This window comes from Engraulis encrasicolus, chromosome 19 (assembly GCF_034702125.1).
Source record: "Engraulis encrasicolus isolate BLACKSEA-1 chromosome 19, IST_EnEncr_1.0, whole genome shotgun sequence".
In the NCBI taxonomy this organism is placed as follows: domain Eukaryota; kingdom Metazoa; phylum Chordata; class Actinopteri; order Clupeiformes; family Engraulidae; genus Engraulis; species Engraulis encrasicolus.
This window is the reverse complement of record NC_085875.1, coordinates 36,519,194-36,591,282: the sequence shown is the minus strand read 5'-3', so window position 1 is coordinate 36,591,282 and position 72,089 is coordinate 36,519,194. Positions and strand designations below refer to the sequence as shown.

At 43.4% G+C, this 72,089-nt stretch overlaps 4 protein-coding genes across 6 annotated transcripts in view; 1 reads left to right on the top strand and 3 right to left on the bottom strand.

The window, feature by feature from the left end:
* The window catches only part of eva1a (eva-1 homolog A (C. elegans)), a 40,140-nt gene extending 19,837 nt beyond the window's left edge, over positions 1 to 20,303 (bottom strand). Inside the window, exon 1 of the mRNA XM_063184296.1 lies at positions 19,975 to 20,303. The gene's annotated coding sequence lies outside the window, so the exon portion shown is untranslated. The remainder of the gene's footprint in view (positions 1 to 19,974) is intronic.
* A 14,926-nt stretch (positions 20,304 to 35,229) lies between these two features.
* LOC134469866 (interferon-induced protein with tetratricopeptide repeats 5-like) lies at positions 35,230 to 39,700 on the top strand. Its single transcript, XM_063223894.1, has 2 exons — positions 35,230 to 35,234; positions 38,263 to 39,700. The coding sequence occupies exons 1-2, from the start codon at positions 35,230 to 35,232 to the stop codon at positions 39,698 to 39,700; spliced, it is 1,443 nt and encodes a 480-aa protein (XP_063079964.1).
* A 7,287-nt stretch (positions 39,701 to 46,987) lies between these two features.
* gcfc2 (GC-rich sequence DNA-binding factor 2) lies at positions 46,988 to 58,840 on the bottom strand. 3 transcript variants are annotated; one of them, XM_063184286.1, is made up of 19 exons: positions 58,461 to 58,840; positions 58,139 to 58,237; positions 57,896 to 58,042; positions 57,318 to 57,572; positions 56,868 to 56,968; positions 54,080 to 54,133; positions 53,814 to 53,917; positions 52,983 to 53,166; positions 52,413 to 52,536; positions 51,756 to 51,816; positions 51,214 to 51,305; positions 50,574 to 50,773; positions 50,096 to 50,240; positions 49,562 to 49,683; positions 49,017 to 49,093; positions 48,836 to 48,902; positions 48,260 to 48,406; positions 47,759 to 47,898; positions 46,988 to 47,271 (listed from the first exon to the last, which is right to left on the bottom strand). In XM_063184286.1, the coding sequence occupies exons 1-19, from the start codon at positions 58,762 to 58,764 to the stop codon at positions 47,160 to 47,162; spliced, it is 2,535 nt and encodes an 844-aa protein (XP_063040356.1). In that variant the 5' UTR covers positions 58,765 to 58,840; the 3' UTR covers positions 46,988 to 47,159. The 3 variants fall into 3 exon arrangements, with proteins under 3 accessions (XP_063040356.1, XP_063040357.1, XP_063040358.1); XM_063184287.1 differs by having other exon boundaries at positions 58,139 to 58,225; XM_063184288.1 differs by lacking the exon at positions 54,080 to 54,133.
* Positions 58,841 to 63,409: 4,569 nt separating this feature from the next.
* Positions 63,410 to 70,457, bottom strand: LOC134469865 (G-protein coupled receptor family C group 6 member A-like). Its single transcript, XM_063223893.1, has 5 exons — positions 70,201 to 70,457; positions 68,591 to 68,915; positions 65,428 to 66,195; positions 64,978 to 65,167; positions 63,410 to 64,458 (listed from the first exon to the last, which is right to left on the bottom strand). Exons 1-5 carry the CDS (start codon positions 70,455 to 70,457, stop codon positions 63,410 to 63,412), a joined length of 2,589 nt encoding a protein of 862 aa, XP_063079963.1.
* Positions 70,458 to 72,089: the final 1,632 nt, after the last annotated feature.

The following is a 72,089-nucleotide window of genomic DNA, read 5'->3' as shown; positions in this document are numbered from 1 at the left end:
CATGGCAGTGATGACTAAAAACCCTAACCCTCAGAGTGCTGTGTTGATGACCATGAGGCGGTCGGAGCTTCTGACCTTGTCTGTCAGAAACAATATGCCAGCAGAAAATAATGCGGCCGAGCTAAAAACCTCCACTTCCCCTCCCCATGATAACACTGGAGTCAGTGTCTTTTTTTTATCTGACTCAACTTAAGCGCGCACGCGCACACACACATGCCACACACACACACACACACACACACACACACACACACACACACACACACACACACACACACACACACGCACACGCACACGCACAAGCACACACACACACACACACACACACACACACACCACACTAAACAATGACATGCACTGGGAAATGTCAGTTTTGTTTTGTATTGTTAGTGAGCTGATAAGACAGACCATACTAGTTTTTTATGTTGACCCCGTACTGCACTGGACTCATTTCCATTTTATTTCCCAGACTCAGTTTGCCTCAATCTCATTACACTCACAAAAAAAACACTGTACCCGTATCCAATGTAAGGCGGACAGAAATGCATCCACTTGTTGCTTATTGATGTAAATTAATGAATACAATTCAATGTAACGCGAAGTGGCGAAAATCGTGTTATAGCTGATTTAAAGAATGCGTTTTAGACGGACAGACTGACGGACAGACGGGTGAATGGACATACCCTCTTATAGAGATGCTAGGACGCATTAAAAAAGGAAAAAGAAAGGTTCATTTCCGATGTGTCTGGATGACAAATCAGTGCTGGATCACGTGCTGGAAGAGTGGGCCATGACAGGAACTGCTCAACAAAACTGTCTGTTTTGTAAATGAGTATTTGTATTTGTGTGCATTCATTTTTATTTATTCATTGCATTCATGATAATTACTCACACTGAGGCCGAGTTCAGGCAATGACTTCCTAAGTCAAATCACTGTGTGGTGTCGGTGTGCTTTTTCATCAGTCAGGAGTTAAATTATCACCAATCTTAGTTAAATTATCATCAATTATGTGTTGTCAACTGTATTGATTTTCCATTTATTATTATGCTAAAAGCAATAGAGGTTTCAAATTTGTACAGTCAAAGATTTACCATGAGAGCAGAGCACATGCTTTTCAAAAAGTACTTGTGCAAGGTTTTAAGTGATATTGCCTGTGGCAAGACTTCAAGGAATTTTCCTGGGGTGTCTTTGCTATTCTGTCTTTTTAAATTACACTGGACCACATCACCACATAATGACTCAGAATACTCACACAGTTCCTAAGTTAGGCCGGCAGGTACTGTGTGTGTTCCTAAAATCCCTTGCAAACACATACACACTGATACTACTAACACACCAAGGACAATCTATTAGCTTTGACCAAATGCATGAATGTACGAAATATAAGAAGCAGGACCTCCATGCCTTCCCCCTCTCCTCTCTCACTAACCCCCTGTGTCAGATCCTAACCCCCTACCCCCTAAAAAATGCCAGGAATGCTGCAACCTCATCTGCACGTGCAGCAGGGAAATTTGAGGTGAATGCCAGCATGTATTGATGTGTGCGTGCAAGTGTGTGTGTGTGTGTGTAGGCGTGCCTGCATGTGTGCGTGCGTGTATGTGCATGCATGTTTGTGTGTGTGTGTGTGTGTGTGTGTGTGTGTGTGTGTGTGTGTGTGTGTGTGTGTGTGTGTGTGTGTGTGTGTGTGTGTGTGTGTGTGTGTGGACAGGGGATGTAGAACTGGGCTAAAGAAAAAGGCATGAAGAAAAGAAGAAAGCCAAGGGTAAACTACACAGCCAGTGGAATCAGATATTAACATTTTTATACAGGCAAGAGACAGGCAGATATATTAAAAAAGCAGAGAAAGAGATGGGAGGCATGAATGAGAGTCAAGCAACTGAGAAAGTTATAAAGAGAGTTGCAGAAGGTAGGTCTGCACGCTGCGGACTAAGCTCCAAAAAAAAAAAAAGTTTATAAAATTAAAACAGCAACGTTTCGATCACCCTGGATCTTCATCAGGCGACACGTTGCTGTTCTAATTGAATAAACTTTATTTTTTGGAGCTTATTCCACAATGTGCTGCAGACCTACCTTCTTCAACTGTCTGACACTTTTTTCTAGTACCTGCAATAACTGACTTTGGATGTGCGCACCCTACCCAAAATGACAAAAGTTATGAAGAGAGACAGCAACACAAAGAGAGGGATGGAGGTGGCGGGACACAGAGGAGACAGGAGAGGCTAAAAGAATCATATCAAGAGCCAGACACAGCCAGAGAAGGGCAGTAAAAGGGGGAAAGGTAGAAAGTGACAGGATATGGGGAGACAGTTTGAGATAGGCAGAGGGAGACAGGGGGAAACATTGAGATAAATAGTAAGAGACAGGAAAAAACAACAGTGCTCAACAGTGGTGATTCTGAGGGAGGCTGCTGTGTGGGTGAGCCAGACAGAGTGAGACAGAGATGGACATGAGTGGGAGCAGTGGATAGGGAGAGCGAGGGAAAGAACGAGGATGACAACGAAAAGGATCAAGGGACAAAGAGAAAGTCGAGAAAAAAGGGATAAGTCACAGGAAAAGGAAAGAAGGTTGGTGGGGAACATGATAAGAAGGAGGAGACAGTGAGGTATGGAGAGAGAAGGTAGAGAAGGGGAGAGAGGAGATGAGAGAGAGAGAGAGAGAGAGAGAGAGAGAGAGAGAGAGAGAGAGAGAGAGAGAGAGAGAGAGAGAGAGAGAGAGAGAGAGAGAGAGAGAGAGAGAGAGAGAGAGAGAGAGAGACATAAAGCACAGAGCCATGGTTTCCTCTCTTGGGCATCCTTGTTCAAACAGCAGCAGCAGCGCCGGTGGCAGACTGGTCTATCCCACACACTGGCATCATCACAAAACAAACATAGAGTACACACACAGAATCCACTCTCTCTCTCTTGCACTCTCTCTCTCACACACACACACACACACACACACACACACACACACACACACACTGTACACCCCCCAAACACACACACACACACACACACACACACACACAGACACGCTCACACACAGCCTTCCTCACTTCTGTCTGATAATATTCACGCTCGGCCACCTCAGCCACCCCAAACAAACAGGCCAGTGTGGCGGCTTCCTGGTCCCTGTCCAGAGGTAGCGCTTGCTGGCTGCAGCATAGACCACCCCCCAGAGTCATGACTACGTGGAACAGCACATCTTTTACATTATTATTACATTACATTACTGTACATTGCATTTGGCAGACACTTTATAACCAAAGCGACTTTCAAAAGAGGACATAATCATAGCCAGCATCACTAGCAGATACAAAGTGCACAGGAAATATACAGAACAACAAGTGCAGATGCAAAGAAGGGTTAGTCAGGTTTTTTTTTTTTAAGAGTACACACACACACACGCACACACACATGCATACACATCATGTCAATAGTCTGGCCTGGGGCTTGGTCAGCTCAACCATTAGTCTAGTAGATATTCACATCTTGCAGTGTTATAAAACTTGGAGAGTAGGCTCAACTAGAATAGAGTTCAATTCAACTCTCAGAATTAACACTGTAAAATGTATCGGTTTGGTTCTGCAGGGGTTAATTCAGCACATAGAGTTGACTTATTCTTAATATGATTAAAGGGGCACAATGTAGGATTATGTAGTTAGCACGGTGCCCGTGGCATGCCTGTCTCTAAATCTACACTGTCATGAAAAAAGGCTGTTCAACTAAGCTCTCTGTGAGAATGTTTTTCATCACAGAATGCCAGCAGTTGATACAAAAGTTACATTTGGGGTTCTCTGACAGCGGACCGTGAAAGTGGTCGTGAGAGGCATCGGCTGACTCGGGACAGTGATAAATTAAACTTTTAATTCTACATATTGCCCCTTTAAATTATTAAAATCATAAAATGATATGATTTTACATACAGTATGATCATCCCTTCTGCTGTAGAGTTGAATTAAAACTGCTAAATCAGAGATTCTTTAAGTATATAGAGATATGCCATTGTAATAGGTTGCTATGGGCACCTAACATGACCAGGTTCCGGTCTGCCTAAAAGGGCGTGTCATAATGCTCCTAGCATTGAATAGAACAGTCCTTAGGTCTGCCTAGGTCTACCTAAAGGGGGATTTCCCCCCTCTCCCCCTTGCAATAATAGAACCCGGAAACAATGGGCCAATGGAACCTCTCTCTCTCTACTCTCTCTGGCTAAATGTATAAGTCTGTACGTGGAACAGAACAGCAGCAGCCAGACTGTGGGTTGACATGAGGTCCACCAACAGGGCCGTAACGAGACATTTTCAAATACAGAGGGCAAATACTGTATGCTGTACTGCATACTGTACATTTAGAATGCTTCAAACACTTCAGTTTGTTTTCATGAATCACTATCTTGAGGATAATTGGGGGTGGCGATTACAGACTGAATTTATCATTGCTGATCATAGATCGATTTTCATCATAGATAAAGTTAACATTTCTAAAAAAAAATACAGAGGACATGACCTCTGTGTCCTCAATGGGAGTTACGGCGGACCACCAAAACCTCTAATGATACTGTAGCCTATCCCATAAAACCTTAAGGAGAGCGAAGAGCATCCATGGTTGTTGGATGATGACTGTGTACCGTGAAGTCACGCTCCACTCTCAGCAGTACGACTTTTGCAAGTCCTGAAAGAGCCTCTTCAAAATAGTCCTTGCAATTGTGGGAATGAAATCTACCCGTATTACTTGAAATGACTAGGTTTTTCTCCACGGAAATGAAACAAAATCAAGTATATGTCTAAAACAATTAGTGTCTCTTGACAAAAAAGAGCCCTGATCCGACAGCAAATCTCTGAATTAATTTCAGTCTGTCTGAAGCACTGACGGAAGTTGCTGTGGTTGCATGGCATTCAGACAATGCTCCTCACACTATTCAGACAAAAGGAATTAAGATGCTGATCATAAATTGAGTAATTATTTCATGCTAAGTCTGACAAAGCCTCCAGTGGACAGCTTTTAAGCACTGCTACTATTTTGTTCCACTGAATTCTTCCCGCCAATGGCTACATTTACATGAAACTTTTCATTTAAAATGAACTCACTTTAATTCTGAGTCAAGTTTTATTACGCTTTGAAAACGTCACACACTTTTCGGTCTCACTGTATGTACAGCCTGGCGCAGGTTTGCGAATGGCTGAAGCCAGTCATGGGTGTGATATGAATACAGTGCAGTGAGACTTCATGCAGTCATCATCACAGTCCCCCAGTCTTCATGTTTGAAGTTGTGTTGCCAGTCTCTATACCAAGGTGTTACTGTCGAGTAGAGTGAAGGGATGTGACTGGTCTTACCATCCCTTAATACTAATTTCATTCGGACCAACCACATTGAAAAACAATTTGGGGTGAACTCTGTTGAAATTTGAAACGTGAGGTCTAGTTTGTGCAATCACTACACAGCAAATTCCAGAGAGTTAGAATCAACAACGAGAGTGTTAATATTAACACTATGAAAGTGTTTATATTGTCCCAATATGTGGAGTGTTAGTAGAACACTCCCAAAAGTGTTAATACTCAGAGAGTTGCAGTAACTCCAAGCAGAGTTAGTTATTAATACTCAGAGAGTTGCAATAACTCCAAGCAGAGTTAGTTATTAACTCCCTGGTAACAGTAAATAGTGTTCAAGTCAAGTCAAGTCAAGTAGGTTTTATTGTCAATTTCTTTACATGCACTGGTCATACAAAGAATTTGAAATTACATTTCTTGCTTTCCCATACAGACATAGACTAATTAAGGTAAGGACATAGACAGTATAGACATAGACAGTACTTATACATGGACTTAAGACAGTATGGACATAGACAGTGCTCATACAGACATTTAAAGTGCAAGACTGGACAACAGAAGACTTGTAGAGGACATACATTAAGAGGTATTTGTTGTGTTTTTGTGCTTTTCCTAAAAAAAAGTCCTTTATAGCGTTCTGACATGGTAATAGTAGCATTTTGAAGAAAATAAATATAAAAAGGTCTGTCAAGTACACCAGCAGCAGTGTGTGTGTGTGTGTGTGTGTGTGTGTGTGTGTGTGTGTGTGTGTGTGTGTGTGTGTGTGTGTGTGTGTGTGTGTGTGTGTGTGTGTGTGTATGTGTTTAGTGCAGGTAGAAGGTGCGGTGTGCGTCTTGTGTGTGTGTTCGTGTGTGTGTCTGTGTGTATGTGTGTGTGTGTGTGTGTGTGTGTGTGTGTGTGTGTGTGTGTGTGTGTGTGTCAGTGTGTGTATGTTGGGTTTAGTGCAGAAAGTGCAGTGTGCTTGTGTGTGTGTGTGTGTGTGTGTGTGTGTGTGTGTGTGTGTGTGCATGTTTTGAGTTAGTGCAGGTTGAAAGTTCAGTCACAAGTATAGTAGTGCAGGTGGAATGTTCAGTCGCAGATATGGTGGTGGGGGATGGGGAGGGGGGGTTGTCAGTGGCCTTGCTGGCTAGAGGCTGACAGTGGGGGGGGGGGGTTTGTCAGTGGCCTTGCTGGCTAGAGGCTGACAGTGGAGGGAGAGTGGGTTGAGTGTTCAGCATCTTGATCGCTTGGTGCATTGTGCTGCTCGCCAGCCGGGTGGTACGGGAACGGAGGCGCCTGTACCTCTTTCCAGAGGGCAGGAGGCTGAACAGTTTGTGTGCGGGGTGGCTTGTCATTAGACACTGTGCGGGGTGGCTTGCCATTAGACACTGTATAGCGTTACAATCAGACAACTGATTGAACTGATTATACTTAGGTGAGTCCAATTATAGAGTTACAATCAGACAACTGATTGGACTGATTATACTCAGGTGAGTCCAATTGCAATCAGACAACTTTGGACTGATTATACTCAGGTGAGTCCAATTATAGAGTTACAATAAGACAAGTTAGTGGACTGATTATACTCACTGTAGTCCAATAAACATCAACCTAATTAGATACGTAAAATAAATGCCTAATTGACAGATTTGTTTAGTGCTGGCAGGTGGACCAGTCTAGTATCATCAATGAAGGGTATATAAACACATTCCTCATATATTATTTAAAAATGGCCTGAAAATAACCTTACGGAAAATGTAGGCCACAGCTAGCTGGCAAACAAGCTAATGGATTTAAAAGGAGAGGTATAGAGGAGAGGCAGAAATAGTAGGAAGGCAGAGGAAGAAGAGATAGACAGAGATTGTAGAGTCATAAGGTCAACGTAGGTTAGGACCAGGGTTCTTAGATGCGTAAGGTCCATTGTGGCTGGGCCTATCATAAGTCATAGATAGTCACACAGAGATTGGGCGCTCAGGTGCGGCCCCTGGTGGCATCAGGGGTGAGGAAAAACTCCCTTTCGCTTGAATCATAGTTTGTAAGGGGGAAAAAAGCTCAGTGAGGTCTGAGAAAAAAAAACCCTATAGTCAGGAAGAAACCTCAGGCAGAGACCAGCGGCCACCTAGGGGAGCCCCCTGCCAGGGCTGGTTGTGAGCAGTAAGGGCGCTGCGGCAGCTGGGACACTATGACGCCTTGGCAGCTAGGAGTTGGCAAGGATGAAGAGGTGGGTCTTCAGCTGCTTCTTGAAGGAGTCGACGGAGCTGGCTGATCGGATCTCGATGGGGAGGGCGTTCCATCTCTTGGGCGCATAGCAAGAGCTAGTTAGCAAGCCATACAGCCACCCTTACAACATGACCAGCTAGCCAGGCCAGCCAGGCAAGGTAGGGGCAGGCCAGCCAGCCTTACAGCCAGCCAGCCAGTCAGCTAGCTAGCTAGCAACCAATGAGCAGTACAATGCAACAGTCCCGGTTTAAATACATGTTCAAGTGAACCATGTGACCAGCGTGATGAAGCATTTGGCAAGTGCAGGCAGTAAAACTCAGGTGAGGTCAGGAATTGATTGACAGATTGATTTGGATGGGGTAGAATCTAAAATCTAAGAGACTGAATCAAGGGATTACTGTCCCAGGTAGACTTTTTCAAATTATACTAGCCTGTAGGTATATTTTACACATTAAATGAGGCTAAACTGTCCATAGGCTGTTACTGGAGAAATACATTTGTTAAAGTGAATTACAGCAAAATATGCAAACTGTTGCGATTTGTAGTCCTTAACTGTTGTACAGTATATTCAGTTCCCAGTTTCACTGCTGAATACAATTGGAAATCTACAACGTGGAGGCACCTGGAGCCAAGCCAATGTAGAAAAGGATATTCTGAATTTTGAAGAGGTTTACTGTGTCAATTTGCCTCTCAATCGAAAAGTCTGATGGCAAAGCCTCAAAGTCCAATAAGAGAAAAAATGATTGCGGTGGAGAATTTTGCACAGGATGAACTAGAACACATGCAGAAGGTTGTACTCTAAGTTAATGCTCATTGATGGCTACTAATCAAAGCGTGTTGACATCAAACTCTGCTTGTTACAATATATCAGTGGTTTAACAAGTTACACCTGGAACAAGTGGAATCACAAGAGGTCTATTGGACCGGGAGTGAACAAAAATAGAACTCAAAAAGCCTAACATGACCAGAAAGAGCACCTACTTTTAGTAGGCTATACCAGTGTTTCCCATACATTGAGGAATCTATGGCGGCCCGCCATAGTTTAAATTTGGCCGCCATAGTTTCCGAAAATGTAAAAAAATATATATATATTTTTTTTTTTTTTTTTTTTTTTACGATTTCCGTGTTTGTTAAAAGCGATTTCAATTACGATTTCCTTCGCATGTTCCTCCTGGAGTAAATACATCCTATAGAGAAAACCACAAGTGCTTGAAAGAGAGAGGGATCAAAAGCCTTGTCAAGTTGTTGTAGTTAACTTGGGTTTGGGAGCAATGAAAAAAAAAACCTTCCGAGAAGGGACAGTTAGATGAGTTTACTAACACTCCCCAGCCCAGGCTTTGTTTTACAGTTGTAATGAGTTAGGTGACAGGCCTTCATTGACAAGGCAGAGGAGACATCGGGCTGCATATAGAAATGAATGTGTAATGAATGTGAATATAGACATAAATGTTGTTCAGCCCTTTTAATGGGAGGAATTTTGAAAAACTGGCCCTGTGACCACCAGCACCCCTCATGTAGAATGTGTGTGTGGGGAAAAGGCATAGCCTACCCTCTTAGACCATTTTTGTTTCTGCGTTAACAATTTCACAGAGATCTTAAATTCTTATCTCTGCTCCTATGTTGTTTTATTATTTTTTTCATTACATAGACCCCTGCATGTGTATTATGTAGCCTTATGTCTCAAAATATAAATGTATATTCCATGCGCCAATGTCATACTGTACTCATTGTTTTGCCATTTTGCATTTACACTGCGTGAATACCCCCCCCCCCCCAAAAGGCCCGTGAATACCCCCCCCCCCCCCCGGACAAAAAAAATCCCCGCTGCCCCATAGTTTCCAAAATTTCTGTGGGAAACACTGCTATACACACAATGTCACAATGTGAAGAAAAACATAACAGAGTTCTTTGTCTGTTGGTTCACAATTTGGTTCACTTACTGAGGATTGAGTTTGGTTCACTTATAGGGGACTATAACAAAATGGCTGCTTATGTTGCCAAATCATTTGAAATTTGGAGAGGCATGGTTTTCATAATTCTCTAGGGAGTTAAACATTAACTCTCTAGCTCTCTTAGCTCAACAACTCTGATCCAGAGGAGTCAAATAACACTGTGTAGTGTTGCTGCAACTCTTGATGTTCAGATTTTGGCTGAACACCGGAAATCTAACTCTGACAAATTTGCTGTGTAGCATTTTGCTCATGACGTTGAAAAGCGATCGATTACTGGGGTGAACTCTGTTGGCATTTGAAATGTGTGTCCCTCCTCCCTTGTCCCTCCCCTGTTCTCTGATTAGCCTTCTGTCTGGTAACAAGACCAAACCCCTCTCAGAACTCCTAGCCCAGACGTCATGTGGAAGGACATTTTTTTGGACCGAAGTAACGTATGGTAAAGGACAGGTTATGTAACTATGCCCAGAGCACTCGGTCAAAGAAGTGGATGTACGTATAGTGCTAGGAGTGCCTTTTACCCACCTGCAGGTCTAGCTTGATAACCGTTAGTCCATGAACGCCCTGTGAATGTGGTACGATGTTGCAGATTGTGGATTCTGAGTAGGGCTGCACAATTTATCGAAAATGTATCAAAATCGTGATATCAAGAGTGGCGATATGCATATCGCGAAAATGACTTAATAATCGCGAACAAGTTAAACATGTCTGTGCTGTCCAATCACTAGCTGAATGTCAAATATAGCACAAGAAGCCCGCCATGACCAAAGCCACACCCCCCACACAGACTGACAAATTAGTGACAAGAAAAACAGTCGGCTATACAGTATTTCTAAAAATCGTTTAAATATCGTTATTGCATGCTGTTATCAATATTTTTTCTGATATCGTGCAACCCTAATTCTGAGAGTAAAGGTAGTGCTGCTGACTCATACAAGTATTTGCTATGTGCTGCACTCACCAAATACTACGGTCTAGCAGTGTCACCTGCAAGAAAGAAAAGGAATGGAGGTCCAGGCTACTGGAGCGTGACCACCACAGTCTAGCAGGTCTTCGATCTTTTTCAGTTTCTCTCCCCATGGCTACTCTCATGAATCCCCTAGCTAGAGCTGTAGCAAGTAGCCTTCCTATGGCAGGCCCACTGAAGACTGAGCTGAACTTACTGTGTGTGTGTGTGTGTGTGTGTGTGTGTGTGTGTGTGTGTGTGTGTGTGTGTGTGTGTGTGTGTGTGTGTGTGTGTGTGTGTGTGTGTGTGTGTGTGTGTGTCTGTCTGTCTGTCAGAGAGAGAGAGAGATAGAGAGAGGGAGGGAGAGAGAGAGAGAGAGAGAGGGAGAAAAACAGAGAGACAAATAACTCATGTGACTTGCACTCACTGACCTGTCTTTTCAGGGCTGAGTTCATCGCTGATTTTTTACAGGCAGTGACTCACGTTTGTGTCTGTGGGCTTAATCCCTATAAATTGAGTACATTCGACAAAATGGCTTTTTAAAGAAGTAAATGAACCAATTTCAATAGTGAAATTATGAATATTTCAGCCTTTACCATTTGCTTTTGTTTTTGTTCTCAACGTTCCAATCATTGTGAGATATTTTACCTGATATTAGGTCCGAACAGAAGAACAGTGCAACTCAAGTCTTTTAATAGCCACTCTGACCCTTCTTTTCTGTTGCAGTTATGTAAAGAGCTTGTGCCACACATTCCAGGCATTGTGTGCCATCACTGTATGCCTATATTTCATGTGTTTAAACTGGGAAATGTTTCTGTTGACAATGTTTAATTTCATATTTTTAAAATCCAATCCTACTACAGTAGTTCAGTAGTCAAGCTGCCTCCATGCTCACATGAGTGTGAGAGGTTAACAGAAGATACTGAATTTCACAGTATTCACAGTAACAAACGGGAATCATTAGGGTCTACTACTACTTCTACTACTACTATCACTACTACTACTACAATATCTACAAACCCCAACTCCGATGAAGTTGGGACGTTTGGTAAACAGTGAATAAAATCAAAATGCTATCATTTTCAAAACATTCAATCTATTCATTAGATGGAGAATAGTGAAAAGACAACATATTAAGTGTTAAAACTGAGAAAAAATATTGTTTTGGGGGACATATGTACTCATTTCTAATTTGATAAATCCAACACGTCTCAAAAGAGTTGGGACGGGGACAATAAAAGGCAGAAAGTGTTGAGGAAGACTAAAAACAAAACAAAAGACAACACCACTTAACAGTTTTACATTAACTGATGAGATGATTTCATAAAAAAACAGTGTTAATTCCTATCTTGGATATGATTTCACCATCTTAAATGGTGGGTGTATTTCTCGTCATGTTTTGCAATCTTTTCCTTTCTGTAGTGCTTACAGTGTGACAGGTCTTGACCAAAAACCCACCATTTTATCACCTGCTGGTCCTTATGATGGAGCCAAACTGTTGAAACATAGTAGAGAATGCAATTTGACCTTACTATGTGGCAGTAATCGAAGATCTCCCTTCAAAATATAGTGCATGAGTGGCTTTTCATGCTGTTTAAAACCCATTTATACCATTCAGCACTGTATTTAACTCTACAGATGAGTGAGAACATCTTAACCAATGCACTACTGCACCCGCATGCCATCATGGAGGCTGACTTTTGAAGCTAGCACTAACACAAGTTGGATGGTCCATTTTCACTGTAGCACAGGATGTGCAATGCTCTATTATTGTCAAAAAGAATGGACTTCTACAGCTTCTGCTGACTTCTGTAAGCAAAGGACAGTTTCCCATGTCTTCTGGGTCTATTTCAAGTGAGCTCAGGTGCTTAGGAGAATGTTACACCCCTGTATCATTTTCATGCATTAAGCATTCTTAATATGGTGAATTTTCAATAGCTCTAGCACTCCTGGAATTAGAGTGAGACTACAGCCAATATATATTTCATGATGTCATGAACCTATACAATGATTTTATTAACAAAAATATGTCTTATATACACTCAATCGTGGTAAATCAAAGGGAATTCAAAAATGTATGTAATAACTATGGTAATTATTCCCTTTGCATCTTTAATTCTGAGTGACTCAGCCTCTCTGTGATGATCTTATACCTGGACACCTATATTGTATGTCAGTACAATTCATTTTGAAATGTTCTTCTTTGTTGTTTTATCTTATTTGGATGTTTACTAAATTTCACTGATCCCCGTCCCAACTCTTTTGAGACGTGTTGGATTTATCAAATTAGAAATGAGTACATATGTCCCCCAAAACAATATTTTTTCTCGGTTTTAACACTTAATATGTTGTCTTTTCACTATTCTCCATCTAATGAATAGATTGAATATTTTGAAAATGATAGCATTTTGATTTTATTCACTGTTTACCAAACGTCCCAACTTCATCGGAGTTGGGGTTTGTAAGCATGACAGACAGTAAAAACCTCAGCCTAGTCTCTCTGAAACACATTGGCACATCACAGTAATTATATATAACAGCATTTTACTATTTCTGTGCCTGGCTGCATTACTTAATGTTGAGCCCATTACTCTTCAACTGTGAACTCTTCATCCCCTCTGGTGGAGTAAGTCTGGGCCACTGATTCATAAAACCCCATTAGAGTGCCCCCATATATATCTGGAATGGCCTAATTTCTAGCCCGACACCATACACTCTCAAAGTTGCACACACAGACATACCGTACACGCACGCAGCACAAATGCATGTGCGCAATCAGGCACGTGCGCATGCACGCATGCACGCATGCACGCATGCACACACACAGACGCACGCACAGGCACACACTCACACAGTGGCACAGACATACTGTACACGCACGCAGCACGCACGCACACATACACATAAACACACACACACGCATGCGCGCACGGGCGCATGTGCACGCGCACGCGCACATGCACACACACACACACACACACACACACACACACACACACACACACACACACACACACACACACACACACACACACAAACACAAGCAAAATGGTCTTTTAATGATGGTATGGGACTGAGGGGGTGGGTACAGGCCTCATAAAAATGACCACATGCCCTACTCCCCTTGCGGCTAGCTTGACTGTGATTCCTTTTGACACTGACCTTTCCACCCCACTCCCCCACACCCCCACCCAGCCAGCCAGCCAGCCAGCCAGCCAGACGCACCTCTCACATGCAGTACAAGAAACCACATAAACGCATAGCCGCACACACACGCACGCACGCACGCACACACGCATACACACACACATCTCAGCCCTGGTAAAACATTTTTATCTGATTAGTCCGCCCAGTTCTGCAGAGCAACGTTGCCAAAGGAGTATGTTGCATAGAGAGAAATAGATGACACAAGAATATTGTTGAAGAGAGACAGAGAACTAGAGGGGGGTACAGAATGAAAACAGAGCATTTACATTTTAAACCCTAGTTTACATACCTCCTTCTGAAATCAAACGCAAGTAAGGTAAGGTAAAAATAGATCATAATTGTAAAATAGGTCATAGTCGTGCGGGTGTTGGAATATTTAGATAAAGGTTATAGATTGAGAGATCGTCTTAATCTTTGTTTGACGCGCCACCATTACTACAGTAGTACTGGTAGGATACGTCTTACCAATCACAGGTTTATGATGTCCATATTGGGCATCCATTTAGAAAAATGGAAAGGACTATGTCAGACTTTGTAAAAACTAGGATCATTATTTCAGTTTATGACGCTAGTCAACGCCACAAACATGGAGGAATGCCTGAAGGACCTGAGAGTGGGCTTTCATAGAAGTCAAGTGGAACATTACACAAACATGCGTGCGACTGCGCATACACAGAAACACACACACACACACACACTACATCACGCTAAACTGCACTCCAACTACCCCTGCTCAGCTGAATGGAATAGCTCTTCCTCAGAGTGCTCTTGGCCAGTGGCAGTTCAATGAAAAAGGAAGAAAAGAGTCGCACACGAGAGCTGAGTGCAAGATCAAAACTATTAAACAAAGCCGAATAAAGTAAATAAAACTGACAGACAAGGGACAAATGTTTCGGGTCTAGCCCATCATCAGTGTTCCCAGTTTTCCCCCCTGTTCTTGGAATTACACACCGAGCGAAACGCTCAGAAAAAGACATTGGCGCGGACGCCACCCCCACCTCAGTGGCAGTTCTGCCCATTTATTGTGAGGCTGACTGTTGGGGGCCCCTACAAGAGGGCAGACTTTAGTGGGGCCCTAGGAAATTTCCTATTGGTATAACCAGCTCTGCTGCTGGCCGAGCACCTGAGTTCCAGAGCACCGACGTCATGTTGATGTTGACCAGGGAGGAGGAGAGCTGGCCCCACCTCACACTTAACTCCATCCAGCCTTGGCCTGAGCCTGACAGACCCTGGCTCTGTGTGAGCCGCCGGCCCCTCGCGTCCCCTCTGGGCTGGTTGGACAGGACCAATGGGCCAATCCCTGACCGACAGGCGGCCGGGCAGCCAATCCCTGAGCGGACAGGCGGTCGGGCGGCCAATCCCTGAGCGGACAGGTGGCCGGGCGGCCAATCCCTGAACGGAGCAGCCCAGGTCCTGAACAAAGATCCTCAGTGTGTCCCAGGTCACAGGCTTCTGTCTAATGGTCGCCCAGGGGCAGAGGGGTGAACAGAGTGAGAGAGAGAGAGAGAGAGAGAGAGAGAGAGAGAGAGAGAGAGAGAGAGAGAGAGAGAGAGAGAGAGAGAGAGAGAGAGAGAGAGAGAGAGAGAGAGAGATGGATTGGGCAGGACCAAAGTGGCTGCCACACTTATACACACACAGATGCCTGTAAAATATGGCACACGCACGCATACACATGCACACACACAGGATTTCACAGGTACAGAAACAGAGCAGCACGTGAGCACACACATACTGCTAAGCATCAGAAACGCACATATTGTACACACACACAGATACATCTACATCTACAAACACACACACTTGAAGAAACAGACAATCCAATGGCACACCGCACGCACATACACACATCAAATGCCAGGAAGTGGTGTTACACATCTGCTCCTTCCATTAGAGCCCCCCAGGAAAAGCCATGAGAACAGCAGGGAGAGAGAGAGAGAGAGAGAGAGAGAGAGAGAGAGAGAGAGAGAGAGAGAGAGAGAGAGAGAGAGAGAGAGAGAGAGAGAGAGATAGAGAGAGAGACAGACAGAGGGAGAGACAGACACAGAGAGAGACAGAATGAAAGAGAGAGAGAAAGACAGGATGGCAACATTGAATGTATGTGTGTGTGTGCACATTCACGATACCTTACATAGATATTAAATAGATAGATATAAAAGATAGATATAAAATAGATATAAAAGCTCTCAAATAGCGAAATGATGGCAAAGGACTTCACATGTTCTATTTCACACATACACACGAGCTGTACAATCACATGCACTCAAAGACACATGCATTACACACACAAAGGCACACACACGCAAGGCACACGCACACGCACACGCACACGCACACACACACACACACACACACACGCACACACGCACACACGCACACACACACACGCAACGCGAACACAACGCTCCCACAGGACACGAGAGCAGTAAAGTGCTTGAGTCAGACACTGAGGCTGCTGTTATCAGGTGCGTCTCCAGATGCCTGCAGCAGATAAGGGAGTCATGCCTAATGACATGATGGAGACGCTTCTGCCACTGGACTGGACTGGACTGCAGCCCCTACATGGGGCACCCTCATGGAGGTAGTATAAGAACTGGAGAGAGTGACTAAGTCCCGCCTCCAGTCATTTCAATGGGAAATGCTAGGCTAGTGAATTCAGCCAAAATTGAACGATTTTTTTTCAACTTCCAAAATGGAGTTATTTCCGCCGCCAGTTTACTCAGCCAATTACGTGCCACGTTACTGACTGACTTACGTTTGACTAGAAAGTTATATGGAAGACGGGCATTGGATGCATGCAGGTGTCCAACCGCATACCTGTAAAGGTCTACTGTGTGCCCAACACTAAACTCGCTCACCCACCAATCATAAGTGGGGTCGGAAATGAGAATTTGTGAAAAAGGCGAACGAGGAAGTGCCTTGCTAATGGGCGAAGCTAACCAGCCAAATCCTGGGCACCCTCCCACCCGCCTGACAGTATCCCAGGGCCCATATTACCCATGTATTCTATTTGACATTATATTAGGCTATATTACATTATATTAGGCTATATTACATTGGATTACATTACATGACATTATATTATATTACATTACATTATGATAATATAATATACTATACTACATGATGGATACGCTCCTGCTACGGCACTATTACCAGAGACGGTTTATTAGAACTAAGAACATCTTTGACTATACTGCACTATACTGGACAGGCCTACAGATCCCATACGCGGCCCCCGCCCAGTCACCCGCCGGCCTGCGCATGTGATTCCCTGTATGGACGATCTATGGGTATACTGTGTGTGTGTGTGTGTGTGTGTGTGTGTGTGTGTGTGTGTGTGTGTGTGTGTGTGTGTGTGTGTGTGTGTGTGTGTGTGTGTGTGCGTGCGTGCTGTGTGTGTGTGTGTGTGTGTGTGTGTGTGTGTGCGTGTGCGTGTGTGTGTAATATCTCAATTTGAATTATAAAATATTGTGTCTACTGTATTAATTATGTGCATAATATTGTGTGTGTGTGTGTGTGTGTGTGTGTGTGTGTGTGTGTGTGTGTGTGTGTGTGTGTGTGTGTGTGTGTGTGTGTGGAGTATGTGTAAGCAAGCATATGTTGTGTGATGCATACCTCGTGTCTCAGTAGTGTTTACCCTTCTGTGTGTTTAATGTCCCTCGTGTCCCTCCTGTACAGCTGAGCCCACAGGGGAGCACTCACCAGGGCCGGCGCTAGGCATAGGCCCACCAGGCGGTCGCCTAGGGCAGTGTTTCCCAACCAGGGGTACGTGTACCACTAGGGGTACGCGAGCACACTGCAGGGGGTACTTGGAAAAATGTAATTGTAACAAATGTATTGTACTTAGTTACATTGGGATAGAGAAAGCGATATAGAACTTGACTTGGGGGGTACTCATGGCACAACGAAAATGTTTAGGGGGTACACAAGACAAAAAAGGTTGGGAAACACTGGCCTAGAGCGTCAAATTTCTTGGGGGCGCCAAAAATGCCCAAAATGTCCAAAATGTCCCACAGAGTTAGAATGTCAAACAAAAAAAAACCTCTTTACACTTAACATGTGGATTATGACGCATATTAGCTGTGTTCGATTAGATGTATGGCGACATGTTTACAGATGACAATTGCTCGCCTAGGGCACCAAGTTTACTAGAACCGGCCCTGCGTGTCACTCTTGTACAGCTGAGTCCCCAGGGGAGCACTCCTGCTTTCAAGACCTGGGCCCTGCACAAGATTTAAGGCTCCCTGGGGTCCCATCACGAGAACCTTTTTTTTACCCACACCACACCACGTTGGCTCTCATCTGTCTCTGACATCCCCCGGCATTGCGCACACACACACACACACACACACACACACACACACACACACACACACACACACACACACACACACACACACACACACACACACACACACACACACACACACACACACACACACACACACACACGCACACAGCAAAAAATCACCGGCAGCTGTCCTCTCCTGTTCCAGAACCACTCCTCCTTCTGAGGGAATGCGGCGAAAAATGACTCCCAAGCAAGTCTAGGGCCGCGACCTTGACCTCTCCCCCTCCCCTTGGTGACCTCTCAACCACCTCCCACCTCCTTAGTACGTACGTATCCCAGAAGCAATCCCACCCCACCCCGGCCCCCTCAGCCTCTGCACTTTCCCCATAGACCTTGAAAGTCCCGCCCCTTAGTTCCGCATTTCACGGGACCTAAGATGACCATCTAATACTGTAACATGGTAGCAAGTCAATATCTTCCGATCTCAGTGATTATATGCGCTGGGCTACAAATATGCTGTTTAAGAGGCTAGATAAAGATTATTCATACAGAAGTAGCAATGTTTTGTTCTGAGGCCGTCTGCATGAAAAATGTGAATAAACACAGCTTTCTAAAAAGTTTAGGGGTTCGTACGAAAAATTAAACAAAGATATCAGAAACAACATATGTGGAGCTCGTGGCACAACTCAGAGGGGATCGAAATATCATTTTAATACCGCCATTGGATTTTCGGCTAAAAACGCCGTTGAGGTTCCATGAAATCGGGGGAAGTGACGTCACTTTCAAGCTCTATTGCAAAAATGTTGGCTCTTCTGATGACAGGAAGTCTAGACAGAAGTAGATGGGACCCAGTGCAGGGTTCTTCACAGCTACTCTGTCCAAGGGACTAATGCATGAGTGTGTCTACTGTATTTAGTGCTAAGATAGACAGGATTTGCTTGAAGGGGACTTGGGAGGTTTAGACTGCAATTTAAATCTGCTTGGAACTTTTTTTTAAGTGGAAGTGTCCATAGGAAGACTGACAGAAAAAGCAAAGTTCTTACACAAAGCTCTCAGACCAACACACACAAATGCACACACACACACACACACACGCACGCACGCACGCACGCACACACACACACACACACACACACACACACACACACACACACACACACACACACACACACACACACACACACACACACACACACACACACACACACACACACAGAGCTACACACCTCACATGCGACAGCAGCAGATATTCACTGTTTGTCTCTCAACAAGCATCTACTGTCACTGTGTTTATAGTTTGGTAGTCTCCTCCGTTCATTTAGAAAGATGCTAGTAGGGACTGTACTTCTTCTGTCTTCTCATTTGGAGCAGACAATAAGAAGAGCAAAGTATAGTTTTCTCATGGCAGGATAATGACAGAAGCAAACAGACCACACATCAAGATAACCCTACTGTATGCATTGCATGCATACATAACATCAGCTTCATACAGTTTAAGTCGAATTACTTCAAATTACAACTCAGCACAGACACTGTGCAACAGGACAATGGCAGAGGGGTAACCTTGACAGGATATGGATTATTTCATAAGAAAGAGGTTCCCTGCACACTTGTTTGACTTTTTGCTCATTTATTCAGAGACAACAACGCGTTTCGCCTCTGTGCGTCATCTGGTTCGCTCAGGATATGGGTTATCATCATATTGTAGAAGACAATTTCACTAATCTACTTCCCCTGACTTCATTAAAAGCATTATCGTCATTCTGAGGCTCTGTCAAACTAATGACAACATGAGCTGAGGCTGCAAGTGTGCCAGCCAGCCCATGAGGGCTGAATCACTCTGCACAAGCATCCTTTGACTACATTGCCTGAGAGGAACCTACAATGTTTTTTTCCCTCTTAACCATGAATACCCTTCTTTTTTAGACTGTAGTGCTCTACTAGATGTTTAGAGGTTCTGGTAGGAAACACCAAGTGCTGAGACTTGCTTGCTCCCTCTCTCACTCACTCACACAGTCACTCACTCACTTAACTCATTAAACTTACTTAGTCCAGCGAAAAAAACTAAAACTTACACACGGTGGTGGTGGTAGGGGTGTCCTTTAGAAATCCTGTCCTCCACACTGTGAGAGAGAGGGTTGAAAGTTGACAGCTCCAAAGAAGTAAGAAGTAATCCACTTGCGCTTCTCTCCAGTTCCAGAGAAGAAAGATTCCAACGGGGCGACAGAAAATTAAAAAGCAGAGAAACGAAACCCCCCTAATCCCGGATTTGAAACGGAGATGTTGACCTTAGAAAGGAAAAAAAGAACACACCGCTTTCTCTCTCTCCCACTCTCTCTCTCTCCTGCTCTGTCGCTCCGTCTCCCACAGAGCGGCTGCATCAACAGTGTGGCTCCCAAAGCAGAGAGAGGGGGCAGTTATCCTCGACCAGAGTAGAGAGAGGGAGGGGCAGGAGAGGGAAAGAGAGAGAGAGAGAGAGAGAGAGACAGAGAGGGGGAAAGAGAGAAAGTGGGAGTGGAGGCATAGAGGGGAGCAGAGCAGAGCGAAGCGGAGCGGTGTACAGCGCGATCATACCGACCCCAGAGAGAGAGAGAGAGAGAGAGAGAGAGAGAGAGAGAGAGAGAGAGAGAGAGAGAGAGAGAGAGAGAGAGAGAGAGAGAGAGAGAGAGAGCAAGGGAGAGACATATAGAGGGGTGGGGGAGAGAGAGAGGGGGAGAGAGAGAAAGTGGGAGTGGAGGCATAGAGCAGAGCAGAGCAGAGTGGAGCGGTGTGCAGCGCGATCATGCCGACCCGACCCCACCTCAGGGACCGTCTGTTTCAGCCTGAGCTGTGCTGAGCTGAGCTGAGCTGGCCCCGTTTGCAGCTGGGGCTGGGGTCAGGCTGCCATGCCCAGAGGAATGTGACACACTGGAGGAGGAGGAGAGCAGGAGAAGGAGGAGGAGAAAAGGAGACGCAGGAGGAGGTGAAACTCCACACACACACACACACACGAGTGCACACACGCATGCACACACACACACACACACACACACACACACACACACACACGAACACACACACGAACATGCACACATGCAGATGCACACGCACACACGAACACACACACACACACACACACACACACACACACACACACACACACACACACACACACACACACACACACACACACACACACACACACACAGGCACTAGGTTGAGCAAGCACGAGGTCGGAGCAAGACAGGGACATGAAAACAACAAAGTATGTTTGTATATCAGCTTTAAGGAGTGTGCTCAGGAGAGAAAAGGAGTCACACACAGGAGCTTGATGCTATCAGTGAAACTGTATTAAAAGCCGAAAATAAAGAGAAGCCAAAGAAAACAAAAAGTGGGTTACAAACGGGTTTCGGGTCTAGCCCATCATCTGTGTTCCCAAAATCCCCCAAAAAAAGAGTGTGCTCTGGAAAGATGGAAGAGAGTAAACAAGTGAGTAAGCTGTGGTGAGAGAGGCAGGGGCGAGTGAAGTGCTCTGCTGACAGAGAGAGAGAGAGAGAGAGAGAGAGAGAGAGAGAGAGAGAGAGAGAGAGAGAGAGAGAGAGAGAGAGAGAGAGAGAGAGTGTTGAGTCAGATGGAGTATTAGGGGTAATGGGAGCAGGGCCGCTGACAGCGTTGGCTGGGCCTGGGACAAAGGCACATGAAGGGGCCCCGAACCCATTGCATAGCCTACAATATAATGAGGATCTAATTCTGGGTCCCCTATCTCCCTGAGGCCCGGAACAAGAGACCTCTTTGTACCCCCTGTCGGCTTCCCTGAATGGGAGGGCATAGAGTGGGGCAGGAGCATGGGAATGACGACGGTGGAAACACGACATGACCAGTGTTGCCAGATTGGGCTGTTTCCCGCCCAATTGGGCTGCTCAGGATGCCCGTGTGCGGGTAAAAATGGATTTAGGAAAAAAACCCGCCCAATTTTTGGCCATAGAAATCAATAGAATTGGGCAGGATTTAGTGCTTCCAGCTTTGAGCATTTTTTGGAAATCGTCAGCCTCATCTGGCAACCCTGGACATGACATGGGAATTTCATTCAACTCAGGCTGGGAGTTTTTACTTGGTAACTTTCCAGCTAATTTTGTTCTTGGGTAAATTTGTTCTTGGATGCACATGCATGCATTCATGCACGCAAGCACGCACAAACTCACACACAGAGAAATTCACTCTCCTCTGTGGATCTTGGACGTTCTAGCTCTCGGCCTCTCGCTCTCTCTCTCTCACTTAAAAGCACTGAACCACATGCATGCACAAAAACAAAAACACATGCACATACACCGCGGGGAAAAAGCATAGAAGGATAGAGCATCAAAAAATAGCACAAAACTGAAATGGATGCACATACACAAAGAGAAACACACTCACCCTTCATCCCCCCAACCCCCCCTCCACACACCCACGCACGCACATACACACACACAGCCGTGCTTTAACTAAAACAATACACGAAGAGAAGCCATAAAAGACATGAAGCCAGAGCAGTGTGCTCAATTTTCCAACAAGCCCTTTAAAAGAAACACGGCTGCGCCCTGTGCGTCTGCATCCGTATGACCTTTTTTGCGGCCGCTCATTAAGCACTGTTCCCAGCTCCTTTACGGCCTCTTAAAGACCCAGATTGGCCGTTCCCCCCCCCCCCCAAAACACACACACACACACACACACACACACACACACACACACACACACACACACACACACACACACACACACACACACACACACAAACACACACACACACACACTCACTTCACTCTCTGCAGTCCAAGGCTGGACTGGTAATCTGGCATACAGGGTATTTTCCTGGTGGGCAGACAGTCATCAGGGGCCAATGCTTTTGTTTTTTGTTTGTTTTAAAATGTCCCTTATATTAGAGACCAGCCCGCAATGAAGGTGGGGTGGCCCATTGGTGCAGTGGACTGAGCCCATCATAATGGTAGTATGAGGGTGGGGTTGAGGGGCTGGTCTATATGCCAAAAAAAAATGTCCAGGGCGGTTTGTGGCCCCAGTCCAGCCCTGCTGCATGCAGACTGTGTGGATGGAGCGAGATGCATCCAACCAGAACACCTCACCTGGCCCCAGACGCCTGAACACGGCTGCCATTGCCTAACTGCCCTCTTTTGATCTTTCTTCCCAATCCGTGTCTTGAGTTTGCAAAGAGAAGAGAGGCAAAGTCTCTGTGCTGGCAAGATAGGTAATTGAACGCCACTGGGATGATCAAAGCACTGATCAAATATTTTTTTCTATTCATCGATGAGACACAAGGAGAAGATAAAAGCATCCCCCCTTGCACACAAAGCGCTCAGTCACACAGACGCACATACACATACACAAACACACACACACCGTCAATTTAGGTTTTATCTACAAATGTAAAGACGTATGTATCTTAACAGAACACTTTCTAAATAAAAACACAGCAGTCCTATAAAATCACACAAGATTATCAGTTTATTCCCTGAGCTATCAATTTCAGAGGTCTGTTCCACGCTGATTTGTGTCAGCATTGTTGACACTGGTGCTTGCATGGCATGTAAGACAGATAAACATGGCTCACTAATTAAACTTTTACAGTATCATCCTTATTCATACTTTGTGTTGGCTAATCTAAAGGAATGACTCCAAAATCCAAAACAAATCTGTAGGCAAATCTGTAGTATTGTCAAGACTTCTCAACTCTCGGTAGCACACTCTCTTCTAGGGATTTTTGTCTTGTATACAAGGTAGCTTGAAAATGTGAAAAAAACGTATAGCTTGCTACACCACATTAATGTCATATATAAATGCATTGAAAGAGGATACGAAACATGATACATAGAGTGAATAAGAGACAAAAGAGGAAAAAAAGGAGTCAGAAGGAGTGGTGGAGGAGAAAAAAGGTATTAAAAGACGAATAAAAAAAGATACTACTGTAATACAGACGTAGAGAGAGAAGAAAATGAGAAAGAGAGAGAAGAGCACATGGTAGCAGTCAAGCATATGATACAAGATGAGAGGAAGAGCAAAAGAGGAAGAGGGAGCGAGAGAGTAAAAGAAACAGAAAGAGTAAAAACAAAATAGACACAGACAGATAACGTCAGATGGAGAGAGAGAGAGAGAGAGAGAGAGAGAGAGAGAGAGAGAGAGAGAGAGAGAGAGAGAGAGAGAGAGAGAGAGAGAGAGAGAGAGAGAGAGAGGCGGGAGGTAGTAGCAGCAGCAGTCGCAGTCACGCACAGGAAGGGTAGTAAGTGGGCCAAGCCAGGGCCACACAGCACATAGCGGAGCAGATTGCAGGCGCAACTGTAACCCCGTCTTCTCCGCTCACTCATGGAAATCATTCGATTAGCATGACTGTGCACAAACAAAAACCTTACGCAACTCCTTACACATCTCAACAATAATGAGTCTGCATGTCGACTAGCCAAAACATGACAGCCCTCCTCTCCCACTGAACAGCTTCGGCCTCATGGAGCACTCCTGTTGTTACAGGGGGGCAACCGCTATTGCGACATCCGACATGCCGTAGGGATAGGGTTAGTCAAGTCAAGTCAAGTCGGTTAGGGTTAGGGTTATGGGTAGGGTTAGGGTTAGGGTTAGAGTAACCCTAGACATGTTCACACAGAAAAACAGTGTTTGAGAAATTAAACTTGATGAGCGGCAAAACAAGTACACCAATATCTTTCTGAATGCTCCTGTCCCGTCAGTCTGTCCCTGTGTGTGGTAGAGCGGAGCTGGATGTGCTGAGGGGGCGGATTCCCCCCTCAGCTGTTATACACTATATGTCTGCTCACTCACACTGTCTCTCTCTCTGTCTCTCATGTAGGTCTGGCCACGGTCAGCAAGCCCATAGGAGCACAAAACAAGCACCAGATGGAAAAGGGCCAACTTTCCCTGAGCGCTCGCTCTGGTCTGGGTCCGCTTGTGGTTGGGTCTCACCTCAGCTAACCCTTCGGTCGCCATTCAATAACTGCACTATGACGTATACAGCAGCAAAGTGAGCTCTTCAGTGAAAAAGTAAAGATTGGCATGTTTACAAATATTATAGGCCTACTGGGTAGGTATGCTTGCTGAGGAGCAAAGCCTATGTCTGTGCTGATCTGTGCTGTATGTCAACATAGGACCATGTGTATAAATATTGTGTCCAAACAGAGGGGCGTAATATTCAGAGAAAAAAAAAGTCCCTAAATTGGTGAAATAAACATTAGAAACCCCCAAAATTGCAAGGAAACCTCTGGATGTGTAATCAGTAATGGCTATTTGACAGGCAGAAATTCAGGCAGTTATTGCATTTGCCGAAAACAACATATTTGCGCCTCCTTACTTCAAAACCACTCTGAGGGTAAAATTATTATCTATTCAATGGCACTTTTCATCTCTTGACGCCATGTCACAGGCATGAAAAAGAGACATGAAATTGAAATGAAATGAGAACGAGCATTTGTCAAGCTCAAAGCAAGAAGAACACCAAAGAGTGTGTGTAGAAGTGAAGACATGAGAAAAACATGAGAGACCACTGCTTGATCGCTGACATGGCTTCCAGCAGCGGATCTAGAACACATGATTGGCCCTGCCGTGGCTCTAAAGGGCTCTGCATACTTCACGTGCGCATTTTGTCGCGTGTGGCGCGAGAACCATTAATGACGTCATCACTTGCGACAGACTATTCATACTTCAGAAGGCTTTCGCTCGCATTGTCGGAAGTGCCCTCTGCTGTTCATGAGAGAAACGGCAGCGTGAGCTCTACGGATGTATAAAATAGAAAGCCAAACACGGCTGCTGTAGGGCTACTGAACGTCTGACTTGTGACTTACCACATTGAAACATATATTTTTTTGTTGTAGCCTACATTGCCAGATCATTCCAAGACCATGTGAGAGCATTGTTCTGGCGGCAGAATTTGTAAATATATCGCCGAACACAACGTGCTTCTGAACAAAGTAAACAATTGTTTCACTGAACAACATTTAAGAGAGAAGATAAAATAACTCTCTATGACATTTTATTATCCTCAAAATGGTGCAGGATCCATTCTGTAGTAGCCTACAGTAGTTGTAGCCTCTCTTCGCAACTCCTGCTTTGTCTGCCTACCTGCATGGTCGCTGGTGGCGCACGACATGTTACAAAAAATGTGGGGTGCACGACGTCTCGACACGGCAGCTCGCGCCACGGCGTGTGACGTCATTTTGGGTCACGTGATGGCGCGAGTGAGGTCGCGAGTGAGGTCGTGAGTGAAGTATGAAGGAGACTTACACCAGTCACGCCAAGTATGAATCCCCCTTAACGGTAGGGCACTGGGCTGCTACACTGGCGACCCGGGTTCGGTTCTGGCCTGGGTCATTTGCCGATCACTCCCTATCTCTCTCTCTTCATTCGTTTCCTGTCACTCCTTCGCTGTCCTATCATAAATAAAATATTTTTTTAAAAAAACATATGATTGGTGAAAGTCCCCAAAAGCCAACCACAATAAAGTAATTTTAAATTAATCTAGAAGTGTGCCTTAGGGAATCCCTGACAAGATTTACACCGCAGTAACCACTGAAGTTGAGTTTGACCAAATTCCTAAATGACATGATTGGGGAAACGAAAAAAAATCCCAACCCTTTTCTGATCCACCACTCTTGAATAGTAATTGGCGCGTTTTTCTCGTCAATACAACATTCTGCCGCATTCCAATTTCAGACTCAGACTCTGGGATTATTTTCAAGTCAGGGTGGAGCCAGGGCTGGATTGGTCATCTGTCATAGCAGCATGTCCCAATGGGCCCTGCACCCTTTTGGGACCCTATTTTCAGAAATGTAAAAAAATAAAAATAAACTTTTTTTTTAAACATTTCTGAAAATAGGGGCCCACAAGGGTGAGTCAGTTCTGCGCCGCTAATTATGAGGGAGCCCTTTAAGCCAAAAGTGCCCGGGTCCTATTCCTCCCCAGGCCAGCCCTGGGTGGAGCTGTATTGGGGAAGGACAGGGACTCAGTCCTGCTTAAGTCCAGGGATCTCCCTGTCTGAATTTCTCCACATACCATCGAAAGCTATTAAATACCCTGCCATCCACAAAATAAATGATTGAGCCAGTTAGCACTCGGTGAACCCATACAGACGATTGTGGTTATACACCCCGAGAGGAATTTTGATCCAATCATTTTAAGCCTCTCATATTGCACTGGTAGGATATTACACAGGGACTTTAGCAATGCATAACGTCCTGGCCATTCTGCTGGCAACACCATTCCACCAGTGGAGCACTATACTACTCATTGAAAAACTTTTACCACCATAGTACCACACCATTATATAGACGTTATTACACAGAGTCTTTAGTAAAACACAATGACTAGGTCATTGCCATTCTGGTAGCAAACAACTTATAACAGGGGCCTTGTCCTAAGAATGTAAGCCTCACTTAATGAAGTGGAGCAATGGGGCAATTGAATAGGCAATACTGTACAGTGTACACCGAGAGAGTTCAGGTTTTATAGGGCATTAGGAGGACAATAAGTGTCTAGCCTGCTATAACCCCACCCTTTATGTCATAGGCTGGCCTTGTCCCAAGCTGCACCACTAGAAACTTTAGGGTGCTTCAAAACAGAATGCGGTTCTATGCTCCCCCACCCATTTTAATGGCATACGCAAAAGCAATCCCTGCCACCAAATCTATTCTATCATACTGTACTTACATACAGATACTGTATACTTGTCAAAGATATTAAAGAATGTTATTATGAAACACAATCTTTCATCCTTTAAGTCTGTCAGTCTTGGATCAACTGTATTTCTTCACCAAACTCTCCCTCCGTTTCCACCGCTGTAACTCAAACAAATGCTTGATTTCACATCTAAAATCAAATTCAGTGTGGTCCACAATTTCACAATGTGAATAGAAGTCCCAGACTAGTGAATGCAGGCAGCTGAACAAATGAAACGAGAGTCTACCCTGCAGAAACCATTTTCATCTCTGTTGCTACAGTATGTTTTTACCTGCAGTAATCCAGTTGGCCAGGGTCAGGAAAGTGTTTTAAAGGCTCATTTAGGCTTCGCTGATATTTAGAGGCAGCTTGTGTCTACATGAAGATGTGCTCATGTATACACAGTAAATGTTGCGGTGTTTATTCAACACTTAAAGAGTTAATTTAAGTCCAAATGATGTCAAATCAACTCTCTAAGTGTTAAATGAACACTGCAGAATTTACTGTGTAGCTTCCACACGCTCCTTTGACTTCACAGTGAACTCCCACTTGGACATACAGCACAAGTCCAAGTGTGTGCTTTTCTTAGAGACCGCGAGCACCACCGCCAAGGATGGATTACTGCAAGGGCCTACCGGGCCCAGGCCCAGGGGCCCAAGAGTCCAGAGGGCCCTGAAGCCCAATCCTCTAAATTTCCATTCTCATGTTGTGTAAAATCACACTTTTAGCAACTCTATTTTCACATATTTTCAGGGGGAAAACACCTGAATGCCCAACAATATAGGGTCTCTAACATCTGGAGGGGGCCCTTTCTTGTTGTCTGGCCCAGGGGCCCATGGAGTCATGATCCGTCCCTGACCACCGCCACCACCACACATACTACACGTTCACCTTCAGGGCAACAGCAGCCACTTGCTCTGAGGAGATGACACTTGGCTGTCTGAGCAATTTGCACTCGAGCCTTCAAACGTTTTAATTACACCACTTACTGCGTACCTGCAATCATCTGCTATCATACGCCATTCCAATGATCTGCTCCCTACTGCTGCTTCAACTCTTCTGCAACCATCTGTCTAAATGATTTTCAAGACATAGTTATTTATTGTGAGAAGTCGGCACACTTAAAATCCTTTCTTGCTGTCTTTTGTAATTAAATGATATAATGAAATAATAAAAGACAACAAAAAAGGATTTTAAGTGTGCAGACTTCTCACTTTGAAAACTGCAGTTGGCCTTCGTCCTTCACCTTTTCCTGGGATGTGCACAATCCTCTCCTTCAACCTAATAGTTATTTGTTGTTCCTGTTTTTTAGGGCTGAAGCTAAGAAGGCACCCTTTGTGTTTGTACATAGTTTGTCTTCTTTCATCATGATCGACAATACCGTTAATGTTCCCATGGTCGTAGTTGTTTTTATTATTTTATTGACACTGACTATGTGTCAATGCTTCCAGCAATGATGAAGAAAGAAAAGTGAAAGATTATGGCCAGTGTAAGGCTATGTAAGCCTCTACATTACAAATTCTACACTCGCCTCCAAAAGAGTTGTCGCCTACCCATCTGTTTGGAATAACAGCTAATAACCTGACTTTCAATTAATCACTTGGCTTCAGAAGTCACTCATATGAAAGCTACAACCCTCTCGAATGAAAATGAATGTACAAAAATAAATTTCATGCACCAAAGAAATATTGACCCTTTAATGAACACAGACAGGGCAGATTTTCACAAGACAAAAGTTTTGTCGCCTATCGAACATAATGTGAAAAAGAGCAGATAAGTCACTTCAAAACACTTCAAATACGCAGATCGGGTGTCATACTTAATCACTGAATCACTCTCACCTCTCCAGAAAATCAACTTTGGCCTTAGGTGTATGTTTAGGGTCATTGTAATCATGGAAAGCAACACAATGAAAATCAATGGAGTTCAATGAGAGATGGTGACATATTTGCTATTCGTAGAGCAATACATTTTTAACATGATGTAATCAATGATAAAAGCCCTCACACACCAGCAGCATGCATGCAGCTCCACATACATGACAATAAAGGGTCAATCTTTCGTTGGTGCATGACATTTATTTTTGTACATACATTTTCATTCGGGAGGGTTGTAGCTTTCATATGAGTGACTTCTGAAGCCAAGTGATTAATTGAAAGTCAGGTTATTAGCTGTTATTCCCAACAGATGGATAGGCGACAACTCTTTTGGAGGCGAGTGTAGATCTCCAGATGAGGCCTAGTGATCACAGAAATAAAAAATGTGCTATTTAGCCATACTGCAAGTCTTTCTTGGGTGTTAAAATGATGTCTGTCTCTTGCATGACCTGCTGTGAAGGCTTAGGGTTTTCACCAAATGTCCCAACTGTGCATTTCCAGAAATGAATTAACTCATCGCAAACACAAACCTCAGACAAAACAGCTATGATATTTCAAAGAAGGCTTCATTTTCTGAACGAGCATTTTGTAAATATTAGTGATAAATAGCCTACAGTGTATCAGAATAAACTTCTGCTTCTGCGATTTTCTCTCGGACATGGCATCTTACTGGAGTAGATGAGACCTGTGAGCTCTAAGCCACTCCAGCTCCTTGTTGTTGTAGGCTACTGACATTGTGCCACACATCCTCTTGCTTATGTAACGGAAGCCAACTAGCAGAGTGTGGCGTGGAACGTTAGTAAACCTCCCTCCCAAAGCCAGAGTGTAGCGTGGAACATTAGTAAACCGCCCTCCTGAAGCGTCAATACAGTACGGTAGCGTTGGGCTATCAGACCAGCCCAGTCTCGTACTGTGCCTCCCCCATCGCTGAACCGATGCGTTGACGAGGTGGTGAGTTCGCGGCCCCGAGGGGGACGAACTGCGCTAGTACACCTCCGTCACACTTACAGCCCCAAGAGGGCATTCCACATGTCGGCTCACATCAGACGATGGTGCAACGTCTCCTCTCCCATCGGACCGCAGGGGCCTGAACACATACGTGCATATGACAAGCAATCCAAAAATAGGATGTTGTTTTCCACTGCTTTTTCCATCCATAGCCATTCTGCAGCAATAATGGGTGCTTTATTATAGCAGGCCTACATGAGGGGCAACAGAACCTGAGCAGATTATTCAATATGTTCTGCAGAAGTTCATCGGGCAGTCATGGGTAAGCGGTTAGGGCGTCAGACTTGTATCCCAAAGGTTGACGGTTCGACTCCCGACCCGCCAGGTTGTTGGGGAGAGTAATTAACCAGTGCTCTCCCCCATCCTCCTCCATGACTGAGGTACCCTGAGCATGGCACCGTCTCGCCGCACTGCTCCCTTGGGGTACCATCGGGGGCTGCCCCCTTGCACGGGTGAGGCATAAATGATATTTCGTTGTGTGCAGTGTGCAGTGAACACTTGTGTGCTGTAGATTGTTGTGTCACAATGGCAATGGGAGTTGGAGTTTCCCAGTTGGGCTTTCACATCACTTCATTTCACTTTCATCTTCACTGGGTAACAATGTGGCTTCTTGTAGGACAGAGGCTGAGAGTGATGGTAAGGTGAATTTGCAGTGCATCATACACCCCCACAGCCTTTCGATCAACAAAAACAGACTACACAAGAGTCAGAGGCAGGGACCAGTTCAAGAGCATTTAGCTATATCATTTAAGCTTGGCCTTCCACTTATCTAAGTTGATCTCTGTCAACACTTTAATGCTCTGTAAACACCTCTTGCCGGAGATGAAGGTCAGGAGATGACTTCTGACATCAGACGGCGAATATTTTAACAAGAAAAGTAAATCTATCACTTCCCAGGCCCCTGAGGGGGTGTGAGAGTCTTTGAGTCTGTAGAGGAGAGGCAGCATTTTTCAACCCCCTACAAACCTCTCACCTTCATTTCCTTCTTGACGAGCACACAGAAAGAATGGCTCTCCCCTTACGAAACCAAAATATACTGTATACCAATATACTAGGATTTAAATTGCAATACATTAGGTAAGATAGTCCAATATATAAGAACCTTCCTCATAGGTACTGTATATTGGAACATGTAGGCCTATTAGCAATATATAGATGGCGAACCTTTTGCCTTATAATGATTCATACATTTTGAACTAGGAAATACGGTATATTTCAATATGAGAGACGCCCTCATATATTATTTGACAATATAGATGAACAAAATAGCTTGTCCAAATGTATGATTATGTCCTCGTTTGTTAGTCGCTTTGGTCATAAAGTGTCTGCCAAATGCAATGTAATGTAAATGTAATGTATGACATTATAAATCCTTGCATATTGCAATATACTTTTGATTCGTAACCCCACCCGCCTCCCTTTCCTCTTCTGCTTGACAAGCCAACAGAGAGGATGACTCTCCCTCCTGGAGGAGATGTGCAGTCATGTGAAGCCGGCGGGCGGCTAGTCTACACAGGCGCGCAGCACGACAGGGGCGTAGCAGCAAATTGTGGGCCCTACACAATCAGCTCCAATGGACCCCCACAGCCATATATCTACATAAATCAGACGCTGTGTGGGCTCCCTATATGTGTGGGGCCCTGGTGACAGAGTCACACTTTCACCCCCCTGTACGACACCCCTGCAGCACGCCGACATGGGAGCATGACAGACCTTTGATGTGAATGCTGTGTGACACTCTGATGTGTGTCACCCAGACAGCACCAGCACTCTCGACAGGCCCCAGACGACACAGGAGCATCCAGCCGAAGACACGCATTCCCAACTGAAATCATCCAATGGGATCCCAGGGCACGTTGCCGCGGCAGCCATGACACGACAGACTTTTGATCAACAAGATGATGCCAATAATGATGACAACTCGCGCCAGTTTTGCCATTACTCTTTTTCTCTATGTGTTCTGAATGAATGTGGTTATGAATATGTATATGTAGGTATGTATGTATGTGAGTATGTGTAAGAACGCCATCTTATGCCCTAGTCTGCTCCCACATAAGGGACCACAATGGAAATAAGTCTTGGGACTTTTTTTGTGTATATCCCTGTCTTTATTCCTTTCAATGTATGGACTGTTGCTGTACAATGTTTTTACATCTAATAGACGAAATAAATTCATTCATTCATTCCTTCATTCACACATTCTTTTTTATGCGTAGTACGTACGTCAAGTCTTCTGTCACGCTTAACAGAGAGAACAGACTGGTCTCCTCTAGAGCCTTTGGATTTATTTTCTGCCTTCGACTAACTGGTCTGTAATTAGCGAGCGATGGGGAGCAGCCACAAAGCCAAAGTGCCCATTGCGTTGGAGGCAATAGGTGGCTGAATGATAGTCCTTGGTGGACTAAAATGCCAAAATTGCTCCTCTCAAAATCTCAAAATCCCAAAATCCGGTGTGATCTGAGGGGCCACCACAGAGTGATTCATTTGGTGAGGCTCCACAGAAACCATTTGTTTGAGTTTGAGCAAGAATACCTAATCTGCTGTCTGTCAGGGTGAACAAGAGTGTTGTATTTCATGCTCTTTATACTTTGTAAATGTTAAGCCTGTGTGATGATGGGCATGGAAATGTGAGGCCCCTTAATATCTATATATTTTTTCACACATCACAAACCTGTCTATACAACATGTTTGCTTATCCAGGCGCCCAGAACATACAAAGATATATACATACACTGTGTAAGAGTTTCAGTGGTCTATGGCAGTGGAAAAATGACCAATTACTACCATCTAGTGGCCAAACGTTTAGATGACCAAAATATTGACCTCACCACAGGTGTAGATGATGCTAAGACGGTTGTGGAACCCCGCTGGGAAACAAGCTTCTCCAAAATCATGGCTTGTAACCAGGAAGGAACAACTCCCTCGACCATGGCAACGAGCGGTCACAGCTTGTAGAGTGCTTTCCGGACGACATTCTGACAAGACAAAAAAAACCCACAAAACACATTCAGTGTTCTAGGATGTATAGGTGTAGGGGTGAAAATATAGCTGCTTACATAAAGCAATGGTTATATATTATATTCATGATACATGTTATGAATACATGTCTAATGTAACAAAGCTTGTTAATCCAGGAGGAAACAGTCTATTTCCCCTTGCAACATGTGATTTTTCACAGCTTTCACACACACACACACACACACACACACACACACACACACACACACACACACACACACACACACACACACACACACACACACACACACACACACACACACACACACACACACACACACACACACACACATCAACAATGGTTAACATAATAGAAAAAAGAGTCTGCCTTCCCCTTGCAATCTACATCTCCAGAATGTCCACATGCACTTGTCTCTGGGGATGAGTTAGCATCTGCACCTCACATCAACTCATGACTGAACAAAATAATGTCGAGACAGAGATCTTAGCTGGCTCACCTGGCCCGCACTTAAATCCACTCCAACCCCAACCCAAAGCTTCACCAGGTCCATATGCTTTCCTCTCCACTTCTTTCACACAAGGGCGCAATTCATCATCAAGACAGGACTCAGGTTCTGCCTGCTAATACTGTATCTTTTTTTTCATGACTGCCTGAATTTCCCATTTGTTTTCAAGCATTTGGGCAACAGATCACAGGAGATGGGGAGGGTGGAGGGTGTTGGGGGCTGGAGAGGGTTGGGAGGTCAGGTTCTTACTGTACCTTCAGCATGTCCCAGCTGGGTGGGCGGCGGTGGTGTATGAGGTGACGGCAGGTCCTGGCAGCGGTGTGAGCCGCGTGATGGTGGTGAGCTCTCAAACTTGGCAGAGGAGACGGAGATCAACGCACCCCGCTGGCAACTCAGCCTCACCCCCTCGCCCTTACACAACACTCTGCTGCGGTAGTCACCTGCACCCATCATCACACACACAAAGCTCCTGAAAGGGTATATGATAGAGGAGGGTTGGAGTAGAGAGAAGGTCAGAGATGACCCGGGATAGCATACAGTATACTAGGCCAAATGTTTGGAGACACCTTCTCCTTAAATGCATTCTGCTTATTTTTGTGGCGATTTGTCGTACATTGTAGATTTTCGCGCAGGGCATCGAAACTGTGCATGAACACATAATATAGAATTATGTGCCTAACAAAAATAAATCTATTCACCTGACGTCAACATGGCACAACTGATGGTCCCACAGGTTTCAACAAGCTTATTTTTTTCTATTTTCAAGTCAAAACACCAGTCAGTCAATTCAAGTCAATGGAAACGTCACCATGCCAATGAATGAATAAAAAGAAAAAAAGGACATAAAGAAGAAAAAAATCCAAAGGATTGTGCAAACCTTTTTTTTATGTCATGTTTTTGTTCCAGGGATTGTGCCCAAGCCCAACAATTGCAGACAGTGTGCTCAACTGAAAAGGCTCAAATTGCAAATGAGAGCAGTGTAAATGTGTACAGAGAGCAACAAATGCAAGAAGAAGAGGGATTACAAGTTATACAAGTTCAGGATGGAGCAGGGAGGACAGAAGAGAAAGTACATGTATGAAAGTGTTTAAGGGAGGAAAGAGAGAGAGAGAGACAGAGAGAGAGAGAGAGAGAGAGAGAGAGAGAGAGAGAGAGAGGAGAGAGAGAGAGAGAGAGAGAAAGAGAGAGAGAGAGAGAGAGAGAGAGAGAGAGAGAGAGAGAGAGAGATGGTGGTAGACTAGTGGTCTTACTTGATCTGCATTTGTACCACACGATGAGGTATTTGCTGTGGTTGGGACAAGGGTCTGACCCAACAACACGACTGCTGACTGGCAGATGACAACTCCTCCTGCCCTGGCACTCAACCAGAACTGCCTGGGGGACAGACAGAGAAGCAGGAAGGGGGGGAGCGAGGGAGGAGACAGAAAGGGGTGAAGTGGATAAAGAGACAGACGAGACAGTGTGTGGGAAAAGACAGTGAGAGAGTTAGAGAGAGAGTGAGTGAGAGAGAGGGGGGGAGGACAAGAAGACAAGGAATGGGGTGGTAATGTTAAGGTCGGGAGTGAGGAAGAACCTGTGACAAGAAAATGGAACTGGGAGACGAGCAATGTCCCGTCAACACTGTCACGCTAATGTCCCGTCATCACTGTTATTCTCATGTCCAATGTCTTAACCTGGGGCACGGGCACCCCCTGGGGGTGTGCCAGAGATTCCAGGGGGTGCACAGAATTTTGTTTGTGTAGAGGTTGTGACCAAAATTCTGCTTGCAAACATTAACTTAACTACCGTAGCACTACACCACTACTCTACCACATTACACAGAGTGTTTAGTAATACATTATGACTTGATTATAGCCATTCTAATGACAGTACATGTATAACACAGGGGCAATGTCTTAACATATTAAATGACCTAGGGGTATTACGATATAAAAAATGGCATCAAATGAACACTATAGTGTCCGCTCGCTCATAATGGCATACAGGCCATGGCCACCCAAGTCCCTCTCCCACCTACTTGCCATTCAAACGACATGCAGGAAACAGCCCCCAGGAATGCTGCTGGTCTGAATGGGCAAAGACAGCATTTAAATAAATCTGCTCCTTCTCAAGACATCCTAATGAGTGCTGGCAGCCCCAGCAGGGCTGGACTGGCATAGTGGGCATTTCCCGGTGGGCCCTGCACCCTCGTGGGCCCCTATTTTCAGAAATGTAAAAGAGTGCAGGGCTCACTGGTGAGTCAGTTCTGCTCCGCTAATTATGAGCAGCCCCTTTAAGCCAAAAGTGCCCGGGCCCTATTTCTCCCCCAGTCCAGCCCTACCCAGGGCTGGGGCAAAGCTGCTCTCTCACACATCAACAACACTCATGCTTTTCACATCATGGACACTTGGATTTGTCACAGTTTTAATCTTCCGAATTAGATAGACAGCCCTGTTTCAATTCTGTCTTCTACAGTGCTGTTTGTAAAAGATTTTCAAAAGTGACACACTGGTTTTCCCATTGTGAACTTGAACGTATTTCACTTTTATGATGCTTATCCATTTTTTTTAAAAGCAGAGCAAACAAAACTGTTACAAGAGTTGATAACAATGAAAACCTAGGTCATAGTGTAATTTCCTCATGCATAAAAAAACCTTAAAGAAGGCCTAGCGAATAGAGAGAAAAATAGAGAGGGGGGGGGAGAGAGAGAGAGAGAGAGAGAGAGAGAGAGAGAGAGAGAGAGAGAGAGACAAATACACATCACGCTAAATAATCATTGCTTGACAGTTTCATGATAGCCTGCCTACTAAGAGATTAGTAGTGTGTCTGACGCTATATAGATTAGGTTTGCTTTCCTGGGGGAGTAGGCCTATTAGCCAGAATCCACATTTTAGGTTTGTTATGTGTGATTTAGGGTAAGTCCATGCTTTTTCTGGGGAAAATGACTTGAATTTGACTTGAAAAATAAAATAAACTTACTCAAAATGAACTCAATGAAAGAGTAGCATCTTATACTAAAGTTATTATGTAGCCTACATCAGGGACCTTGGTATGTTTCAATTTTTCAGAATCACTACTTGAGAGAGAGACAGAGAGACGCTTGCGTCAGTTTCGATTTTGTTTCATCCTAGAGCCTAGAGGGACAGGAAGGATTACCTATTGTAGACTCTGCCAGCCACGAATAAAATAACGAGACGGATTGCTTTGACATTATGAAGTGAGTGACAATATTCTATTATTAGTTATATAGCACGTTTTCATTAGCACAATGTGGGGTTATCTGTACCTGCTTGATACTCTCTCTGTCTATCATGACATCAGGTGACACCTAATCCAACTGTCGACGTCGTCTGAAATATTCAGTAATTGGTCTTATTGATAGACTAGTAACCAGAAAGTTATTAAAGTAGTAATTTTGATGGATGCTTCACCTTTGTTGTATTACCTGGCATCTAGTGAATAAGCATTCTGATACCATTAGGGCTGTAACGATATTGTATCGAACCGAGAAATCGTGATACACAGAGTCACGATACTGTATCGTGATACAAGGAGGCAGTATCGTGATACACCCTGTCAAAGTTTTATTACCCATTTGTCCAGAAAACAGCCTTATGATTTGATGTGATAGTGTTTCCAAACTTCAATGGAGATACATTTCAGAAATCGTGAGGTGTATCGAACCGTAGGTCAGAAATCGTGATACGAACTGAATAGTGGGTTGAGTGTATCGTTACAGCCCTCGATACCATGGTAAATGAACTCAGTCTCCAGGGAATATCAATGCTATTGTTCTGCAATCTTGGCTACTGAATGCACAAACTTTCTGAATTGCTTAAGTTTGACTAAATGGAATAAATGATGGATATTGACGTAATGAATAAATTGGGCAAGTCAGTGCCACACATTTTATAAGTCTGTTTCAGACAGGGTGTGCATTTTCATTTGTTAAGAAAATGTGTCAAGGAAAATCAACAGCAAATACTGTTGTTATAGGCCTATGTTTTATAATGCAACAGGCCTACAAAACTTTTTAGGGAATATTTATTGTCCTGGAAGTCTATTGCTGTTATTAAACTACAATGCGAAGAAAAGATGAAATGTGTGAATGGGCAGCATATATTGGAAAGAACCTACTAAAAAACAAAAAATAATAATAATAATAAAAATCAGACGCCACTAATGGGCAAGGGTTTTCAATTTCCATTAGACAACCATGACCATACGTCATGCTAGAGCATTGCCAGGTATTTCCATGCATTCATTTTGATCCTGTGTGTATGCTGTATCCCTCGAAAAATTTATATTCATGTTTTCTCTTTTTCAGTCCTTCTCACGACAGAGCTTTGATAACGAAGCTTCTAAAGCTGGAGTGTCATTTCACTTGGGCTCTGAGCAAAGAAAACGTAGACCTGTCAGATCTTCAGACAAGGCTGGAGGATCAAATTGAGATGGACCTGGGCAAGAAAGAAGGAGCAGCTCGATCCCACTGTTTTCTAGCCTATGTAAAATACCTGCAAGGGTCTTCAGATCATGCCATTGCAAACCTCGTCCAATCAGAGGAGCTTGCAAGAGAACATCATGGCGAGGACTGTGAGCAATTTCTCATTGTCACGTACGGCGACTACGCCTGGCTCCATTACCATCGTGGAGAATACCCTCAGTGTGAGAGCTACTTGGAGAAGCTTGCTGATATTATGCAGAAGTTCCCTACAGAGTCTCCAGCTGTCCTTCACCCGGAGGTCTATGGTGAGAAAGGCTGGACCTTTCTAAAGTTTGCCCACAAGCACCATGACAGAGCGAGGGAGAGCTTCAAAAGAGCGTTGGAGCTGGAGCCAGACAGCAGCGAATGGAATGCTGGCTATGCTGTCGCTCTTTACCGCACAGAATACGAGACGGCAGGAGTTGAAGACTCAGAGACGGTAAAGCAACTACGAAGAGCCATAGAGATAAACCCACAGGATGCAGTGCTAAGGGTTTTGTTAGGCCTGAGGCTGAATGTTCTAGAGCAGTACAAGGAGGGCGAGGAGTTAATAGAGGATGCTCTCAAGATGGACCCAAGCAACACACACGTAATGCGTTACGTGGGCAAATATTTCCGCCACAGTGGTTCAGTGGATCAGTCCATCGCTTTGCTCGAAAGGGCCATGGAGTGCACCCAGAACTCTGCCTTTCTTCACCATCAGATTGCACTGTGCTACAAGAGGAAGAAGACAGACTTGTTTGCCATTGCAGGTGGCAGGGGCAAAGGTCGTGAGATCTCGCAGCTCATCCGGCAGGTCATTTATCACCTGGAGCTGGCCACAACCCTTAAGGCGAACTTCATTTCTGCCATGACCGACCTAGCACTGCACTACGGGGAGAGCGGTGACATCGCCCGGGCTGAGGAGTTGTTTCAGGCCACGTTCGACACTGCCAGGGAGAACCATGAGAACTTGCAGGTCATCCACCATTACTACGGTCAGTTTCAGCAGCACCGCAAGAAGTGTGAAACGCTGGCCATCAAGCACTACAGAGACAGCTTGACACTTGGACCGGCAACATATGAGGGGAAACAGAGTGCCTTTAGCTTGAAGAAAATGGCAGAGAAACGTCTGGCCAGAGACTGCCAAGATGCAGAGGCCTTTGGTATTTTGGGTTTTGTCCATAAGGCAACAGGAGAGAGGCGCCAGGCTTTAAAGTGCTTTGAGAAAGCGCTGGAGATCGACTCCAGCAATGAAGAGTATCTCAGCGCACACTGCGAGCTCAGCTTGTCTTTGCAGTAAAATGTACTGAGTAAATCATATTCTACATGTGTCTTGTGGAAAAAGTTCAACTATAAGTTTCAGAATATTGTGAGTGAATACCATTTGAGTGTTCGGCCTATTCAATGTTTAATTTTGCTTAAATGTAGCGCTGATGTACAGTAGTGATGGTATGCACATCGCCATAGATCTCTCTTTGAACTATCTGCATCAGTTTTTTTTCTTTATTTTTGACAGGACAGTGGAGGAGAGACAGGAAGTGAGTTGGGAGAGAGAAACGGGGAGGGGTTGGCAAAGGGCCCGGTCCGGAATCGAACCCGAGTCGGCCGCGTAGTAGACGAGTGCCCTACCGTTAGGCCACGGCAGGGCATGCATCAGTTTTTTTTAAACCAGCTCAGGATTCAATCGGCCATTTTTATCAATTTAAACATGGCTCCTGCTGCCATTGTTGTGCTGTTATTCCCCTCACGCCATCTCTATACATACCTCTCATGCCGCCATGCAATCTATAACATACGGAAAGTCAGAATGTAGTTGAGCCAATACGCTACAATTTAAAGCTTTTATTGCAGCCTATACTGCCCTACAATTTCAGAACGCAGTATAATTCAAAATGCCAAACTGAGAAAAAAGGCTTTAAAGTTTCCTTTCTGTCCACGCGACTGTGTTGGAGGTAAAGTGGTGATGACACTTCCATATAATACTTTTTTATGGTGAAAATGTATGCACACAAGAAAAAAGCAAAAAAAAAACAACATTCTCATTACTTTTTAGCTGAAAAATCATTATACTGCGCTCTGTTGTGGTATTACTGTCTACACCAAAACCACGGTGTCAATGGAGAAGTGCAGTATAATTCGCATTATACTGCGTTCTTGGCTAGTACGACGTAACCTCCTAAAACCAAAAAGCGCAGTATAATCAGTTTTTTGCGTTTTTTTCCGAAACGGGACCAAGTTGGGCCAAAAAAATTTAACACAAGAAAAAGAAGGTATTTTAAAGCCAATTTCCGGTTTAAACCCATTTTCGACCATTTTCAAGATACTGCGTTCTGATATTGTAGGGCAGTATAGTAATCAGTATTGTTTTTTTATTTATTGTCATCCTACAAAAATAGCTTGTTGTATCTTGTTTTTTGTTTCTTTAATTCATTCTTTCAATTGTGTATGCCAAGTTGGCCATGTAATATACTATAGTCCTATATTTGCACATAGTGCACCCATTATTTGATTTGCTGTCATAGGTTTGTATTATTATGCATTTTAATCCCATTTTTTAGCTTAACACCAATTCCTATCCAGGGACTACAGATGAAAATTAGCCTTGTGGCTATTATCTGGCTCAATTGTATGTTGTGCACTGTCCCTGCTAAATAAACATTAAATTACATGAAAAATAACTCCCATAATTGGAATGTTCCCAACCAATATGCATTGGTACAATATCCAGACTTATATGTATTAATGCTGTCCTGAGCATCACCTGTAGGGCTGACTGCATGCTGCAGTGGAAGTGTTCTGTGTGGATGGGCAGGTGAGTCCTGAGGGAGTGGTTACTGTGGACACACTGGAGAGGGAGGGAGGCCTGGCGGCCATAGAGGGCGGCCTGGATACCAATGGTGGAGTGCGGAGGGCAGCGTACAAAGAGAAGCTCCTCATCACAGGCCTGCGCTGTGTGGTTCCTCACAGCGCTGGATAGATCTCCTAAAAACCATTACAGGTCAGGGGAGAAAGGTTCATATGACGTTATTGAGGGAATGAGGTAGGGATGATCTCATGGCAGCAGTGTATCTAGGAGTCTGTTACAGTACATCAACCTTTTTGAAAAGAGACTGAGAAGAGATAGTAACAACAGTTACACTTTACTTGACGCAGGTGTCATACGTATGACATAACAGTGTCATAATAGTGTCAAAACAGTGTCACGACACAGTCATGAACAAGTCCTAAACATAATGTCAATGTCATAAACATTTTATGGTCATGAAAAGTTGACATTGTTAGGCCTGTCTGTATCATAACCGAATTTCACTTAATGACAAAGTCATAATGTGTTTTTGATAATGACATAATGACACATGCATGACTGCATTATGACAATTTTATGACACTGTTATGTCATATGTATGACACCGGCGTCAAGAAGTGTTACCGTAACAACTTTAAGCAGGATTAAACAGTTAACAAGAAACAAGACAACAGAAACGAGTGTCCATCTCAGTTAAGCATCGTCTGACTTGTTGATGGGATCAAGAGATTTTAAAAAGTTACAGAGTATTCCTTTAAAATAAATGAACCCAGTTCAAGGACTTGGTATTGTGTGTGACATAAATGGTAACTAAGTGCTTGACATGCTAAGGAAAAGATGCCATTAATTGCCACTATTGCAAATTTGTGTTATTTTGAATAATATGGTAATGTTTCATATGTGTATAGCTTAATGAATATTTAATTAAGCACTGTGTCTGTACTAAGTCTACTTGATTTAAAAAAACATGCTTTTCAATTTCACCTGGTATTTGAATCAGTGAGAAAATACTTAGTTATATTAAAAAATATATTCCTGACAAATAACATTCACACATTCAAACATTCAAAGAACCAATGCCTGATGGCTCTGAAGCAGCCCAGAGTCAGACCACTGGAGCTGATCAGCCTTTTCTTGAAGACGCTGAGTCGAGATAAACCAGGCCAGGTCAACCTATCAATTGCTGTGAAACGTGTAAGGTGGACTCCTGATAAAAGGACACGTTTGCAGGATATCCCCACTTTAGACGCATCAAACGTGGGGAAGCTGACACGTCTGTCCAAGAGGTCTGGCCTGGCCTTCGTTTGGTTAAGATGGGGGGCACAGAGAGGTGTGTCAACAGTCTACAGCATCAGAGCTCCAGCAGGGTGGGCTGCCGTCCAGCTACCCCACAGGCCCAGCCGTCCATCACTCTAAATGGGCAAGTTTACTGCCTGGATAGCATCACCTGGGGGACAGCCAGACTGCCCACACTAAACCAGCCAGAGGGAGATGCATGTTTGTGCGTGTGCGTGTGCGTGTGCGTGTGCGTGTGCGAGAGAGAGAGAGAGAGAGAGAGAGAGAGAGAGAGAGAGAGAGAGAGAGAGAGAGAGAGAGAGAGAGAATGAGAAAAGATGAAAGGAATGGAATAGAAGTGAAAAGCAAAAAAAAAGAGAGGACTGATGTGTGCACCATGTTCCACTACTTGTGAATTTCCAACTCAACAAACTCACCTTTTATCTACTGGTTTATTGCATAAGCAGACTTCAGATATCAAATAGACAAGTGGAACATTCAAGATTACTTTGTACTTATTTTAAAAGATGTATTGTTGTATGTGCATACATGCTATGTGGGGATGGTGTGAGGGATTCAGAGTGGGGTGGGAGGCATTCCCCTGCCTGGACTAGAAAAGTCAGGCAGCCATAACCTGCTGAGCACTGCCATCACTTTCTCACGCTACAGCGCCACAAAACAGGCCAATCTCCACTCACCACTGTCTCTCTCTCTCTCTCACACACACACACACAAACACACGCACGCACGCACACACACACGCACACACACACACGTCTTAATACCCCCCTGTTGTCTGCCTGTCTCACCATCACAGATCTCATTCTTTCCCCCGTCTTTTGCTCTCTTTTGTCTTTTTTTTTTGTTTTCAGGTCCGGGTGCACTTTGATAACATTTCATGCCCACTTTTAATCCGGACTGCTTACTCCCAGGAGTGGGGAACCTTTTTCATTCGGGGGGCCCGGGCCACTTCAAATTCCTCCAAGGGCCGTAAAAGTCCTTCAAGGGCCATACTATGAACACAAACCAGGATTTCCCTGTGCACATAGGCTTATATTGAAGGCAGACACCTTTAAAACAGACCCACCTTCTCTAGGCCCCCTGAATATAGCTTAATTGTATAGCAAATGTATTTTCTAAGATTCCTTTACAAAATATGTCATCTTTCATGTGAAGCTGCATAACATTAAAATGACATCGGGGGCCGGATAAAACGGCCTCAAAGGCTGGAAAGAGCCCACGAGACATAGGTTCCCCACCCCTGCGTTATACAGACTAGGAGAATGGCTGGCAAAACAAATGGTTTGTACAGATCGGATGGCGCGGTACGATACTTTGCTGTTCACTGTGATGCAAGTAGATCTAGCCTACAGCAGGGTTATTGTTGCTGCTCATGACTTTTTCTTGATTCACAAGAATTCCTGAGCGATGTGATCTGACAATGAGTTTCTCCACTCAATAGGGCAGGGCTGAACTGGGGGAGAAATAGGGCACGGGCACATTTGGCCTAAAGGGGCCCCTCATAATTAGCGGTGCAGAAATTACCCACGAAAATGAAAATAGGGGCCCACGAGGGTGCAGGGCCCACTGGGAAATGCACGCTCTGCCAGATAGCCAGTCCAGTCCTGGGACAAGGAGAGGGGAGATGAAAGAGGAGAATGCCTTCCTAGCTGTTGCTTGGTGACAAAGGACATCATGGTGGTGCCCTGATCAGGCATGGCTGGGGTACAACACAATGTTGACTCGGTGACAACAGCACACTCATATTTCAATAACATCACACGCCATGAATATATCGCACCAATAAAGAAAACTAAAGCCAAGATGCGATGCTGTTCATTCTCTGGAAACAACAAGGACATGTTGCATTTGGCAAAAAATAGGATGGCCGGCCTCACGCACACACAAAAACCATGACCTGGGATTTGTTCCATTTATTGCAAGATGGTAACAAATTCACAAGGGACAGGTTCTGTTCCCACATCACAGAAGCAAACACTGTTTACATTGTACAACTTGTCCATCCATACATTTTTCTCTGACCTCGTTTGATGTGGAGATCGTGCCTCACACTGCCAGCACACATGGGTATAGGCCTAAAAGCAAGTAGCCTACAGGCATGCACAATGCAATTAGTCAAGGCATAACCATTGGTTGATTGATTGAACATTGATGAATGAATATAAATATTGTTTCCCTCTGAAGCTTTCGCCTTTTTTTGTAAAACCCTAAACCAGAATGTTCTAAAAGAATACTGTGAGACAGATGATGAATAAACCTCTGGTGGCGTATCAGGTGTGCAAAGCAGATTCCCAGACATTACAGTCAGAATCACCAAGGTGGATAAATAAGGGTTTCGAGGAAAGCACTCCATCCACTCTTAAGTCATTTTACACACAACTCCAAGGTACAGATGGAACAATGAAGTAGGCCACAACCATTCAAAAGGACCATTTAACAAAATGTCTTCAAAAATAGATGTCTCCTGGCAGGTGGTGTGTGTGTGTGCGCGTGTGTGTGTGTGTGTGTGTGTGTGTGTGTGTGTGTGTGTGTGTGTGTGTGTGTGAGAGAGAGAGAGAGAGAGTGTGTGTGTGTGAGTGTGTGAGTGAGTGAGTGAGTGAGTGAGTGAGTGAGTGAGTGAGTGAGTGAGTGAGTGAGTGAGAGAGAGAGAGAGAGAGAGAGAGAGACAGAGAGAGAGAGAGAGAGAGAGAGAGAGAGAGAGAGAGAGAGAGAGAGAGAGAGAGAGATCCCATGGGGTCTCATTTACAGTTGATTTCAGATTCGCAGCCTGTCAACAAACTGCTCAAAATCTCATTGCGCTTCAGTATTCACTTCACGCTCTTCCCGCGTATGTTGTAGGATGGTTACCATAAACTTTAAAGTACCAACGACAAAAAGTCGGCCCTACTGTACAAAAGAGGGGATTGTTTCAGTCAATTTCCTACGAACACGTGTTTCCTCTTGCATTTGCATATTCCTCACCAAACAACCTTGAGATTGAGATAATAATAGGCTACAACTTAGCCTACTTCTACCTCTTTCAGGCGCTTTGAACTGTTTTCTTGGTGGCAGTCAGATGTGCACGGGATGGGCACATCTTCTTCCCGTGTAGCATTACCCATCATCAAATAAAGTTTAGAGGCAGCAAAGTTTTTATCAAACAGTATGCCAAAACAGTTGCGTTATGGTGAAGCTCAATTACCTGGATGCGTGGAACTTCGAGACACAGCGGCTGTGATTATTTCCAGTACAATATAGCGGGCCATCAATGACCGCGTGAACGAAGTCATCTCAGTCGCTGAATGTACAACTTAAAAAAGTGTTAAGGAGCTGTAAGAAGTGTACTACTCACATCACGCCCTAAGCTTCAGCATCATGAAAGAAGTGTCGCATGAGGGCTCAATCAGAGTGCTCTGAGGCGCGCCACGGTCCTAAAGCTACTCAGATAGGCTATGCAGTGTTGCACAGTAGGCAGTAGAACTAAAAAGATGTTTCCCACTGTACCTATCGAGCGTAAATTTTGGAAGACATAAATTGAGGGTTTTTTATTTTATCTTTTTTACTTTCACTTAATCCACTCCACTAGCCTACATTTCTGAACTTAATTGCACATTTTTATTCCAATAAGGCCTACATTTTCAATCTGCCAAATGGCTACTGATTACCAAAATAGTAGCCAGGCCGTGCCCTCCTAGTGGCGCAACAGCTTCAGCGTTGCTACCAGTCAGGTCAAGAGTCAATGCAAGTACTTTTGTGAGTTCCCGCAAATACGGGAACTCCTCCTACTTTGTTGGGAAGCAAACATTTAAAGCAAACCAAGGGAAGCCATTTGGGAAATGTTAATTGTTATGCTCTTGGTCAGACCAAGTCTCGAAGAGATTTGAAAGTCGATGATAATCAGGCTACCAAAATAGACCCTGGCCAACAGTTTTCTCCTAGTTTTCATATTTTTCTCCTCTTTGTCTTTATACAGTATACAACCAACAAGGTGTGTGCTTGCTATGTAGGCCTAGGCACCATCCTTAATAGCCTACATGATTTTTCGTCCATCTGGTTGTAAAGTGCTGAAAAGAATGTATAGGCATACCATTGGAAACACCAGAGACCAACCATTTCTTTATAGCCATTGTAATAAAAGCAGTAGCCAATCCTGTTTATGTTTTCAAACCTTGTTTCTTGATGCGTGGGTACAATCTTTCAACTACTTGGCAAGACATGGTTTAGTGCTCTGGTTGGACACAAGTCGTGGTCTGATCAGCCCCGGCTGGGTCGCCCAGGTGAGGGTGTCTGATGATGAGGGTGAGCCTGTAGCCTGGCTCTCGCGAGACCCCTAGTGCTTCGTGCATCTTCGTTACACTTCGTCCATCTGCGTGAGAACCAGGTTAGTGAACTTGGGCTCATCACTGAGGATGTGTCCAAGCTGCACCAACGAGGTGTTTCTTATAACTGGTAGGGTACCCATACTTCTATTTGAATGCGATTATCCAGGTCTTCATAAAACACTGCTCAGATGTGACAACTTTTAATAGTTGACCAAAGACATTCATACTTTTGATGCAATTTTCAAAGAAAGTGGCTCTGATAAAATATACAGAAAAAGAACAATTTCTACAAAACATACTGTTTATTTAAATCCTTTGTTCTTCTGCCATATACAAAAGTAAAAAATGTTCACCCGTTAAAACAATTGATTCATTAGGTCTGTATGGTGATATTTTTCTGCTATTGTCGTCAGGTCATCCCATGCTTTGATGTCCGCCATGATCGAGAATAGGGTCTTCAAAATGTCCCTGAAAAAGAATATGTAGATTTGTTTCAAAGGAAAAAAAATACCAGGAGGCAACATAATCAAATGCATTTAGACATGACCCACCATGAGGGTTAATTTAAGTTCATTTAAGATCAAATAAAGAAATGTTATAAAGCTATTATATAGCTATTAAACCAATATTAAGCAGTCCATTCTTTAGCCATAGCCATTTTGTGATGTACAGGTAATGGGGATATTGGTGAAATGTTTCTTTACGAATAAACAGTTCCTAAAAGCAGGGAAGTTGACACAGGCGGACAAAGAGGTCAGCTGGCCTGGGCCCAGGGAAAGGGTAAATTGGGTCCTCATTACATTGTATATATCGGTTTGGGACCCTTTCAGATGACTTTGTCCTGAGCCTGGTCAGAGCTGTCAGCGGCCCGGCCTAAAAGACTATACTGTAGGTACATGCTTAATACTAAGAAAATGTCATCTACAACCATTTATCACATCATGTCTGATGTTACCTCGTGCGATCAGGGTTAGCGGTGTCTTTGCAAACCAGATGTCCAGTCTGCAGGAGATGGCTGCAGAAGTTCTTCAGCTGCGGCAGAGAAGTCCTGGCGTCCAACTGCTCGAACCAGGACTTAGGGAAGCATGCTGCCACCTAGTGGATAAGATTGGGTATCAGCAAACAACTTTCAACAGTTGGAAGGTGACTCTTTATACTATATGATAAAGTAAATACTGTATGTTGAATACACCATTGTGTATGCATACCTTTCCATACATGTTGTGCATGCATGTTACATAGACTTTTTTAACATAAATTCCATGTTACACACATTTTTTTTTTTACATAGGCCTACATATGTTGGTCAACCAACAAAGACTGATGGACGGACAGACAGACAGACAGACAGACAGACAGACAGACAGACAGACAGACAGACAGACAGACAGACAGACAGACAGACAGACAGACAGACAGACAGACAGACACATATATGGAGGAAGGACGCCCATACTTTTTTGCTTTTGTTGACTGAGAGTTCAACATTGGCCTCGTTGAGCAGGGTCATCATGAGGTAGCGATTCAGTAGCTTGTCCAGCATCAGCTCTTTCAGGGCGTGCTCGGGGAGCAGCTCATCCCACAGGGACATGTTGCCCAGTAGCTGCAACAAGAAATACCATACGATACAATTAGACTTTATTGTCAGTTTTCACTGAAATTCATTTTGCTTCCCTGAGAAACACTCGTTTAAGACAGGACACACACATAACATCACATCACAAGACTATTGCTCTACTGACAAAAAACAGAGGACACAGGCTTATATATACATGCATATATACATTACATACAACCCACAAAACTTAAAGGTCTTACCAACATGAAGTGATAACACTATGCAGTCTTACGACTGATTTAACAAAAGAATCGATTGATGTATGAAAAAACATGTTTAAGTCTGTTGCGGTTGAAGCGGGGAACTCTGAAATGCCAAATGTGCCCACATGAAGTAGGGCAGATAGGGCAACAATGTAACATTATGAATGTGCATTGTATTGTGAATCTTGAGGGACAAGGAGTTTGGCCTTACCTTGACAGCTGACCAGAACTGTTGGGCGTGGAATTTGCACTGTGGTGAAGATTGGTCATCCAAATACCTTTCGTAATGAGACAGAAAATCAAACAAAGATGTGAAATAAACAAAAAATATTGCTAATGTGCATCTTCAGCGATAGTAGTACTTGTGAATTTTAAAAAAAGAAAACACTCACTTTTTTGGAAGAAGAGGGATGAAGACATCTTCATCAACAGCACTTCTCAGGCGTGAGGTGACGGATGCCAAAAAGGCCTGTTGGAGAAGACGGAGCTACATTTCACACATTTGAACTGCGTTTTATAAAAACCTAGACGCTCTTCTGTGGGGTTCAGTAAACGCACACCGTTTGAGGTGCGTACGGCAGACAATTAGACTCAACTTGAAAAAGAATGGTCGTCGCACACTCAGAACTTCATGCAGTTACATTTAATAAGACCAACGTTTCGGCTTACGCCTTCATCAGGGTCATCTTACAAACCTAGACGCTCTTCTGTTGGTCCGTAACAAAAAAAGGCAATGTTGTGCATCTTGACAAGCTACTGTATCTTCCACACTCATTTACTCTCTGACTTTCTAAAATGAAGCTCAAGCTTTATGTATACAAACAGTTGCATAACATTTGGCTCTCCTCACACGAGGAAAACAGTCTTGCCTTCCCTAAATCATTATCCCTCAGTGGTGAAACACGTTCATCCCTTTAAAAAGTGAAAAAAATCTTACTTTGACAGGCTTGCTCTGATCCCTACTGAAGATAGAGTAGTCATCCTGCAGTCTCTTGCAGAGCACTGTGAGACTCTGGGTGTGGCTGAGGGAGAGAGGATCCCACACCAGCTCCACAAAGCCTGGGGAAGGGAGACCAGAACCAATGGGATTTAAATGTTGACCAAGGGCAGAAAATGCACACCATGTATGATGGTATCTGACTTATTGCCCCCTTTCCACTGCTGTTTTTCTGGTTGGCCTACAGTTTGACACAGCGCGACTCGGCCGCCACTTTTTGCCCAACAATTGAGCTGAGTCGTGCATATTCGAAAAGCAAAAAGTGGCGGCCGAGTCGTACTGTGTTGAGCTGTAGGCCTACCAGGAAAGCGGCAGTGGAGAAGAGGCATTATTCAGCTGTTCTGGAATTAGAATAATTTCAATACTTTGTGTTCAACACACATAGTAATTGTACAAATTTGGAAAAAAAAAACATGTAAGAGTAGTCTGCATCCACACAGTATTTTACCATTTTAAAAGCGATGCTACACAGACCTTGAACTTTTGGCAAGATGGTCTTTTCTATGATGGCAGGAATAGTCTTCTCATCAGCATTGTCCGACTGCTCGTGTCCTTGGCCATGACAAAACTTTTCCACTGCGGAATACCAAGGCAGGGCCTCGAAGTCCTCACCATCTGACTGGAAACAAATGTCATGATTTTAATTAAAAACTTAAGCAAAATAAATATATGTAAAAAAACAGCCTCAGGACACCTTAAAACGGGTGCCAAAGTGCAAACATGATAACATTGCTCTGCAACAATGCTGTGAAAGTTGGCAATGGTATCATTAAAGGGATACTTTAACAACAACAAAAAAACAGACCAAGTTTGAATGGTAGGTGAGGATTGAACCTGACGCCCAAAGATGACGTCTTTTTTGAACCACTAAACGAGCTTGAAAAAAACCTCTTACTCCTTGAAAGTATAACAGCATATAGCCGCATGGCATAACAACAACAACAAAGCACACCTGAAGGGGGTTCCAGCCAATCAGCTGCTGCCTGACGATGGGCCCCAGCAGTTTGGGCAGGCACAGGCCAATATACGCGTTGTTATAGGAATCAGCGAAGGAACGTCTCCACTCATCAAACCTTGACAAGATTTTACTGATGTCTGAGAAGTCTGCTTGAACGTCAGAGAAAATGTCCTTCGCCTTCTCCAGGATATCCACTGGAAAGACAGTAGTAATACATCAATAATGATATGAAGCTCTACAGAATTGACATATAGCCAACACACCATCATAGGGGGGCATTTTCTCCCCAACACCTTCCATTTTGTGTGCCAGAGCACTGGGATTACAAATGGTAAAACAGGTAACAATTAATTTTAATGGTTCACCATTACAGTGGATCTACCACATGGTACAGTGTAATAACCAGGGTAACAGTATTTAATGCCATGTAATACCAGTGTAATACTATGTACTAACCCTAACCCTTATCCTAGATGTAAGTTAAAAAAAACATGGTGTTACACTGGTATTACATGGTATTAAATACTGCTACCCTGGTTATTACACTATAATAGTGAACCATTAAAATAAAGTGTTACCCATAAGTATTTTAATATGCATGTCCTGCTTAAGTGGTCATACTCCATCCACTTGCCTCTCTTCTGCTGCAGCTCTGCCTCCTGCTCTGGGTCTGCGTTCTCATCCTCAGGTGGGCCTCCCAACTCCAGCGCTTTCTCAATCGCCTCACTTGAAATGTTAAGTTGATGGAGAACATAAGAACATCTTTTGTAAACCATGAAGCACTTTCCTTTGCACTGTACAGTGTAAAAACATCTTTGGGTCGTGGTGTTTAAGCATGAACAAAATAAAAGTGACTGGACCTAAGTGCAAGTTCTGTACAAATGAAAAACAAGAGGTACAACAAAATGTTTTGTTACATAATTTCAACGAGGCAAGCAGCCTCTTTTATTAGTGAAGCGATTAAGAAAGCATCGTTAATTGCTGCAATTCAAACGTAATAGCTAAAGAAAAGCAGAGACCACTGTCCACTTTAAATGAGTTTAAGTGCTGAAGCATATTTATGACATACAGATCCTGAAGCATATTTATGACATACAGATCCTGAAGCATATTTATGACATACAGATCCTGAAGCATATTTATGACATACTGTATTAATCACGTTCAAGTCCATACCTGTTCTGACTCCCGTTCAAAGCTCCTGTAGACTCTTCACTGGCCTGATTACCCACGTTAACTACAGAAGAGTAACAGGATCATGGTTAAGATGGACGGAACAAAATTAATATTATATATTTTTAGACTACAACGAGAAGCATCTCACTCAGCAGTGAGTATTTAGTTCTGTGTGTATTTAAATGTCTATTTAGAACAAAGAATAAGTTTAAAAGTTGTAAAAAAAAGGGTGAAGGTATACGTGGAAGAGGGGTTTGCAAAGAAGCATTGACAATGTACTCAATAAAACAATACTTCATGTACAAAAATATTTGTATATATTTATATATTTCCATTATCTTGTACGTAGTACATTAGTTAATCTTTCACAGTTACTGTGGACTACCATTATTGTACTGTTGAACACGTTCTACATTTGTCATTATTGTATTGTTACGATGGGCTATACCACCACTGTACCATGAAGATTACTACTAAATTGGAAATGTGGATATTGGTAGTACACATTTTGGATAAAGCCTACCTATATTGTTGCTGGAAAAACACATTGTGTCTAGTAGTACATATCATGGTTAGTACACCATCTATAGAAATAACAAATAAATTCTAAAGGGTTAGTGAACGGCGAGAGCGAGGCATCATGTCATTTGCACTCACATGTAAGTTGCTGAAGACGAGTGGACTCCCCCCGCACCTGCTCCCGCCTGCGTGTCAACAGCGCCTCCGCCTGGTCAATGTACAGAGAGTGCATGTCCATCTCCACTGAGTTTATAAGCACCGTCTAGCAAAGGACACAACACAAAGGAGAAGTACAACAACATGAGAAATTAGGGAAAAAAAATCGTTATGAACAAAGAAATGTTTTCTGCAGTTTAAGAAAAAAAGCCCTCCACACCAGACTTTATTTTATTTATTTTTTTAGTATACTCCTGTATATTCCTTAGTTCAGGGTTTCCCAACCTATTCCAACTTGGGGCCCACTTGACATTTTCACAAATGGTCAAGGGCCACCTTTGGCCCAATAAACTATACAGCACAAATAAATAATCAACCATAACACAGAGACGAATATTATTTTGATTTTTAGGTTGATTTCAAGGCCTACTTGGACTATTTTCAAGGCCCACCAATGGACCCTGGCCAACAGTTTGAGAATGACTGCCTTAGTCCATCGCACAGAACGTAGAGGTGTATGTGTTTTGTTTTCCTTTAACTCTACCGTAATACCTTCTCAGTTAAGCATTCAACAAGGTTGTCGGCATAGACGCGCATATTCCGGTAGAACTTGAGCTGCTCCTCAGCAGCCGTCTTCTCCATGTTCTCCAGGGAGCTCTTGGCTTCATCCACGTCAAACTGGAGCCTCCTCAGGTCCGCCTCGTGGGCACGATGCACCCCCCTCAACGACTCCAGCCTGCGGTACAAGCAGAATGACTTAAGACAAAGCTTTTCTCTGATGCCTTCTCTTAGAGATCAAAATGTTTTTGATATTTTTATCAAATATATTTATTTCCCTTATTTCTTGCTTTTATCTTCATTTCTTTTTATTCTATTTTCATCTGCCATATATTGAGCTTTTACTTTAATTTTATGTCATGTTATTTTATTTTATATTCTTTTTCATCTTAATTTTCTTTACAGCACATTGAATTGCATTTACAGGTATGTATAAAATGTGCTATACAAATAAAATTGCCTTGCCTTGCCTTGCCTTGCAATCATGTGCGTTCAGTAACACTCCATTGATACATCGTTAACATAATGGCCACGTATACATGATGTTTTTAAATCCGAAAATCATTCCGCATTAAATACTTCTGTCGAGTTTGCATTGCATTTTCATTTAATTCCGAATTTTCTGAATTGTGTTCGTTATGTTTTTAAAGCAGAATTAAGTTTTATTATTTTTTATTATATTTTATTTTTAGAATTAAATGAGTTCATTCTGAATTAAATGTCTCATGTAAACGAGGCCACTGTTGATGTGTGTGATGATGACTGTGTCTGTGCCTTCTACCAAAAGATGGCAAAGTTGTAAGAAAAAATAGAGGTTGTTCATACTTTCCAGTGATCCTCTTCTTGATGATGCTGTAACTGACCGCAGGAAGTGACTCGGGAATCCGCATCCTCTTTCTCCTCTTCTCTGACTGCTTTGAGCTGGAGATCTGGACATTCAGAGGTAGATAGACAGAGAGAGACAGATTCAATTGAGCGTGATAGATGACAAGATGAGTGAAGAGTAATTGCTAATCCAATGCCATTTTCTTTTGCAATTCTTTTTTTTTACATCTATACAAAACAGCCCTAAACTAGTGTTTCGTACGTACCTGCAATATATTCTCGAGCAGGTCACTGAGAACCACACACTCATTTCTACTTAGCTGAAACAGAGATGTGACAGCAGGAATCAGGAATGGATTGAGATGTAATGTACCCTTCTATTCATCAGATAAAAAAACACTCATCCTGGTGTGTTTGCATGCATTGGGCTTTTTATAAGTTGGGCTTTTTATAAGCAATGTCTCTAAAAGGGGCATGACAAAAGAAAACATCTGAACATTTCTGTCCTGCTGTCACATGTCTCTTCGTACCACATGCTATACTGTACTTACATTCATGTTCTCTCTCACTCTCTTCCACCCTCTCATGCACTAACACACCAGGGCTTTGTGGGGGGTTTTTTGTAGGGGAGGGGGAGAAGCCCAACTGCAATTTTTCAGGCAGATATTATGATTTCACTTCAATGAATATTCTTCTTAATCAAGCTCCACAATAATACACAAATAGCAGTGACATTTAATCTATAAACAGGCTACAAAATGAAATCATTCCATAATAAATATGTGAACAAAAAACAATTGTGCCTTAATTACTTCTGTTACCCTTGTTAAATAAATTAAACATACAAAATCAATAGTTATGTGTTAGATTCATGTACTGTTAAATTAAGTATGGCATACTCAATTATCCAATGGCTCACTAAGTAATTGACCCCTAGAAAAGTCTGAAGTTACACACATTACAGGGGTGAATTTCTCCAAAGTGTAGTTGGTTGCAATGCAATTTCTCACTGGCAACTACCCAAGTTGCTAACTGCTAACAACTACGCTTCCGAGAAATGCACCCCAGTGCAGCACATACACAAACAACACACACCCAGGCTTTCCCCCAGCGCTTTCTTATCAAGGCGGCCGCCTTGACTAAACCCCACCCCCGCCTTGGCTACGTTCCCTAAAAAAAAAAAAAAAGCGCCCGAGGGCAAAAAAAAAAAAAAAAAAAAAAACTTGTAAAAAAAAAGAAGTTGTAATGCATGTTCAAGCGCAGGCACTAGGACAACATCGGTTGGACTAAATGGTGACACCTAGTGGTCGGATTTATTACTACGCCATGTGTGTCCATCCTCGAGGCCATATTTTGAAACAATTTTAATTTCTTGGGTTGCAGTTACGTCAGAATGCCCCTTCACTGGAGCGCGCGAATTTGAAATGGTGGACAACCCTGGCTTGGAGCCATTGAAACCCATTCAAAAGTACATTTGTTCGATGTTCGACAGAATATTTTTAATTAGACCTTAAGACACACCATGGGTCTTGTTTAAAAGCTGAGAACCTCAGCTTTCCATACCTGAAAACGGTATTTTCCTAGCATCTACCAATCCGAAGGTAGCCTACTTTAAGTGCAGAATTACTTTTCTAAAGATAGCGTTTTGTTTCCTTGGAAACGGACGCGGTTTATGTGTTACGCATACGCTATTTGACTCGGGTTTGCATTATTATGGATGAATTTCTAATCTTGACATTCTAATGGACAATCTGTGCGAGTTTCAAAATGCGTTTTTATGTAACATGGGAGTAAAAATGTGTTAACAGTACAGTACGTCCATCTGGGATTTGTTAGCTAGTTCGCTAGTTAGCTAGCAAGTAAGTAATAGCAGAAAATAAACTCTCTCTGGTAATAGATATTAGAATCGATCTGTCTCAATGGCCCAAGCATAAACAAAGAAACACCAGGATTTGGATGTAATGCTATAATATCAGCAATTTGTCAAAGCAAAACATTCTGAGAACATTCACAGAACCAGTTCATTATATCCACAGCCTTGAGTGTCGGCAAATCTTTCCACTTTTGACATGATGTAGTGTAGAGACCTAGCACTTGCTAGCTAACTAGCGGGCCAGCTAGTTTAACAAATCCCAGACGGGATGTAAACACATTTACTCCCATATCACATAAAAACACATTATGAAATTCGCATAGATTGTCCATTAGAATGTCAAGATTAGAAATTCATCCATAATAGTGCAAAACCGAGTCAAATAGCGTATGCGTAACACATAAACCGCGTCCGTTTCCAAGGAAACAAAACGCTATCTTTAGAAAAGTAATTCCGCACTTAAAGTGGGCTACCTTCGGATTGGTAGATGCTAGGAAAATACCGCTTTCAGTTATGGAAAGCTGAGGTTCTCAGCTTTTAAACAAGTCCAATGGTGTGTCTTTAGGTATAATTAAAAATATTCTGTGTCAGATCGAAAAAATGAAGTTTTGAATGGGTTTCAATGGCTCCAAGCCCAGGTTGTCCACCAGCAGCGGTAGATCACCACCAGGGGGCAGCACTATGACGTCAGCAGCAACCCAGCATAAATGGGCCACCAGTAGGGCAAGTTTAAATTACAACAGGGCACTGGAACTCTTTTTTGAAAAAACCGAGAAGGATGGCCTGCAAGGACAAGACTTGCAAAATGTGCCATAGGTAGTCATAGGTAGCCAGTCAATTTTGCACTCCATTTGGTTTCTCTTTTTCGTTAATGTAAACAACCTGCACTGCACTTTTTTGTTACATTTTTCTTTTCAGCTTCTGTAAATAGTTTTGATATGGCAGGTCAATAAATACATATTTTCCAGTTCTACACAGCTTTGTTATTATTCAACCCCCCCCCCCAAACCCCCGAAACAGTATTCGTGCCATGCGTGTGACATCAAACCCAACTGCCAACACCTCCCCCCGCGTGACATCGCGAGTGCCCACCCCCCCCACCCCGCCACGCCGCCCCCCAGGGACAGACTCGAAGCCTCACCACCTTGACTAACCAATTTTCTGGGGGAAACACTGCACACCTGTGGCCTTTTGACACCCTTCTCCACTTGTTGGGCCTCCCACAGGCTCTGTGCCTCAGCCTCGTCACTGTCCATAGAGGAGTCCTCGCTATCACTGTGCCCTGCGGGGTGGGTGGATTAGTCAGCCACACACGACCATCAACGCAAGACACAACTGTACTTAAACACACACCATTACATTATGTTATATTTAGCAAGCGCTTTTCCTCTACAACACTTAAGATAGTCCATCAGATTGTTCCAGATAGTCAATCAGATAGACCAGATGTCAGATAGTTCCATTCCAATGCTTTCAGAATTGACATGGAGGCAAACACACCAACACAAACACGACCGCGCACAAACACGACCACACGCACGCGCACGCACGCACACACACACACACAGTTTTTTTTTTTTTAAACTCAGGACCGCCCCTAAACCAATTTGCACAACGCCAAATCTGCTCACCCATTTCTTCCGCCATCCTCTCTTTAAGTGTCCGAGGTTTGGGTGCAAAGTCGATACGATGCTCATGGTCATCAAGCTCGTTGTCACTGTCCTGCTCCACACGATCATCGCGGTCATCTTCCTCTTCCTCTTCCTCTCCCGTCCCAGGGGTGCCCTCTCGATATCCATCCAGGGGGATGTAGTCCCTCGGGGCCCTTGCGTGTTTCCGGGCCGCTTTGGCAGCATGGATTCTCTGAGCACTGGGGATGGAGGTGGCTGGGGAGGAAAAACAATGGAGAGAGATGACGACAAAAGTTACGTCTCCCATGGTGCTAGACAAGTACAGATTGCTTCTCCATGTGAGCTAGAAGCAAGCTATGAGCCCATTCAGTGGCACATCCTGAGGTCTTGGTAGGTTATTCGCTGAATTTCTAAGCTAGGATATGCGTCCCTTACTGTACACTACCACAACATTAGGACAGTCGTAGAGTCGTAACAAAATGACAATATCATTGGAGAGCAGCAAACTGATGAACAGAAGAAATATAGAAGATAAACGCAGGTATATTATTGTTTTAAACAGACAGAAGCACACATACCAGGGGCTGGGGAGCGAGAGGAGCGAGAGGAGTGTGAGGACCTGGTTAGAGAGCTGACATCACTGTCATCACTCTCGTCCTTTTCATCCTGCATAGTGTCACTTTCTGACTCCGCCATGGCCTGCTTTCTCTGGGGAACATCTTTAGCTGGGTTATAAGAAGAGAAATAGAGCATGAATGGACAGTTCTTCTCACAACAAAATAGTATTAAAGGCTACAATAGGTGTTGGATGTAAGGTTTACCGTCAGTGATGGCTGGCAAATCTTCTTTCTTGGGGGCATTAAATACAACCAATTTGTCCTTGTTTTTCCTGACTTTGAATTCTGACTCTGCACCAGCACCTGCAAAAAAAGTATGCAAGATTTTAGTAAGTAAATAAGTATCTCATATAGATAGGATATGTTCAATAGTGTGTCACAAAACTGCTTTAGCATACACCTTGTATGAAAACATTACCACATGCACATGACTTAAAATTTTTTCGTGTGAAGAATGATTCAAATCCTCAAATTCCGAAAAAATCTTAAGACTCTGGATCTTTTTAGCTTGACTACTGACACTTACCGTCATTGTCATCATCGAAGCTGTACACTTTTTGCTTTGACTTCCCGAATACTTTTCCAGCAGCAGAGCCAGGTGGGCCTACGCGAGAAGTTTTTACATCAATTTCATCCTTCTCATCTTCACTCGAGTCCGATTTTGATGGAGATTTTCTCGCCTTCGAACTGCATGTTATTCCTCTGTTTTGGGGTTTTGGCTTAATCTGAAGGCACTGCATTTCACTGTTGTCTTCGTCGTCTTTCTTCTCATCTTCACTGGAATCATCTTTCCTTTCTCTAATATTCCTTCGTGTTGTTTTGCGAAACATTTTTTTTAAAAACGATTACAATTCGCAGGCAGTCGTGAATAAGGAAACATACCACTGGCAGACCCTTTCACTACCGGGTAAATCGCCGCGCACCCCTTGCATCAAAATAAAAGGCACACAGGCTTAGGAATAAAAGTTTGTGGCGAAAGCGCGCGCAATTATTATGAAATAATTTAATTTCTATACTACACACCCATTTCATTTTTTAAGCTGAAAAATGTACTGTACTTTGGTCATACTAATACATATTAGTTTACATGTATTGCTTTGTTTGTACATGGAAAGATCAGATTTGGCCTAGGCAGCAGCACAGTTTGAATGAGCAGCATAGTTGCATTGCCTATTTTAGCCACCATCCGTACAACAGTAGGCCTACACCTTTAAAGACATTTCACTTGAATGAAAAGTAGACAACGTATAACTTAGCCTATAAAACAGCTTCAATTTATTGGTTACTCAAAATAATTCAAAGTACAGTCATTAATGTGAGTAGGCTACACCCCATGATGGAAAGTAACAAATTAGGCCTATATTTACTCACTACTTGTTTTTAAAATGACTACTTTTAGCCTTGTAGGCCTACTTAAGTACATTTTGACCCAAGAACTTTAATACATTACACTAGAACCTGGCCTGAGTACTGAGTAAAAAAATAGACTGACAGAGACAAAATTGGCAATATTGGCATGAGGAGCTCATGTTTCTACCGCCCCAGCTCTTAACCCTTTGATGCTGGATGTTAGGTGCTTCGTTCAGGCATCAATGGGCAGAGGTGGAAGAAGTACTGAAGTTGTGTACTTAAGTAAAAGTAGAAGTACCCTGCGAAAAAATTACTCAAGTGAAAGTAAAAGTTGTTTACCAAAAACGTACTTAAGTAAAAGTCCTAAGTACTAACTTTTAAATGTACTTTTCAGTACAAAAGTACAAGTAGGCCTACACGCGCACTGGCTGTCTTTCTCCATGTCTACCTACTTGATACAATAGGAAAAATTGTCTGCAACGGTTTTCGGTTCCATTTGAACATGACTATGGAGTCCTGTTAATGTTTTTAAAAGTATATTTTCTATCTGGGTGTCAATTTGGAAGAGGGGCTTGGTCCCACCTCCCTGCCCGCAGCTGAGGCTACTGAAATATCCACGAAACACAACAGGAAAACCTAGGATAAATGTAACTAGTAACAAAGTCTTCTCCTAGAAATGTAAGGAGTAGAAAGTACAAGTAATTGTCAAAAAATGTACTTGAGTAAAAGTAAAAGTCTGCATTTTTATTTTTACTCAAGTAAGTACAAATTCCAGAAAAAACTACTTAAGTACAGTAACGAAGTAAAAATACTTAGTTACGTTCCACCTCTGTCAATGGGTTAATCAAGTCGAGTAGCCTATGGCAGCACACGCAACCGTATCTCGAGCCATTCGTGAAATCTTTACGAGAAAAACATTTTAAAAATCAACTTTAAGCCTCGTGGTGCTGTTACGAATAGCCTCGTTTCTCGTAGTTGGGTGACGAAAGGGGGAATTGACAATTGGGGTAGTTTGCTTCTGGGGGGAAGAATAATGCGGGCGGACGTCAACAATCAAGTGTGAGTGAAGGCTAACTGGAAACGACGGTAATCAAACATTTCAAACAAGTGATTTAGGGTTAAGTTTAGGGTTAAGGTTAGGGTTAGGGTTAGGGACACTGAACCAAAGATAGTCAATATGGTAGACCAATATAAGTAGCCTACAAGTAGGCCTACAAGTACAAGTGATTAGGGCGAGACTGCACACCTAGATAGGCAAAAAATTAGATTAATAGACAAGACTATGAAACTTCTCCAAGTAATTAGGGACATAAAACATAAGATTTTTTGTATCAGTTTTCTGAATTTTATTTATTTTTATGCATATGAGGCCAAAACTCTCACACCCAAACACCCAAAACGAAAATATGCGCATATCTAGGTTCAATTTCAAAAGCTACTGTAGCCACATTGGATGGTGCCAGATTCAAACATGTGGACTCATTATGTTGATACAGTCAAAATAAAACTTTCTTCAGAGGGGTTTGTGGCTATCTGCTTTTGTTTGTCTAGAAATCATGAAAAAGGCCTACTGTTTAAAGTCCCAAAAAAAAGAAAAAACGCCATGTTTTTTTAGAAACCTTGTTATAACTCAAGATGTGAATGAGATATCAACAAACCCCTCTGTATAAAGTTGCGGTAGGTGGCTAAGAAGGTTTTCCTTAAGTTAGGTGTGTGTAAGTACAAGAGAAATTGAGATATCGCCTTTTCCCTGCAACCAAACATTTTAGAGAATAGGTATTCCATGGATTGATATTTAAGACGTCTGTACGCATATTTAATGAGCTAGGGTCTAATTTTCGCAATAAATAAACAAATAAATACAATTCAGAAAACTTCCAATACAAATTTTGTAAGTTTTTATGTGCATAACAAACTGGAGCAGTTTCATAGTCCTAGAAGGCTAATGTCGACATAAGCCAAACGGAGTAGGAGGTCTGATTTCCTGGTCTAATTTAGTGTTTTGTGGAAATGTATGCAAATAATGTTCCATGATATCACCTTCTTTGGAATGTCGAGAACAAGACCTTTGTCTACATGTGTTGAATGTGTGGGTTTGATGTAAAAATCAGTCTCTATTTTGCTGCATAAAGTATAATATTTAGACGATTTACAAAATTACACAAAATAAGCAACCAAACGACTTTTAATTCCATTTTTCTGTCAGTATTTTGAAAGAACACATTTAAATGGAACAATTCTGAAACAATTCCAAATTTGAGAAAAATAGCATTTGGGGTGTGCCCTCTCGCCTTAAGAAACGCCATAATTTCTGAAAATGTAAGTGCAAAGACATAAGTCCCTGCTGTGTAAATGAATCCTAATAGAACAGCTCAAATACTTTACTTTTCATAAACTGACTTTATGCATACAATATGTATTGGAGTAGAAGTATAACATTCATTGTAAATATGTAGTGAAATAAAAGTGGAAGTAAGAGGAATAAATAATACTCCAATAAAGTACAGGTACTGGATTTAGTATACTTAAGTAGCATACTTAAGTATTACTTCTTCACTATACAACTCTGGTGCTCAAGTCCAGTCTACGAACGGGGCGTGATCCTCTCCTTCTTCTTTTTCTGTGCCGTTTGGTGATGGCTTGCAAAAAATGTGCACTCTACAGTGCTAAGGGAACTCCATTCATTCTCAACCTCCACTGGTCTCCAAAAGGGGAGTTCACCTGGCGTCACATGTATTACAGAAAAAACAGTCTTCAATTGTCTCTATCCACCGTCTCTCACTAAACTTTTGAGAACTCTTGGTACAATATTCTGTGCAGGCAAGCACTCTTTGGACATACACAAACTCTTTTTTTAATTGGCGTTTCACCAATAATTTGTTGGAGGAGCTAGATGTACAGTTGCAGGTGGATCTGGCATCGGCGTATCACAGTAGAGACACTTCCATAACTTGACTCACTCATGGGTGCCAGAGATTTTAGAGAGCTTGAGCTGTGCAATGGAGTTCAGAGGCTCATATTCAGAGCAGAGCTGTACGTGAGCATGGGACCAACTGAGCCTGAGAGCACTGAGCTCTGGAAGTTCTAAAGTTCTACTTCATGTGATTCCCAAACTGTGGGTTGGGGCCGACTGGTGGGCGGTAAAGGTATTCCAAGTGGGCAGCCCTGATATCATTTTCTCAAAATCTAAATAATACTTTGTATTTGTTGCTGTGTTTTGCTGTTGACTTACTTATTAGTCTTGTACTCCTCACACTGAATTAGGGAAAACAGGCTTTTCTTTTTATGCCCCATACCTATGGAATGAGTTGCAGAAGATATTATGTATGGACTCTCTGCCCACATTAGAGACTTTTAAGAGGGAAATTAATACACAGAGGAGTGTCATTGTTTCTGACCATGCAGCACATAGGCTTTTTATCTCATAACACGTTTTTTGTAAACTTATTATGTGATTTTTGTACATTTATTTTCCTTTTTGTCTATGTGTTTGTCTGTGTCTGTAACTATATGTGTGCTGCCATCAAGACTCCCTGGCAGAAGAGACTCTAGTCTCAATGGGACAATCCTGGCTAAATAAAGGATACATAAAAAAAGACATTTTTCTTTTTGGGCCACAAAATGTAGCCTGGTTCGTACCAGACAGTGGGCATTTCTCAAAACCTAGTGTGCACACTTCCAAGTGTATCAGCCTTAGTCACACCCAGTGATTGGATACTTTTTTGGTGAACTCTACAGAGTATCCAATCACTGGGTGTGACTAAGAAAGAGTATCCAACTCTTTCTCTTTCGTGACTAAAGAGAATACACTTGGAAGTGTGCGCACTAGGTTTTGAGATGTGCCCATTGTGTGTGCAGCTGCTGGGCTCTCTGGTGGAGCAGAGCTGGTAGTGAGTGTAGCTCTGCTCCACTAGGGGGCGCTGAAGCTACACACACACACACATACACACACACACACACACACACACACACACACACACACACACACACACACACACACACACACACACACACACACCGTCTGTTGAGAACCAGGCTACACAGAAGGGCCCAGAACTTTTGTTGAAATTTTAAGTGGGCCCCTAGTTAGAAAAAGGTTGGGATTGGGAACCACTGTTCTACATCTTATAAGGTCCTGCTTCTCTTCATTTTCTTTGGCAGGAGGTCACGTGGTGCTCTTGTTAGTACTGGAGCAGGTGGAGGAGGGGGGGCAGAAGGTAACTGCGTCATAGAGGGGGGTTGCAGAGACCCACCAATGTTGTGCTCCCGTAAACAACGGCGGAAAGCCTCCCTGGTGTTGGTCTCCCTCTTGAAGAGGATCGCGTAAGACTTGGGCAGGAAAAGCGTGCCGAGGAGGCTGTATGCCGAGAAGAGGATGACGATAATCTCCACCGCAGGCTGGTACGTGCCCGCTTTGGCGTGGGCGTAGATGGGGCCGAACAGCACCCAGCTGATGATGTAGATGAGCAGGCCGAAGCTGATGTGCTTGGCCTCGTTGTAACAGTGGGGCAGCCCGCGACCCTTGAAGGCGATGGCAAACCCCGCCAGGGACAGGGCACCAATGTACGCCAACATGAGGCCGAAGTAGAGGAAGTTTCCCCCATCGCCCTCCTCGCACAGCAGGACAACTTTACCGTTCTCTCTGGGTCCTGTTTTGGGTCGGGGAGGGCTATTGGTGAGCCAGGCAACACAGATCGCTACCTGGATGGACATACAGGCAGCTATGATCAGATACGGCTGGAAGTGTTTGGCCATAGCCAGCTTCCCCGACGGCCCGGGGCCTACCTGAAAGGCCAGGACAATCTTCAGGGACTTGACAAGGACGCAGGAGACAGCCAGGGTGAAGCTTAGGCCAAAGAGCACCTGGCGCGCCTGGCACTGCATCGGCTCTGGTTTACCCACATGCAGGACGGTGCTAGCGAAGGCACCAAGCAAAGAGATGAGGAGCAGGATTGAGACAGGCCCAACGGATGCCTTCACCACTGGGGTTTTCCACTGGAGGAGGAATAGAACCAGAACCACCAGTGTGAGTACCATGCCTAGCCCCGAGAATGACACCAGGAGGATGGCAAAGGGTTCCTCCCAGTCAAAAAACAGTTCTTCTTCCTGCTGGCACTCCTGACTGCCCTCATTGGACCAGTGGCTGGGTGCGCAGTCCAGACACTCCAGCCTGTCTGCATAGTGTGTAAACATAAAACAAGAACAAAACAAACTTTTGTCATGTGAAGTCTTACCATAGCCAGTGGATGCAGTAGTTCTAATACAGCTGCTACTGTGTGTGTATTTTCTTCAGTGTGTGTGTGTTTATGCATGTGTTTACAAACGCTTACCTGAAATATTGGTAAATGTGTCTTTTGTGCAATTTACACAACTGAAACAGCAAACATCCCTTTCTCTCTGTACAATCTTCCTCGTTCCTGGCGGGCAACTGACAACTGAACAACTGGACCTGATTTTGTCCTGGAAAAAAAAATCCATCCCAGGAATGAATTATTTTTTTGTGGATGTAGACAGAAGTGTGTGTGTGTGTGTGTGTGTGTGTGTGTGTGTGTGTGTGTGTGTGTGTGTGTGTGTGTGTGTGTGTGTGTGTGTGTGTGTGTGTGTGTGTGTGTGTGTGTGTGTGTGTGAATGAAAATGGGACTGATACAATTTGAATTCACTTACTACTAAGTTGGCGATCTGGCTTTTTCCACCATCATTGAAAGAGAAGTCTTCAGACTCGATGCTGTACGTGGCTATAATATTATCCATATCCACCTGTTGTCCATTCTGCTTCCATAGTATGAGGTCATAGCCAGTGTTGAGGTCACCATTCTCATCGAACTGGTACTCTAAGCCATCTGGTTCCCATTGGAACGTGGTACTCCGCAAAGCATTCTTAAGCTAGGAAATCAAAGAGAGTGTGAGAGTTTAAAGGATACAGCGGCGTAAAATCAAAACTGGAACCGAATATTTACAAAATTGTACAGTTTTAACATGTTTGGTCGTACCTATTGGCTGTCGAACCTACAGTAAGACAAAGAACCAACTGACTCGCCAAGCAAAAATAGTTTTGCCTTAGTGTTCTATGCTGCCTTCAATGTGTTAGCAACTGCGAATTTGGGAAACACTCTTGGCAGAAAGAAAGAGAAGATTAAATTCACCATCCAGGGCTGTTTGTCTGCCTTGCAGTCCCTATGTCTGCAGAGGTCCTTCACTGCACTAGCGATGGCTTTAACCGCCAAGCCCACACTGAAGATGGCAGAGGGGGTCATTTGTTTCTTCAGCTGCCAGCCCAAATCAGGCTGAGCAACATTTTGGCCTTCGTTCTGGAGCTGCAAGAGGTATTGATGCAGAATGGAGTTGTTCTTGTGGGCGGCCAAGTCGGGATTCAGGTTGCTCAGATAGCTGTCAAACCTCTCAGAAGTGGCTGACCTCAAGGTGACCCCAATGACATTGCCAGTGTCCTTGAGCGCCAGGTTGGAGCCTTCAAACACGCGATGCGCAGCCATGGCCCAGTTGTCGCTCGCTAGCCACATGCGGCCTGCGGCCTTGGGGCTGAGTTTCCTCATAATGTCCTTCATGTGATGCGGCTTGGCAAAGGACACAATGACACCGATACTGGGGTCACTTTCAATGTTCTCGATGGTTTCCCTGATCCTGTCTTTTAGATCACTGTCACTGAGGATGTCAGGCAGCACTGTACTAAAGCCAATGCAGATGCCTTTTTCCTTGGCGCGCGCCTGGAAGCGTTTGGCAAGGTACCGGCCGTAGTCTCCATCAGTAGTCACCAGGCCCACCCAATTCCAGCCGCACTTATGCAGGATGTCCACAATTGCATGGGCCTGATACCTGTCCTCTGGCACTGTGCGCATGAACGCTGGGAAGCGATTTTTGTCACTCAGAAGTCCCGTAGTTGAAGCATAACTGATCTAATAGGGAGACAAAGTATAAGCAGTTATATACTCCACATGCTACAGTTTAAGTTAGAGGAAAAGAGCACAGCCATTTCAGAAACTGGAGGGGTGTGCTCTATCTATAACATCACCTCAGGTGATCCAAAAGATTCAACTCCTATCATCAGGTCAGACTGTATATTAGACTGGACATCTAGGCTATTGTATTATATCCATTGTGGATAGGCTAAATGGATTGAAAGCATCTTTAACTATCGATTTTGCACATTTCCCCCACATTTCCTGGTGGGATTGCTGATCAGAGAGGCCCACTGGAGTTTTAGGTTGCGAAATCGACAGTAGAAAATCCCACAAAACTTTGGACGTTGTATGGACGTGCAAATCATGTCTATGTCATGTCAGTCAATCCAAATCCAATTCTGGATCAATGCAGGTGCACTGGAGTTGGTATTCCAACTATGCTGCTCATTAAAACTGTGCTGACTATGGGGAAATTTGATCTTTACATGAATATTTAGTAATAGCCTACACTAATATTTACTTAGTAGGCCTAATAAACAAATATTTACTAGTATGACCAAAGTGCAGTATGTTTTGCAGGTAATGCAGGAATGTAACACAGGTACAGTGAGTCCAATATGTATTTGATCCCTTGCTGATTTTGCCGGTTTGCCCACTAATAAAGACATGATCAGTCTATAAATTTATGATAATGTGTATTCAAACATGGCGATACAGAATATCAAAAATAAATTCCAGAAAATAACTTAAAATAATATATTTTAATTTATTTGTATTTAATGTAGGCAAATAAGTATTTGACCCCTCTCGCTAATGAAGATAAAGTGCTTTGTGGCAAAGCCCTAGTTGTCTAGCACTGAGGTCAGATGCTTCTTTTAGTTGATGACAATGTTTGTGCATATAGCAGAAAATATTTTTGCCCATTTTTCTTTGCAGATTATCTCTAAAACATGAATAGTTTGTGGCTGTAGCTTGGCAAATGGGAGGTTCAGTTCTCTCCATAGAATTACGGGTTAATATTTGGAGACTGTCTAGGCCACTTCACGACTTCAATATGCTTCTTATTGAGTCACTCCTTCATTGCTTTGACTGTATGTTGTGTATTATTGTCATGTTGGGAGATCCAAAAATGGCCCACCCTTCAGTGTAGTGGTGGAGGGAAGGACGTTTGCACTCAGGATTGCACATTACATGTCTCCCTCCATCCATTCGTTGACGATGTGAAGTTGTCCTGTGCCTTGGCCAGACAAACATCCTCAAACCATAATGATACCACTTTCATGCATGATGGTGAGGAGGGTAGTGGTGAGGACAGCATTACTCTTTGTCAAAACACATTGAATTCTGTTAAGCCAAACAGCCTGATTTTGGTTTCATCTGACTACAGTACCTCCTTATCATATCCTAAACCAGTCTGATGTCCGTTGGCAAACCTCAGGTGGGACCACAGGTGGTTCCTTCTGAAGTAGAGGTACCATGTGTGCAATACAGGATTTTAAACCTCTGCTGCATTAAGTGCTACCAGTAGTTTTCTCAGTGATTTTGGTCCCAGTAGCTTTGATATCATTGCCTAGTTCATCCCGTACAGGTCTAGGGTGCTTTCTTTCTGTTCTCATGATTATCAAATCCCTACAAAAGGTCAAATCTTGTATAGAACCCCAGACAGCCTGATGGATAGTCATTTTCTATTCCTCACATTTTGGAAGAAATGCATCAACAGCTGGGTCATTAATACCCAGTCTCTTTCTTGTGGCTTTGCAGCCCATTTAATCTTGTTCAGGTCTAAAATCTTGTCCCTGATATCATTTGACCGCTCTTTGGTCTTTCCCATGCTGGTGAGGTTGGAGTGTGACCTGCTGATTCAATGTGTCTTTTATGCATGTTAGTATGTACAGGTGTCTTTAATTCAGATGACAAGTTGATCGGAAGTGCCCATCTGGTCTGTGGGCCCGGAACTGTAATCAGTTGGTAGGGGATCAAATACTTATTTTGCTCGATGAAATGGAAATAAATTAATATATATTCTTTAAAGTTAATTTCTGGATTTTCTTTTTGATATTGTGTCTCTCCATATTAGAATACATATTATCATAACATTTATTGACGGATCATGTCTTTGTTAGTAGGCAAACCAACAAAATCAGCAAGGGATCAAATACTTATTGGACTCACTGTACATGAAAATTAATGTATGTGTAAAGGTAGTGTCAAACGGGGGAAACATTGCTACACAGATTGGAGATTGGAGTGATTCTCCATTGTGATTGGAGAATACATTTCATGGCCCAGCTACGATTTACCCTTGTGGTGTGATGCCCACCAGACAAAAATAGTCAAATATGGGGGTTTGTCTAGCTTACAGTAGGCCTACTTGGCTTACTTAACTTACTTGTGGGATCAAATGAACAGAGAGCTGCCTGGCCACAGCAATGGAGATTTCAGAATAGGACTCTCCTATAACGACATCTACAGGTTTCAGAGGACTATTCGGCCAGTTGTTCCAGTGATTTCCATCCATTGTTTTCCATACATCTGGGCAAATGGTCCTGTCCACATCCAGAAATCTCTGGGTCACATTGATCGCCGTGATAACATCCGAACAGGAGTCCACGATTCGGTAGCCCAGAGTCAGGTCGCCTAGCAACGGGGAGTTGTTGATGGTCTCAACTGCCTCAATCAGCATCAAGGTTTGGACTATCCGAGCTACAGAAAACCTGCGACATACACACATACATTAACATACACAAAACACAACACACACATCAAATGTATTATTTAGTACCAGACACACATAAGCAAGTTGGTGTGCCCACTCCAAAACCATTCCCCAAATCTGTCAGTAAAGAACATTTTCAGAGAAATATATTTGAGGGAAAAAACGAGATTATGGGAAGTGAACATACCGGTATGTTAATATTTAGTGCAACATGTTATTTTATGTACTTACATTAAATGTGAAGGATAGAGTTGTTATTTATTTGATGTGTATGTTATATGCGTGTTTTATTTCGTCCAAGAAGTTGCACATACTATAGCAGAGAATGAAAGAGTCCAAATTGAAATAATCTCACCCTTACCCCAATGCAAATCTGAACTGCAATACCCAAATACAGTAATAGACATACTCAAGTAGGCTAGCAACTGTTCACAACAGTCAGGGTCGACAGAGCAAGATGTAACAGTGAAATCAAAAGTGGGGGAAAATGTTATATAGCCTAAATAAATAAATAGCTAGGTAAGACAAGAAAAATAATGGAGATATTAATTGTTTTCTTAATTGAAGGAGAGGTTGGTAGGGTCTCAATTTAGGAGCAGGGTTAAGTTGGGCACAAGAGGACGTGGAGAGAGTTGGGTTCGGGAAGCCAGTAGAGGGGAGAGCTCAGAGGGGTCAAGGGAGAAGAGAGGCATAAACGGTCCACAATGTCAAACTAACTGGTGATGTCAAACTAACATCCTCATGTTTTCTAGCCTGATAAACCAGCCTAAATGTATTGGATTGGCGCTGGTTTTCCAGGCTACATGTTTTCGGTTTGTGATGTTTGTGGCACTTAAAGGGCAACTCATGCCAATTTCAATGTGCTGTTGTATTGCTCACGCTACCCTTGACTTGTCAGTACCCGGTGACGCCGCATTTTTTGGCTCAGCCCTTTCGGAGATATGAGCTATTCTAATGGGGGCAACTTTTGTTTACATTTCAAAAAAACATTTTTATTTATTCCCAAAAACATCCAAAAGGTTATGCAACATCAGCAGACAGCTAGCAAACAGCGATACCTTTTGGGAAAATATTCGGAGTAGGCCTATGCTCATTTTTTTTTAAATGTAAACAAAAGTTGCCCCCATTAGAATAGCTCATGTCTCGGAAAGGGCTGGGCAAAAAACTGAGGTGTCACCGGGTACTGACAAGTCAAGGGTAGCGTGAGCAATACAACAGCACATTGAAATTGGCAGGAGTTGCCCTTTAAGTGTGCCTGGCTATAAATCTTGTGCATTCCTCACCTGGAACAGGTCCGTCTGGATGGTCGTTCATCCATGTCTATGAAGTCAACGCTCTCGTGCACCGGGAAGATTCCACCAATGATGATGTCACCATCTTTGGTGGCCATAAGAGGCCAAGATTCTAGAGGTAGTGAATTCTCTTCCTGTATTCCCTCTGCATGAACCGTCTCCGGCCTAGTGTAGCTCAAACATTCTAGAATGCTGCACGCCATTGTGGTCACCAGGCACAGATGGAACACTCCGCAGCCTGCAGCCATTCTCCTCACACCACTGACGTGCCTGACACTGAACCACCAAGTTAACTCTGGTGCACCGGGGTTATTATGCTGCTTCTCTTGTCTGTTTCCACTGCACTTTGTACAACCTCTATGCACGCAGAGCAGACGCACGCACACAAACACTCACAATACAATCAATCCTTTCAGGGCTGATGTGATGGCAGGTACCTGTGGAAAGCTTCCTGGACTTATGCAGAATTTTCTCCATTTGCATGAATTATTCGGATGGCACAAAACAAAAGCAGCAAAGAATCCCAAAGAATACCACTGTATGGAAACTTTCTGGAAAGCAGATCTCAGATGACAAAAAAGTTGGATGACAAAAAAGTTGGTAAATGGGCAACACAGACTTGAACACTATTAATAGGACCAACGTAACCTATGAGTGACAGGTTCTCATTTCCTCTTTTGAGTTTGTTTTGTTCTGTTTTGTGTGTCTTGTGTTTTTGTCTTCTGTTGGGGTTTGTATCATTTGTAAAAAGAAAAGAGAAAAATGTAAAATAATGTATGAATTTGTTTTGACCACAGGAAGAACGGTGCTTCTAATAGAAGATAACTGATGTTGTCAATAAAGCAATCAATCAAATTGTACAGCATGAATATGGTCTGGCCAGAGTAGGTTTTGCAGCCACAGATTTAGGCCTACATGGAGAAGGTCCACCTATTTAGGCCTATGTGAAAAGTGTAGTTTCCAAGCCCTAATGACGACTTGATGGTGCTAGTAAGTATTCAGGTAACTGAATTCTATATGGAGCTGGGTTGTGTTTCCAAAGGTTGTATAACCAGTTAGCCACTTAGTTTACATATCCCCCAGCAACGTACAGTAGGACTACTGCTTGCACTGGGCACATTCGTGACGCAGCATGCACAATGTGAAATTACAATGGACTCTAACCGGGATGCATTGCAATGGCGTGCACACTGATAGTAGCCCTTTATGCACATGCCTGCACTGACAGTATCGTCGACTTAATTTGAATAGAAGCCTACATTTCAGATGACCACAAAGAATGGCTCATGCTGTTTGGCTGTGTGTGTGTGTGAGAGCGTGTGTGTGTGTGTGTGTGTGTATGTGCGTGTGGGTGTGTGTGTCTCGGTGTGTGTCTCGGTGTGTGTGTGTGCGTGCATATGTCCCCCAAATTCAAAGGGAGACATTCCTGCTCATGCTTACTTCACTTGTGCTTAAAGGGGTATGCCACTATTTTGGTGCATGCTATACAGATCCATTGACTTTCACTAGCTTAGCGACATGCTCCCTCTTTTACCTTGTCTTAAAGCAAGACAACGGCTTACATGAAAACGAAGACACTTTACCACCTTTATAAACCCTGGCCAACGATTTTAACTGTATTAAGCCCCAAAATAGTGGCATACCCCTTTAATGATGATATCCTAAAAGTACTGTGGAATAGCATCTTACTACCCTGGGTGTGGAAGAAGACTTGTGTGATTTACCATGAAAAGGCATTGTGTGCTTTTAATGGTCTGTAGCTAAGCAAACTATGTTGACATTAGTGCAAGCAAAACCACTGATGTGTTTTTGGCTATGCAAAATTGTTACAGAACTTCCTTTGCCATAAACAAAGCATCTAATACAAAACACTGAAAAAG

What these genes read in the sequence shown, in the direction of transcription:
- gcfc2 (XM_063184286.1), bottom strand. Translation starts at nt 58,764, where the DNA reads ATGTTTCGCAAAACAACACGAAGGAATATTAGAGAAAGGAAAGATGAT. An exon ending in TTTGCCAGCCATCACTGACG is followed by an intron (nt 58,043 to 58,138) that starts GTAAACCTTACA and finishes CTTATAACCCAG; the next exon opens with CTAAAGATGTTCCCCAGAGA. An exon ending in ATCAGAGCAAGCCTGTCAAA is followed by an intron (nt 49,094 to 49,561) that starts GTAAGATTTTTT and finishes CTTCTCCAACAG; the next exon opens with GCCTTTTTGGCATCCGTCAC.
- LOC134469865 (XM_063223893.1), bottom strand. Translation starts at nt 70,457, where the DNA reads ATGGCTGCAGGCTGCGGAGTGTTCCATCTGTGCCTGGTGACCACAATG. An exon ending in TCCAGACGGACCTGTTCCAG is followed by an intron (nt 68,916 to 70,200) that starts GTGAGGAATGCA and finishes TGTATGTCGCAG; the next exon opens with GTTTTCTGTAGCTCGGATAG. An exon ending in CAGACAAACAGCCCTGGATG is followed by an intron (nt 65,168 to 65,427) that starts GTGAATTTAATC and finishes TTGATTTCCTAG; the next exon opens with CTTAAGAATGCTTTGCGGAG.